At 40.7% G+C, this 72,089-nt stretch overlaps 1 protein-coding gene and 1 non-coding gene across 2 annotated transcripts; one reads left to right on the top strand and one right to left on the bottom strand.

The window, feature by feature from the left end:
• Positions 1-31,307: 31,307 nt before the first annotated feature.
• On the top strand, positions 31,308-32,369 carry LOC135318825 (oocyte-expressed protein homolog). The gene is made up of 3 exons (XM_064477354.1): positions 31,308-31,488; positions 31,683-31,862; positions 32,113-32,369. Exons 1-3 carry the CDS (start codon positions 31,308-31,310, stop codon positions 32,367-32,369), a joined length of 618 nt encoding a protein of 205 aa, XP_064333424.1.
• A 25,926-nt stretch (positions 32,370-58,295) lies between these two features.
• Positions 58,296-58,425, bottom strand: LOC116150671 (small nucleolar RNA SNORA18). Its single transcript, XR_004134399.1, has one exon. It is a non-coding gene; the product is annotated as a small nucleolar RNA SNORA18 (small nucleolar RNA).
• Positions 58,426-72,089: the final 13,664 nt, after the last annotated feature.

The following is a 72,089-nucleotide window of genomic DNA, read 5'->3' as shown; positions in this document are numbered from 1 at the left end:
GGCCTAGCTCACCCACTGTATCTCTGGAACACTGCGTAGGTCTGGGCCTAAACAAAAAAAGATAGACACTGAGCAGTGAGGGTGTAAAAATTAATGGGAAGAAATGAAAAAAAACATTCATTGGGGAGGAAAGGGTTTGGGGTCATATTCCCTGATTTTCATCTGAGCTCCACCTTCCTGAAAGGAAGAGCGATTTTTGTCCTTAGTTAGTCTGGATCAGAAGGTTCATGGCCTCAGTGTATGATGGGTACTTCTAATCGGCAATTCTATTTTTATTGTAATGAGGGCAAAATGTGCAAATGGTTACATTCATACCGTGGAGATTCCTGCTTTCTTTGCCTTCCTCCAGGACAATTTTCACACCAAAATGTGTGATTTCTTAAAAGTCCCGAGGTTCCTGCTTTTCTCTGCCTGTCCCAAGGACCCCTCCTTGTTCACAGGATGTGTGGTTTCCTGCCATTTGGCCCGTGCCCCTCCTTTCAGCCCAGTTTCTGCCATTTGGTCTGTGTCCCCCTTTCTCTGCTCAGATCTAGCCACCTGCCTGCTCTGACAGTAGAGCTTCCTGGATGGGAAGTGGCTGGGTTCCAGAATGAGCCCCTTTAAAAACTGTATCGCCAAGCTGCCCTACAAGGTAGCCATACCAATTTACCTTCCCACTGCATGGCAGAAAGGCTCTTTTTCTCAGACTCACCCAAACTTACTAGTGCCAATTTATTTTATATCTAGATCTGTCATTTTTTCCTATCTAGCCCACATTTAAATATGTAGCTTTATAGAATTAATATCCCAGAGGACTAGCTGCCTCTCACTGTTCATTTGGCAGCCTTGGTCATGCATTTTCCCAATGAAGCAATTTATTCAAATGCAAAACAAACTATTCATGGGAAATATGTATATATTACGGAAATGACAGGCCAGCCAATAAACAAGCACCACTCGGAGGGTTGGAGTACTCAGATATATTATGCCGGCAGGCTCAGAGGGGCTTCTGCTCTGAAGCTCTGAGCACCTCCAAGATGTGCACATGAGGTTTTATAGGGTAAAGTACAAGCTTGGGGTATTCAGCCAATAGGCATCGAACAGTTTTAGCAGCATCATTATCACAAAAGTGGAGGCAGGGAGGCAGCAAACCAACATTCCAAAGCCAAATGTATCTTTGAAAATCCAGCTGGCTAGCAAAAAAAAAACATGAACAAGCAATCAGCAAACTGATACTAATTAACTTAGATTTACAAGTTAGTCCAGCAGAACTCAGATCAGTATTCTGATACTTAGATTTGTGAGTTATCTTGTTAGCCCAGCCCAGCTTTTCTTTCACATGTATACAAATGGCTTCTCAAAATATTGGTTTTATTCTACAAAGGTATGCTCTAGTGCTCATTATATTCTTTAAGCGACTTGTATATTATATATGCACATAAGAGTGCATTATACCTACTAAAGAAGATGAATTAGCTAGAAAGATTGTTTGGAAACCGAGGGCCAAGGCTCTCAATGAAAGTTATTAAGGAACAGAGGCAAAAATGACAAAGTCTCCTAATTCAAAAAGGTTCATGCACCTGAATGCTCAGATCAGCACTATTTACAAAAGCCAAGATATGGAAGCAACCTGAGTGTCCGCTGACAGATAAGTGGATAAAGATACAACATGTATATATAGACACAAGGAATATCACCTGCTTATAAGAAGTTTTGTCATTTGCAAACCATGTGGACAGACCTAGAGAGCATTATGCTAAGTGAAATAAATCAAAGACAAATGCCATTATGAAATATATAGAAGCTAAAAAATAAATGATATATATAACAAAACAGAAACAGACTCACAGACTTAGTGAACTAGTGTTTACCTGTGGGGAGAAGGAAGAGGGTAGGGGAGAGGCGGGGTAGGAGATTAAGAAGAACAAACCATTCTGTATAAAATAAATGAGCAACAAGGGTCTATTGTACAGAACAGGAAAATATAGCCATGAGTTTTAATAACTGTAAATGGAATATAAACTATAAAAATGTTAAATCACTTTGTTATATACCTGAAACTAATATAATATATTAAATGAACTATATTTCATCATTTTAGTATATATTTTACTGAAGTATAGTTAGTTTACAATGTTGTGACAATTTCTGGTGTAGATCACAATGCTTCAGTCTTACAGGAACATATATTTGATTTCATATTCTTTTTCACCATAAGTTATTACAAGATATTTAATGTAGTTCTCTGTGCTGTACAGTATAAACTTGCTTAAATACTTCAATTTTTAAAGGTTTAAAAAAAATCTACACAAATCTGGAAACAGCAACTCCTGTTTGTACACTGTTGCAGGTAAAATGGTTAAGGGCTAGTAACGAGGTCAGGCTAAACAGCTTTTGAATAGGCTGACGGGAGTCATCAAAGACAAAGTTTCATTGCTGCTAGAGTCCATGGAAAACTTTTTAAGTTCGGCTGCGGAGCACACAGGAGAGCCTGTCCGAGGTCTTCCTGCTGCTTCACTTCAGTTAACCCAGTTTGGCAATACTTCCTTCACCAGAATTTCTCAACTCCACACTTTTGATCAAAATAATGCCTTTTACAATGTCACTGAGTGGGACAAAAACAAACCATGTGCCTCCTGATGTGACACACTGAGAAAGACACAATATGATTCATCTAGTATTTTTGTGAAAAATATATAACCTAGATCTGATCATGAGGAATTGTAAGCCTGGGATACAGAAAGCCACAGACAGTGTGAGAAGAGTGACTCCTGTTTGCACATTTTCAGGGCAGGGGAAACTGTTTGGCAGCAAATAATTTAGTGTGGACAGTGTCTTTGAATAAGCTCACTAAAGGTAGCAGAGAATACAATTTCAGAGCTTTATGGATTCTCTGGGAAATCTGAGAATCACAGGGTGGAGCATATGGGATAGGCTGTTGTAATTCAGTTTCATTAATATATATTCACACTGTAAATTTCAGAATGTTTCACTAGAAATATAGGAAAAAACTTATTTACAGCCTTCCTGAGTCCTTCTGAAGCACCAGTGTAATTATACTTTAAGAAGGATTCTCAGCATTCAGTCTCAGCCCCTAAAAAAGCAGTTGTGATCATAACTGGAATTGCATTGAGTTCTGGGAAGAACTGACCACATCTATACAACACTGGACTCTGCTACCCAAGAACCTGGTGTTTCCATTTATTCAGCTGTTTCTCTTTCCTCCTTCCCTCCTTTCCATTAATCAGAAATACCATGTAATGAATTAAGATTTTTATCACCCCTAAGACAACTGTAAGGAAAAACATCCCTTTAGAAATAGAAGTCAAAATGGTATATAAAGATTTATCCAACACAAAATAATGAAGGACATGAAGAAATATGGCATGATTGGGAAGAAAGCAAAATTTCCAACAGAAGTCCAATCATACTGGTAATTACATTAAACTCGAATAAAATAAATATTTTATTTTATTTATTTTATTATTTTATTTATTTATTTTATTTATTTCGAATAAACCCAAATAAAATGCAGAGATATTCCAACTAGATAAAGAAGCCAGATGGAAAAGATGACACTTTATATGATCCCACTCATATTAGATGTTCAGAAAAGACAACTTTGTGGGGACTGCAAGCAGACTGATCACCTGGAGCTGGAGACAGTAGAGATGGCTGATGGCTGACGGGCACAAGGGAACTTAATAAACTGATGGAAATATTCAAAAGTGGGTTTGTGGTGATGGTGGCACGATTTGAAATTTTACTAAAGAAGGAAATGTACACTCTCAATTCTATATTATGTAACCAGTTAAGTGATTGCATTTTTTAAAAAGTGCAGTGCAATAGCACAAATCCCTAAAGCCTCTAAAATAAACATTGAACATTGGCAAAGATGTAGAGCAATTGGAAATCTCATACACTGTGGAAAGGATTGCAAATCGGTTCAATCACCTTGGCAGTGGGATTTTATGCACACCTTCTAACCCAGCAATTCCAGTCTAGATATATACTCAATAGAAATGCATGTACGTAGGCACCAAAGTCATGTAAATTAATTTTCATAGTAGCCCTATTCATTGTAGGTCCAAATGGGAAACAACCTATTCATTGTAGGTCCAAATGGGAAACAACCAAAATGTACATTAACAAAATGGAAAATTCAATTATTGTTTATTCATACAATGGAAATACAACTGCTGACCTCATGGACAAATCTCACAATGATTCTATTTATATTCAAGTCAGAAAGGTAGTTATACTGGGAAGGATGCCAAAGGGGGCTTCTGGAGTGGTGGTCATGGCCGTTCTTCTCTGGGTGCTGCTAAATGGACATGTTCCCTTTGTATGGTTTAAGGAATCTTTTCACATTGTGGATGGGCATCTGTATGAATAGGTTACTGTGTGTGCATCAATACAACATTTAATAAAATTATACAAAATTATTTAGAGTAATGGAAAGCTACTTAAAGAGAACGTGTGGGCAGTTAGAATTTTTGTGTATTTTAATACTTTGTATATTGCCTTACTCTTAAAATATAGGGGATGTGTGTATGTTTGCTGTCAGAAAAACCAACCATAATATTCTTATTTTGAGTGTGATACTAGTAGATGTTTCTATTTCAGCAACTTGTTAGGGAAAACAAATTGTTTTCTCCCTCACAGAATAGCAAATACTGTGCATTCTTCACAAATTAAGAAGTGTATTCTAATTCCTCTTAAAAAAAAACAGTTAAAAGGGGCCTAAATTCTGCTGTGGAGACAAATAAAAGCACGTGGGAAAGTATAGTGTAGAGGTCAGACCCTAGAGTCAATGTTTGGGTTCAAATCTCACCCCATCCCCATGCCCAAGCTCTGTGACTTCAGCAACTTACGCTCCAAGCATCCTATTTAGGCACTTGGCACAGGGCCTGGTATGTGATGCAGTAAATACATAGCTAACATTACCCCAATTTCACAGAGCAACTACCCTTTTTAGATATTAAAATGTTATAAAGCAGCAAAGATAGAGTTTGGGCACACCGATGAAAGGGAACACGGGAAAAAAGCACATTAATTGTTGCATTTGTTTTGCAGGGCTGCTGTAACAAACTCCCAAACTCAGTGTCTTAAACAACACGTATTTATTTTCTGAAAGTTCTGGAGGCTGGAAACCCAAGAGCAAGGTGTCAGCAGGTTGGTCTCTCTCATTGAATTGCAGATGGTGAATTTCTCCCTGTGTCCTCACATAGTCTTCCTTCTGTGCATGCACATCCCTGTGCCCATATTTCCCCTTCTTATAAAAAAAAAAAGAAAAACAGCCATACTGGAGAAGGGCCCACAGACATGACTTCATTTTAACTGAATTACCCCTTTAAAGACACTCTCTCCTAATTCAGTCACCTTCTGAGGTTCTGGGTGTTGGCACTTCCACATGTTAATGGGTTTAAAAGATAGAAAGAGTACAGGATCACTTAGGAACTTAGTTTTGGGTAATTTTTGGAAAATTGGGATAAGTTTTAAGCATAACCCTCTTCCTCCAAGAGTTGAATAGTCCAAAATGCTCAACACTTTTGTAAAAATAAATCCCATCAGGGGAAACCTGTAGATACTTATCAAATTTCCTCACAGAGTGAAAAAGCAAGAGCGACTAAGCTTAAATGAAGAAGGTGGGGATGAGGGAAAAATCACACAGAAACCATCACTGGTTTAACAACAGACGGTAAAAAATTTTCATATGCATAAAATGTAAGAAGGAAAGGAGGGGAAGGTATTGATTATAATGGACCATTATTTCTTACAAAAGCGTATAAAGATAATAAAAATCCTTATCTTCAGAGTTGAAAGAAGTAATGATAGGAATAAATAGAGAAAAAAAGTAACAAAGCATTTTACAAAAATGTAAAGCAAAAGGGAATGACATTCAATATCGCATGTAATCAAAGATTTGTGTACATGTGTGTTTAAAATCCTTACGAATGTCTAGAACCCATTACTGTTAATGGGTCCAAAGCCATGGAGCTCTTGGCAAACTTCCCTCCCAGAATTCTGCTTCCTGAAACTGGAAGCAGCAAGGTGTGGCAGTTGCTTTGTGCAGACTGGTTGCAACATTGTAATGGGTAATGGAAAAGCTAGCTCACCATGCAGGACACCTGTAGGGGGTGGGCTCAGCTTCTGGGCAACAGGATGCCTTCCAGTGCACGGCTGCCCAGGACCCTGGCTCTTTGTGTTGAATCCCAGCACCAAACAGCAGGATGAATGCCCATCGCCTTGGATTACCTGTTGGAACACCCTCCCAAGTGTGTGGTGGGACGCTCCACAACAAGAAGGAAACACAGGCACCCTATTTGCTGCTCAGTGGCCAGAACACAGCTTAAAAGGGAGCGCCTCCGAGCAGAACTATTGGCACCAGCTATGAGCTTATCAGAAACGCTAATTCATGGGCCCGATGTACTGAATCAAAATCAGTGGAGAAGGGGGCCTTACAAACTGTGTTTTAGGAAGTTGTCAAAATGATTCTGACACACTTTAAATTTTGAGACCAAATGATGCAAAACACTACCCAGAGCAGACTGACCCTGCATCACTGCCTTTTGCTTGAGGGCCTGAATGGCCATAGAATCATAAAATGGTTAGTAGTTTCAAAATAATAGAAACCAAGAAGAAAACCAACAATAAACTCACCATCTACCGAGGCTTTTACCCAGCTGGTGCATTGACATATGAATGAACACAATCCATCATTTATAAATCTCTTTCATTTTGAGTGAGCAAAGATCTTTATGCCATTGGACAAAAAGGAAATTCATCGATTTACTAGAATGGCACAATAAATCTTTTTTCATCAAAACAATCAAACCACTACCCATCATGATACAGTAAAAAAAAAAAGAAAAAAGTGGAGACTCGCTCCTCTCGAACTACAGTAGCAGAAGCAGGACTGTTCTCACAAAGCTCCTGACAATCTGATACACATGCCTTCAAGAACACCTCAAGTTGTTCCATCTTCTTAGCTGGATAAGGAAAACCGTTCACTGTTTCCAACTACTCCTTCATGGGGGTTGGGGTTAGGGGTTGCTCTCAACATTATTTCTCAGGGTGGAAGCTTTGAACCTCAGATCTGGAAATAGTTGTGTAACAAGCTGAGGCTGACATGGGCAGTGATGGGCCTGAATGCACTGCATCTCAGCCTACATTCCCAAGATCTTACTTGGCCCCATCTCACAAAAGGATGTTCATGGACAGCAAGCAGCATGGTGAAATTAGGAAGTGGTGAAATATTTTGGGAAGCTGGGAGGCTATAAAGAAGCCAGGTATGAGCACAGGGTTTGCGCATTGCTCCTTCAGCTAGCATAATTTCCAACACCTTCACCTCGAGCACGATGATCCTGGTGCCTTGAGGCCAGGCTCAGGATCACGCTCTTCATGCATTGTTGTACACAGGGCCTTCCAAAAGCACTGATTTTAATGAAGTTCCCAAAATTCACCATGTTCACCAGGAGCAGGGCCTGACTCAAACAAATCTATTTCTGGAACGATGTCTAGGTCTGGGGCAAAACAAGGAAATATAGACCCTGAGTGTTGATATGTTCAAAAGGCAGATGAACTAGCCTGGAAGGGAAGGGCTAGGACCAGGTACCCCTGTGTCAAATGTGGCCCATGAACCTGGGGACCAGAGTTATAGGGTGGCTATGCTGGACTGTCTCAGGCTGGAGGCAGCCAGACCACCTGCACACCAGTCTGCTCATGAGGATCTTGTCAGCCAGCCATGCCTCCATCAGGTTTTTCAGTTCCTTCTCAGGAAACCACCACAGCTGGATGAGAACTCACTGTGACAACTTCAGTAGCCTGTCACCCTGGGCAGGCGGCATCTGTTCTCCACCTCAGTCCACTGAAGCACCTGCATGGTCGCCCATGCTCGGATCAGCGGCAGGTGAGCCAGGTGCAAGCTGGGGTAGCCTGACTCGGGGAGGTGGGAAGCAGGCCCTTCATGGCTTCTGGTGCCCCAACCCTTCTGGTGCTCCTGTGCCTGCTGCCCAGAAAGCCCTTTCCCTTACACTGTGCCAGCTTCCCTGATGATGCAGGGGACTCTGGTTTCCTCTTCCACCTTGAGCTGGCTTTCATCTGAGCCCCAGTGTGTCTCAGAGTTCCTCCATGGTCATCTCCACTGGTCAGGTGACACTTAGTTCCAAAGGCTCCCAACACAGCACATGGCTGATGACCTGTGTAGTTGGAGGGGGACCTGAGTGGGTGGCAGTCATGGTCAGTGCCCAGGTGAAGGTTTCTGCGAGGTCGGCAGGTGGGTCAGGCCGAGGGCAGGCCCGTGGAGTCTACATCTTGTCTCTTCTGCAATCTGTGATCTGTCTTCTGATTCTCTGGTTTGTTACCAATTCACAATCACTCAGACAGGTGTGTCATATTTTCAACTACAGACGTCATAGGTGGTCATTCCAGAAAATGAGCCAGTGCAGACAAATTCCGTTTGTTTCCAACATCCTCAGACAACTAGTGTTCGTGCACACTTCTTCCCAGTGTGCTTAGTTTTAACGTAAGAATTTAAATTATGAAGGGAGAGGATATATATCTCAGTGGCAGAGTGCATGCTATGCATGCACGAGGCCCTGGGTTCAAATCCCCTGGACTTCTGTTAAGTAAATAAATAAACCAACCTAATTACCTCCCCCTGGAACCTCCAACAATTTCAATTATGAAAGATTTCACACATTCAAAAATGTTGTATGACAAAGAATCATGCACCACCACCTTCCCACTTAATAAATGTTAGCATTTTCCCACATTTGCCTCACTTCTCTCTTCTTTAAAATAGTTATCCCTGAAGCATCTTTCCTTTCCCTCCACACAGGGAATCATCGCTCTGAAGTTGGCGGGTATCGCCCATGTATGTTTTTATACCATCTCCAGTGCAGTTCTAGACGTATTATTTGGCAGTTGTTTTAGAATAAATCACATCTTATATGCAAACAATCTTGTTTTTATAATTAGATATGATCTGTTTTTTTTTTAATCTTTTAAATGGAGAGTTTCAGTCATGTACATAAAGGGGACAGTTTCAACCTGCTGAATTCCCTCATTACATTGTCTAGTCTCCAACAACTATCTGAGAGGAGATACTGAATCTAACTTCACTGGATATTTTTATTTCTTCTATTTAATGTTAAAAAGTCAACATAATAATGCATGCTTATTGTGAAAAAAAGTCTTGGAGATATAAAGGAAGTCTCAGTCTCTTACTGATTTTTCTGAATTGTATGTATTGTGAATATCTCCTAATTTAAATTGCTTTTCACCTTCTTTAAGCTGCCTTTTGTGCTTGTGCATTTTGGGGGAGGGAGGTAATTAGGTTAATTTATTTATTTGTCTTTTTTTGATTAAAGACAGATTTGGAGAGATACATACTACATAGAGTGCAGGCTGTTCCAGAAGGTGAGAGAAAGGCCGAGATGTGGGTGTTGGGTTCTCAAGTTGCAGCAACTGTAGATACACTCTCCATAGACAGAGCGTGTGTCGTCTTGGAAGACGAGGGAGCGAGAGAGGCCATAAGGCATGGTGTTGTCAACTTTTATGGGCTCAGAATCTGCACATACCTACAAGTCTGATATTTATTTCTCTTTTAATGGAGGCACTGGAGATTGAACCCAGGACCTTGTGCGTGCTGAGCATGCACTCTACCAGTGAGCTATAAACTCTCCCAAGGTTTCTTTTGAGGTGAAAATTCTTAAATTTAATATAATCAGATTCATCAGTCTTTATGGTAAGTGCATTCCTTGTCCTGCTTAAGAAATCTTCCCTGCACTGAGGTCTAAAGACGTTCACTATCCTTTCCACTAAGAATTCTGGAGGTTCTATCTTAATGCTTAAATCCTTGAATCATCTGAGTTTATTTTATTTTTAACTGGGCATAATGTATGGATATAATTTCATCTTTTTATAAATTGATCATTTTTTTCCTTGAGCCATTCTCTTAAGGATATATCTCCAACATGAGGCCTCTTCACATTCTATCCCTGAAAGTTGTCAGAGTCCTGCATGTAGCAATAGCCACAAGGCGGGCTGGTGGCTGCCCAATCCCACATTCGCAGCACCACTCCCACCAGAGGGTCTGGTCTAAACCATGTGTCCTGCCCTCTGGGAGCCAGCAGCCTGGTTGGGTCTTCAAGGAGTTGCCCCAAACCAAGTGGGTCGGCCCTGAGAGCACATGGCTGCTGGTCACTTCCTGCCGAGGCCAGGCTGGCCCAACCGCCGCCCTCCACCTGGTCTTCCTCTTGTTTCTGTTCTGGCATCCTGCAGTGACCAGCTGCCTCCCAGGGGGGCTTGGCCGGGCTACCCTAGGGCTCTGGGGATGGACTGGGGATGAAAATCTGTATCCAGCTGCACCTTCAACTGAGAGTGCCAGGCTGGTGTGGCCAGCGCCTGTGCCATTTCTGGCGTCAGCCTGCCGGCCCAGGGCATGGGCTTTCCAGCCCTCCCCTTGCAGCATGGGAGCGAGGGGTGCTGCCACCACGGCCACAGCTCTGTGTCTTCCCAGGCTGGGTGGCTGGCCAGGGAAGACGGGGCAGTGGGGGCGCTGCAGGACAGGGTTGTGGCCATGCCTTTCTTTTCTTTTCTGTTTTTGACATGATGCATTGACCCATTTCTTTAAAATATCAGTTTTTAAATTGGCATAGATTTGATGTCCAACATCACATAACATGGTGTACAATAGAGTTATTCACAATAATTAAAAGTGACATTCCATTGATCGTTCTTATCAAATGTGGGCTCCATCCAGCATGGTGTACAATACCTTCTTGTAGCAGATTTTATGCCTGAGAAACCGTACCTATCCACCCTACACTGCCATCTTGCCCCTTCCTCTTCCCTCTCCCCACCGGTAACCACTAGTTTATTCTCTGCATTAGTGTCTTTTTCTTTTCTGTCCTAATCACTAAGTGGATGCCTTTTTTAAAGATTTCATGTGGAATTAATATCTTAGAGGATTGTTCTTTCTCTGTCTGACTTATTTCATGAAGCATAATGACCCCAAGACAATGTGTGCTGCGTACTGGAAACTGATACATTTCTAATCAACTGACCTTCAATTCAAATGCAAACCAACAAACACCCCTTTTAAACTAGGGGCACTCAACAGACCTTTATCCCAAAGAAGAAATGCCGATGGCCCCAAGGAACATGAAAAGTTACTCATCATCATCCATAGCAGGGAAAAAGCAAATCCAAGTCCCCAGGAGATATAATCTCTTCAGCTGTCAGGTGGCCATTCTCCACAAGAACACAGAAACAAATGCTGTCTTGAACAAAGGGAATGCTAGTACACTGTTGGTGGGAAAGCCAATCGGTGAAGTCACTATGCACAAGAATATAAATGTTTCTCCAAAATCTAAATATTGAACAACCCTATGGTGCATTCATTCCACTCCTTGGCATAGACCCAGGAAAAACAAAGAGATCAATTCCAAATGATACATGTATACACCCCACTGTTCCCAGCAGCGTTATTGATCTTTCAATGAAATCTAAGATTTTGAATGTAAGCATTGGTTAAAGGGTAAGACAGACCTGTGGACCACGTGAAAGCCCTAGTTTCTGGCTTGTATTGTTTGTCTTATGAGGGGGAGGTTTTCTCATTGATTTCCTCTTGGAGGAGGTACTGGGGATTGAACCCCTGAACTCATGGGTGCTGAGCATGAGCTCTACCACTTAAGCTACCCCCTTTCCACACCACATGGCTTGCTTTTCAGGTACTTTAAATTGCCCCCTTCAAAGTAGATATGAAAACAAAACAAAACAAAACAACAACAACAAAAATAATAATAAAAGTTTGTCCATGGACCTCAAGGTAGCGTGAGTCAGCAGATGAGCAGAACACAGGTTCCCCCTGGCTTTCTACCATGACAAGCATTTCCTTGGTCACCCTGAGACCAAGACACACAGGAAAGCCATGGTGGCAGAGGCTGCTGAAGCTGCAGCGATGTCTGGGTATCCTCACTCAGCACGCCTGCCGCAGGGTCAGCTCCAGACCAGGTGTTCTGCCCTCCAGAAGCCAGCAGCCCAGGTGAGTCCTCAAGGTGCAACCTGGAGCCCAGCGGGCCAGCCCAGCAGCCTCCACTTTTGCTGGTCACTGACTCCCATGGCCAAGCCAGCCTACATCTGCCCTCTGCACGCTATTCCATCCTGCAGTCAGTAGCTGCCTCCCAGGAGGGCTTGATCTGGCTCTCCTGGAGCTCTGGCCTCTTCAGTGGCTGCAGAGAGGAGCAAGGCCAGCACTGGGGCTCGAAATCTGGATCTAGCTGCACTTGGAACTGACAGTGCTGGGCTGGTGAGGCTGGCGCCTCTGCCATCTTCAGTGCTAGCCTGCTGGCCTGGGGCTCGGGCTCCTGTGCTCTCCCCGTGTGGCACGCTAGGGCTGGGTGCCACCGCCACAGCCAGAGCGCTATGTCTCTTCTGGGCTAGGTGGCTACCCAGGGAAGAAGGGGGTGCATGACGGGGCAGGGATGGGGCCACGACTGTTTTCTTTTCTGGTTTTGACATGATGTATTGACCCATTTCTTTTACAATCTCATACTTTTATACATTGATTACAGTTGATGTACAACATGACATATTATGGTGTACAATAGATCCACAATGTTTAAAGATGACATTCCATTGATTATTCTTATCAAATATTGTCTCCATTCCCCATGGTGTACATTACAGGCTTAAAGCTGGATTTATACCTGAGAAATTACCTCTTCAACCTCCAACTGCATCTAGCCCCTCCCCATTATCTCTCCCCACTGGTAACCACTAGTTCTTTTTCTACATTGGTGTCTGACTCTTGTCTGTCATTGCCACTAAGTGGTTGATATTTTTTAGGATTCCATATGGAAATGACATCTTAGAAGATTGATCCTACACTGTCTGGCTTGTTTCACTGTGCATAATGGCCCCTAGGACCAGGCGTGCTGCCCACCAGAACCTGATACAGCATTTCCAATCAACTGTCCTTCAGTTCAAATGCAAACCAACAAACACCCCATTTAAACAAGGGACAAACAACTCAACAGAACTTTTCCTCAAAGAAGAAGTGCTGATGGCCCCCAGGATCAGGAAACGTTGCTCAACATCGCTCATAGAAGACAAATGAAAACCCAGATCCCCAGGAGATATTACCCCACAGCTGTAAGAATGGCCATTCTCCAGCAGAAAACAAAGAGCAAATGTCAAGGATGCTGAGTAGAGGGAATCTGTCTACACCGTTGTGGAAATGCCAATCATTGCAGGTGCTATGCACAAGAGTATGGAGGTTTCTCCAAAACCTAATCATTGAGCCACCCTTTGGCCCAGGTGTTCCACTCCTCAGCATAGAGACAAGAAAAGCAAAGAGATCAATTCAAAAGGTAGATATAACCCACTGTTCACAGCAGCGTTAATGACATTTCAATGAGATCTAAGATTTTGAATGTAAGCATTGGTTACAGGATGAGAAAGATCTGTGGACCACAAGAAACAACACATTTTTCTTTGTATTGTTTGTTTTATGATGGGGAGGTAATTAGGTTCCTTCACTGAATTCCCCTAGTAGGAGGTACTGGGGATTGAACCACTGACCTCTTGTGTGCTGGGCATGCACCCTACAACTTGAGCTGCACCCTTCCCCCACCATACATCTTCATTTTCAGATATCTAACACAGTCTTCTGCAATAGTAGGCATGCAATCAAAAAATTTAAAAAAAATTTTAAAGTTAAAAAAAAAAACTTTTGTTCGTGAAACTCTATGTGGCATGAGTCAGCAGATGAATACAGTACAGATTCCACCAGGCTTTCAACAGCGACAAGCACTTCCTAGGTCCTGCAGAGACACAGGTGTCTGAGACAGCCGTGGTGGCCGAGGCTGCTGACACTGCAGCGGCATCTGGGTGTCCTTGCTCGGCACGCCTGCCACAGGGACAGGTCTGGACCGGGGGTCCTACCCTCCGGGAGCCAGACGTCCAGCAGAGTCCCCAAGGGGCAACCCAGAGCCCAGCTGGCCGGCCCGCCACTGCCGCCACCCCCAGTCACCTTGTTTTCCTGCTGGGCCTTGTGCAGTAGGCAGCCGCCTCACAGGAGGCCTTGCCCGGGCTCCCCTGTAGCTCTGGCCTCTTCAGGTGCCACAGAAAGGAGTGCGGCTTGCTCTGCGGATTGAACCCTGGATCCAACTCCATTTGCAGCTGAGAGTTCCAGGCCCAGGATGCTGATGCCTTTGGCATTTTCAGCTCAAGAGCGCCCGCCCTGAATTTGGGTCTCCCGCTTCCCTCCTGGGTTGGGCTGGGATGCGTTCCGCCTCTGCAGCCAGAACTCTCTGTCACCCCTGGGCTGGGTGGCTGGCCAGGGAAGAAGCAGTGGGGTGGGGCGTAGCAGGGCAGGGGTGCACCTTTCTTTCCTTTTCAGTGTTTGATGTGATGTATTGAACCATTCCTTTCACAATATCATACTTTTAAAATTGATGTAGTGTTGATGTACACCATGGCATATTACGGTGTACAGAAGGGTGATCCACAATGATTAAATGTGACACTGCATTGATCATTCTCATCAGCTGTTGGCTCCATTCCCCGTGGTGTACTATATAACCTTGGAGCTGATTTTATACCTGAGTTTTTGCCTCTTCCTCCTCTATCTCCATTTTGACCCTCCTGTTCACTCTCCATACTGGTAACCACTACTTTCTTCTCTACATCGTTGTCTGCTTCTTCTCTGTCATAGTCACTATCTGGTTGAATTATTTTTTAAGATTTCACATGGAATTTTTTTGAGGACTGGCCTTTCTCTGACTTGTTTCACTGAGCATGGCCTCGAGGACCATACGTGCTGTCCACCAGCAACCAACACAACATTTCCAATCAACTGTCCTTCAGTTCAAAAGCAAACCAACAAACACCCCATTTAAAAAAGGGACAGAACAAGTCAAGAGGTTTTCTCAAAGAACAAATGTAGACGTGCCCAGGAACTGGGAAAGTTGCCCCACGTGGCTCACAGCAGACAAACGCAAATCCAAGTCCCCAGGAGACACCATCTCACATCCGTCAGCATGGCCATGGCCATGCTCCAAAAGAAAACAAACAGCAAACGCTGGCCAGGATGCTGAACGAAGAGAATGCCACTACACCGTTGGTGCAAAAGCCAATTGCTGCAGGAGCTAAGCGCAAGATCACAGAGGTTTCTCCAAAACTTCATCATTGAACCAGCCTATGGCTCAGGCATTCCACTCCTCGGCAAAGAGCCAAGAGAAGCAGAGATCAATTCCAAAAGATGCATACACCCCAGTCTTCACAGCAGCGTAATTGCTCTTTCAAAGAAATCTATAAATTTGAATGAAAGGTTGAGACAGACTGTGGACCATATGAAAGCACACGTATTTGGCTTGTATTGTTTGTTTCATGAGGGAGACACGATTAGCATTCTTTATTGATTTCCCCTTGGAGGAGGTACTGACGTCTTGGCTGCACGGCCCCACCACTTGAGCTGTACCGTTCCCCTGCCACACGGCTTGCTTTTCCGGTATATAAAGCTGCCCACTCCAGTAGCAGCCATGAAACTAAATAATAATAATAATAATAATAATAATAATAAATTTTAAAAAATTACAAAACATTTGTCTGCAGAACTCTAGGTGGCACGAGTCAGCAGATGAACAGAGCAAAGTTTCCCCCTGGCTTTCCAACACAAGCATTTCCTCAGTCATCCTGAGACCCAGATGCCCAGGACAACGAAAGTGGCAGAGGCTGTTGGAGCTACAGTGGCATCTGGGTATTGCCAACAGCATGCCCACCACAGAGACTGTTCTGGATCGGGGGTCGTGTTCTCAGGGAGCCAGCAGCCCCAGTGAAACCTCCAGGAGCAAAGCTCAGAGCCCATTGGGCAGGCCGCACCTCCGCCACTGGCCCTTGTCGCCGCCTCCCATGGGTGAGCCGACCCCACCTCCTCCCTCCATCTGGTTTTCCCAGTTTCCCTGCTTGGGCCTCGTGCAGTCAGTGGCCGCCTCCCAGGAGTTCTTGCCCAGGCTCCCCTGCAGCGCTGGTCCCTTAAGGGGCCGCGGAGAGGGGTCCAGCCAGCACTGGGTCTCAAACTCTGTATCCATGTTTCTGGACAAGAGGAATTCCAAGTGGACTAGCCAGAGAACCTTCCCCAGAATCTGCCTAGTGATGGGGCTTGCCCCTTAGTGAAGGGACAGTGACACTTCTTTCCTGGTCTCTGAATTAAAATGCAATTTTGTGAGCAGCTTTGCTCTCCCTCCCTCTTTACTAAGGGAGCCACCAAATGAGGGTTTGGAAGGAGCTTGATGAAATGGGTCCAGAACTCTCTCCTCACCCTCCCCTGGGCTGGGGTGCCAGCCTGGGTGACCCGTCTGGGGACACCTTGGCAGGCAGCTGAGCTGAGGTCACAGAGGAACATGGGGAAGAGAAGAGTGGAGCCACACCCGCCCCAACCTGCACACAAACCCTCCGCGCTACAGAGAACCTAGGGACCAGCTTCTCATCTCCTCTCCCAACCGCTACCACTTACTTCCTCGGTGATCTCTGCAGCCTCCCGCTTTCAGTCACATCTCCGCGCTGATGTCCTCAGCCTCCCCTTTCCACACCCACAGGCTTCCCTCTAATTAATCCTCAAAGTGTCCTTACGACCCAGTTCACACGCCTTCTACTTCTGTGGTCTTCTCCACATCACTTCATGGTGACGCCATCCTTCTGGATTTCCAGCCATAAACCTCGGAGTCCTTCCACAATTTTCCCTCTGTCCCTCTCTCTCAACCCACCCTTTCAACAAACCCACTTAGATGGAAATTCACATTCTATTCAAATTCTAGTCTCGTTTTACCAGCTCCCTGCTATCCCCGTGGTCTGGGCCGCCACCTTCCTGTTGGTAACAGCGTAGCAGCCTCTCTCCCCTCACCCCGTTCAGATTCCTCTCCAGCACAAGGGCAGGGGGAATTCCCCTGAAGGGAAGTTAAGCTGTGTCACTTAAAACCCTGCACGGCTTCCTATGTTTCTCTGAGTAAAAGGGGAGATGTTTGTGTGGGCTCCTCCCCATCTTTGAGTTGTCCGCCTTCTCATTCTTGAGTTCTCTCCACTCGGTTCTGGTCCCAGCGCCCTCTGCTGTCCCTCAGTCCACATGCTCTACCTTCAGGGCCTCTGCACTGTTCCCTTTCCCCTCACTAGTTGGTAGCTTGCCCTCCTCCCAGTCCCCACACCACCACTAGCATCATCATGACATGTGAAGACCTTCCTTGGGCTCTGCATTTAAAATCATGACTTCACCCTCCTTCATTGCTTTCATTTTCTCCAAATCACACCTTATTGAACCAACTCAGCTTTTTAAGTCAGTTTTGCTTACTTCTCAGTTTCTCCTAACACAGCTCTATGACCCCAGACTATGAGCAAAGGTTTTTTTTTTTTTTTTAACCTGCTGTGTTCCCTGCACCTGGAACCCTGCTGGACACACAGATGTGCTCCATAAGTATTTGTTGCATGACAGAATGGGCACAGTGCAGGGTGCACTCAATCGATCTGGATACAAGCGCGTCAGTGGGCTGGCCAAATACTGGAAGTGAGAAAGAACAGACTCACCTCTTTGCTTCACAAATATCCCTGAATGTTAAGCCACTGCGGGAATCAGGCTTCTGTGAAATTAAATCCAGTCCAGCCTAATCCCAGACTCCTAGGTTTGCTGTTTCCCTCTGACTTTCCTCACCACCGTCATTCATCTCCAATTGACTCAAACCAAATTCTGAGAAAATATAAACATTTCCCTCAGTTCTTCTTGATCATACTCTACACAGAATAGTGAAGAGGTGTGTTTATTTTAATGGAAGTATAGTTGATTTACAATGTTGTATCAGTGTACAGCATAGAGATTCAGTTATACACACGTATATTCATTTTCATATTACTTTTCATTATGGTTTATTCAAGATATTGAATGTAGTTCCCTGTGCTGTACAGTAGGACCTCGTTGCTTATCTCTTACAGATAATGGTGTGCTTTTGTGAAGAGGGGTTTCTTATTCAACAATATATTCATTGCATTTTTTGTTTTTTAATATACTTAAATCCACCTCATTTTGTTTTTAAGATTGCCTGTCCCTGTATCCATCCAAGAACACTTGCATGTGCTCTAATCTTTCACTATTTTAATGATTCTGAGAACACTCTGGAACACATGTACATGGACCTTTGGCAACAAATCAAAATTCCAAGAGACAGAATTGTGTGGACAGTGGGAATCCATCTTCCTTTCCAATGTGCTTGCCTTTTATTTCTTTCTCTTGTCTAATTGCTCTAGCTCGGACATCCAACTCTGTGTTAAGACTTTTCACTATCCATCTTCCACTACCAAAACAATACAATGGTTTATGGCAGTTAAAGAGAGTTTCTGAGATCAGGACTTAAAATCAGAGTAATTTTGAAATTTTTAAAATTCTGATTTTTAAAAAGTGAACCTTTTTAAGACAATTGTAGGTTCATATGTAGTTGTAAGATATAACACAGAGCTCCCACATGCGCTTATTCAGTTTTCCCCAATGGTAATGTTTTGCAAAACTGTAGTACAGTATCACAATCAGGATGTGGACATCAATACAGTCAAGAAACAGAACATTTTGAACCACGGAGAAGATGGCGGAGTAGAAGGACGCTCGCAGGTCACCCTCTCCCACAAATACACCAAGACCCACATCTACAGACCCACTCAGCCAACCAGAGCACCTGTGGAACTCCGACAGAACATCGCCCTCTTCAAAAGATAAAGACGCAAAACATCTGGTAGGAGAAAAGGAAAAAAGAAAGAACAAAAGTCAAAGCAGTGCGGGACGGGTCCCGCGGGGAGGGAGCGGCAAAGGAGGACTGGCGCTGGCTCGCTGGGTCTCCCCTCTCCAACTGAGAGGCCAGCGGGATGGAGGGGGAGCCTCCGAGGCTCGGATCTGTACAGAGCAGACCTTGACTGACAGAACTAAGTTAAACGGGCACAGAGCATCCCCCCGACACCCAGCCTGAGACATGGGCTGGCAGCGGCGGGCAGGGCCAGGCTGCACAAGCCGGGCGGAGGGTGGGGGTGGCTGCATGGAGGCAGCCCTGGGGCAAAGCAAGGGGCTGCGTTCCATGGCTGTGGGTGCACAGGTCAGAACAAACTGGGCCCTCCATAAAACAGCAAGGTTGATGTGCTCTTGGGGGAAGGGTGCACACCCCCAACTCTGAAAACCCGTGGAAAGTTTTAGGGGGAAGAGAGGCGGGGCTCAGGCACAGCCGCCATATCCTCCAGCGCTTAGCACCCAGGAGGGGGCGGGGGTGAAACCTGCATCCGCACCGAGGGGCTTAGCAGCCTCAAAGGCCAGACTGAGACTGGTCTGCAGCCCGGGGCAGATAGGATCCTTCCATCCTGGTCCCTCAGAGAACTTGCTCCACAAAGACAAACAAGGAGCTGGGTTTTGGCTCAGAGCAGGGACAGGGCTGTCCCTCTGTCTTCCCCGAGACCACCCGCAGAGCGCAGACCAGGGCAGAGCATGCAGCCACACAGAGAGCAGAACTACCGGTGGCACAGGTAGAGGGAGAGCGGCACCCCCACATTTCAGGCAGGAACGCAGCCCCTGACCACAGTGCTGGGAGGGGGCGTGACCCGCCCTCCAACCCGGCCAGTCTGCAACATCTGACCGCGGCATCCGGAGGGGCAGTGACCCACCCGCCCATAGCAGAGGAGAGCTGCACCTGACCCAGTGTTAGGAGGAAGCGCGATCTGATTGCCGACAGGTGCTGGGAGCAGCACAGAAGAGGGCGCCAATGGAGGGCCTCTGAAAACAGCAACCTGAGCTTCCAAAACAGGACGAAGACAGAAAGACTTCACAATAAAAGCACACAGACTCCAGGAGAACACCAAAACCCCCCCTTTTTTTTTTAAATCTGTTTTTACCTGTTCTATTTTCTATTACCCTCTTAATTTTTACTTCTTAATACATTTGAAGAAATCATGACTGAAAACTTCCCAAACTTAAAGAAGGAATTGGATATCCAAGTACAGGAAGCTCAGAGGGTCCCAAACAGGAAGAACCCAAATAGACCCACACCAAGACATATCATAATCAAGATGGCCAGAGTCAAGGATAAAGAAATGATTCTAAAGGCAGCAAGAGAAAAGCAAAGAGTAAGTTACAAGGGAACCCCCATAAGGCGCCCAGCTGATTTCTCTACACAAACACTACAGGCCAGAAGGGAGTGTCAAGATATATTCAAAGCCCTGAACGAAAAAAAGAAGCAGCCTAGGGTACTTTATCCAGAAAGGCTATCCTTTAGTATAGAAGGAGAAATAAAGAGTTTCACAGACAAAAAAAAAAAAAAAAAAAATGCAGGAGTTTAGCAATACTAAACCTATGCTAAAAGAAATATTGAAAGGGCTATTCTAAATAGAAAAGCAGCAGAATGCTACAGAAATGAGAAATTCACAACTGGAAGGTGACAACTCATGAATTACAAATAAAGTAAACATGAAATTGTAAAAGAAGACATACAAATCACTGAGAGTGGGAGAGGGAGGCAGGGAAATATAGAATAGTGTTTTCTTTATTTTTTTTTTAACAGTAGGATGGGTTTGAGATCATGTTACTATCAGTTTAATAAAAACAGTTACAGTAATGGGTTAATAGATTTACAAAAAAAGGGTAACCACAAGCCAAAAATTTACAAGGGAGTCACAAAAAGTAAATAAAATCCATGATAATACAAAGGAAAATTACCAAACCACAAAAGGAAGAAGAAAGGAACAAACAGGATATACCTAGTCAACTGCACAGATAAGTTCAAAATGGCAATAAACACACATCTATCATTAATTATTGTAAATGTTAAAGGACAAAATGCTCCAGTCAAAGACATAGAGAGGCAGACAGGATAATAAAGCAAGAACCTTCAATATGCTGCATACAAGAGACCCACTTTAGGGAGAAGGACACATATAGATTGAGAGTAAAAGGATGGAAAAGGATATTCCATGCAAATGAAAAAGCCAATAAAGCAGGTGTTGCAGTACTGATTTCAGACAAAATAGACTTTAAAACAAAGGCCATAAAGAAAGATAAAGAAGGACATTTTATAATGATTAAAGGAGTGATACAAGATGAGGATATTACACTCGTTAATATATATGCACCCAATATAGAAGCACCTAAGTACATACAAGAATTACTAACAGAGATAAAGGGGGATATCGATGGGAATACAATCATAGTTGGAGATATTAACACTGCATTAACATCACTAGACAGATCTTCCAGACAGAAAATAAACAAGACAACAGAGAAATTAAATACTACAATAGAAAAACTATACTTGGTGGATATTTTCAGAGCATTACACCCCCCAAAAATAGGATATACATTCTTTTCAACTGCACATGGAACATTTTCCAGGATCGATCATGTACTTGGGCACAAAAGAAACCTCAACAATTTTAAGAAGGTAGAAATTATCTCAAGCATCTTTACTGACCACAGTGCCATTAAACTGGAAATGAACAACAGAGAAACAAAGGAGAACAAAAGGAAAGCATGGAGATTAAACAATATGTTATTGAAAAAACAATGGATCAATGAGGAAATCAAAGCTGAAATTAAAAAATACCTTGAGACAAATGACAATGAAAGCACAACCACTCAAAACCTATGGGACACAGCAAAGGCAGTGCTAAGAGGGAAGTTTACAGCGATACAGGCCTTCCTCAAAAAAGAAGAACAATCTCAACTAAACAAGTTAACCCACCACCTGAATGAATTAGAAAAAGAAGAACAAAAAGCCCCAAAAAGCAGCAGAAGGAAGGAAATAATAAAGATCGGAGAGGAATTAAATACAATAGAGATTAACAAGACCATAGAAAAAATCAACCAAATCAAAAGCTGTTTTTTTTTAAAAGTAAATAAAATCGACAAACCTCTGGAAAAACTCACAAAAAAGAAAAAAGAGAGAGCACAAATTAGTAAAATAACAAAGGAAAATGGAGAAGTTACAACAAACAGAATACAAATACAGAATATCATACAAGAATATTATGAAAAACTATATGGAACCAAACTGGAAAACCTAGAGGAGATGGACAAGTTTCTCGAAACTTACTGTCCACCAAAACTGAACCAAGAAGAAACTGAACACTGGAACAATCTGATCACTAGAAAGGAAATAGAAATAGAAATTAAAAACCTCCCAACAAATAAAAGTCCAGGAACGGACGGCTTCACCGGGGAATTCTACCAAACATACAAAGAAGAACTCATACTAGTCCTTCTCAAACTCTTTCAGACAATTGAAAAGGAGGGAATACTCCCAAATTCATTCTATGAAGCCACCATCACCCTGATAAAACCAGGCAAAGACACTACAAAAAAAGAGAATTATTGGCCAATATCAGTGCTGAACATGGACGCCAAAATCCTCAGCAAAATTTTAGCAAATAGAATCCAACAACACATATAAAAGATTATACATCATGACCAAGTGGGGTTCATCCCAGGGACACAAGGCTGGTTCAACATACGCAAATCAATCAGTGTAATACATCACATCAACAAGAGAAAGGACAAAAACCACATGATCATCTCAATTGATGCCGAAAAAGCATTTGATACAATTCAACACCCATTTATGATAAAAACTCTCGCCAAAGTGGATATAGAGGGAACAAATGTCAACATAATAAAAGCTGTATATGACAAACCTACAGCCAGCATAGCACTCAATGGTGAAAAACTCAAAAGCTTCCCACTAAAATCTGGGACAAGACAAGGATGCCCACTATCACCACTCCTATTCAACATATTCCTGGATGTCCTAGCCACAGCAGTCAGGCAAGACAAAAAAATAAAAGGGATCCAAATTGGAAAAGAAGAGGTAAAATTGTCATTATATGCTGATGACATGTTACTATATATAGAAAACCCTAAAAGGTCCACACAAAAGCTACTAGGGCTGATTGAATAATTCAGCAAGGTAGCAGGTTACAAAATTAACGTTCAAAAATCAGTTGCATTTCTTAACACTAACGATAAATCAACAGAAAAAGAAAGTAAAGAAACAATCCCCTTTAAAATATCACCCAAAGTAATAAAATATCTGGGAATAAATCTAACCAAAGAGGTGAAAGAATTATACACAGAAAACTATAAACCACTAATGAAGGAAATTAAAGAAGACTTTAAAAAATGGAAAGATATTCCATGCTCTTGGATTGGAAGAATCAATATTGTTAAAATGGTCACACTGCCCAAGGCAATCTACAGATTTAATGCAATCCCTATCAAATTACCCAGGACATATTTCACAGAACTAGGAAAAATCATAATAAAATTTATATGGAACCATCAAAGACCTAGAATTGCCAAAGCATTACTGAAGAGAAAGAAAGAGGCTGGAGGAATAACTCTCCCAGACTTCAGACAATACTATAGAGCTACAGTCATCAAGACAGCATGGTATGGGTACCAAAACAGACATATGGACCAATGGAAAAGAATAGAGAGCCCAGAAATGAACCCATAAACTTTTGGTCAACTCATCTTTGACAAAGGAGGCAAGAATATACAATGGAATAATGACAGTCTCTTCAGCAAATGATGTTGGGAAAACTGGACAGCAGCATGGAAAACAATAAAGCTAGAATACTCCCTTACACCATATACAAAAATCAACTCAAAATGGATTAAAGACTTAAACATAAGACAAGATACAATAAACCTCCTAGAGGAAAACATAGGCAAAACATTATCTGACATACATTTCAAAAATTTTCTCCTAGAAGAAATAAAACAAGAATAAACAAATGGGACCTAATGAAACTTACAAGCTTCTGCACAGCAAAGGAAACCAGAAATAAAACAAGAAGAAAACCTATGGAATGGGAGAAAATTTTTGCAAGTGAAACCGACAAAGGCTTGAGCTCCAGAATATATAAGCAGCTCATACGACTCAATAAGAAAAAACTAAACAACCCAATCCAAAAATGGGCAGAAGACCTAAACAAGCAATTCTCCAAGGAAGACATACAAATGATCAAAAAGCACATGAAAAAATGCTCAATATCACTAATTATCAGAGAAATGCAAATCAAGACTACAATGAGGTATCACCTCACACCAGTCAGAATGGCCGTCATTCAAAAATCAACAAATGACAAATGCTGGAGAGGCTGTGGAGAAAAGGGAACCCTCCTACACTGCTGGTGGGAATGCAGTTTGGTGCAGCCACTATGGAAAACAGTGTGGAGATTCCTCAAAAAACTAGGAATAGACTTACCATATGACCCAGGAATCCCACTCCTGGGCTTGTATCCAGAAGGAAATCTACTTCAGGATGACACCTGCACCCCAATTTTCATAGCAGCACTATTTACAATAGCCAAAACATGGAAACAGCCTAAATGTCCATCAACAGGTGACTGGATAAAGAAGAGGTTGTATATTTATACATTGGAATACTACTCAGCCATAAAAACCGACAACATAATGCCATTTGCAGCAACATGGATGCTCCTGGAGAATGTCATTCTAAGTGAAGTAAGCCAGAAAGAGAAAGAAAAATACCATATGAGATCACTTATATGTGGAATCTAAAAAACAAAAACAAACAAACAAAAACAAAGTGTATATGCAGGACAGAAATAAACTCAGAGACAGAGAATACAGACTTGTGGTTACCAGGGGCATGGAGGGTGGGAAGGGATAGACTGGGATTTCAAAATTGTAGAATAGACTACACTGTATAGCACAGAGAAATATATACAAAATGTTATGATAACTCACAGAGAAAAAAATGTGCCAATGAGTGTGTATATGTCCATGAATGACTGAAAAATTTTGCTGAACACTGGAATTTGGCACATTGTAAAATGATTATAAATCAATAAAAATGTTTAAAAAAAAGATAGAGAACATTTCTATCACCACGTGTCCTTTATTTGACCTTTTATAGCCACACCCACTTCCTTCAGGTCCCTACCTGCTCTTTAATTTCTGGCAACCAGTAGTTTGTTTTCCACCTCCATAAATTTGTCATTTCAAGAATGTTATACACATGGAATTATACAGCATGTAAACTTCGACGATTGGCCTTTTTTTCACTCAGCATGATTCTCTGGAGATTCATTTAGGTAGTTGCTTCTATCAATAGTTTATTTTTACTGACAAGTAATCTATGGTTAAATGTATCACCGTTTAGTTATCCATTCACCTGTTAAAACAAATTGTTGTTTCCAGCTTGTGGCTATTACGTGCAAATCTGCTATAAATATTCATGTGCAAGTTTTTGTGTGGACATATATTTCATTCCTCTTGGGTGCGTCCTTAGAAGAGTAATTGCTGGGTCATATGGTAACTATATATTTAATCAGCTGAGGAACTCTCAGATTGTCTCCAAAGCTGTTGTACCATTTTACCTTCCACCAGCAATGCATGCGTGATCTACTTGTTCTGAATCCTCCCCGACTTTGGCATTGTCCCTGTTTTTTTTATTTTATTCATTCTGATAGTTGTACACTGATATCTCAGTGTGGCTTTAATCTGCATTTCCCTGATAGAATGTGATGAGGAACAGCTCAACATGTGTTTATTAGCCATCTTCACAGCCTCTTCACTGAAGCAGTTTTTGCTTACTTTCTAAATGTGTTGGTTTTTTTTTTTTTTTACTCTTGAGTTTTGAGAGTTCTTTGTGCGTTATCGATATTAGACTTTTGTTGGGTATGGGATTCATAAAAATTCTCTCCTACCTTTAGTTTGCCTGTTCATCTGATTAACAGGGCTTTTCCTGAAACAAAAGATTTTACTTTAAGGGGATGGTATAGCTCAAGGGAAGAGTGTAATATTAGTATGCACGAGACTCTGAGTTCAACCCCAAGGTCCTCCATTAAAAATAAATATATTAAGAAATAAAGTTATGTACCACTCTCGTCAAAAAATTCTTTTTAAAGTTTTTACTTTAGATGAGGTCCAATTTTTCTTGTATATATCAACCATTTGATACATCTCAGGATGTATCAGCCTGTGTTCCCAAAGATATCATCCTATGTTTTTTTCCTAAAGGTTTTATACCTCTACATTTTACATTCAATTTACCAATACTGCATTGTCTTGATTACTATAGCTGTATAATAATAATTAAATTTAGGCAGGCAGATCATTTTTTTTCAAAAGTGTTTTCACTATTTTAGTTCCTTTGTTTTTATAAATGTAAATTATAACCGTCTTGATATCTACAAGGAAATCTTGACAGCACTTTGATAGGAATCACATTGATTAATAAGGCTGTATATCAATTTAGAGAGACTTGATAGAGCATGCGATGGAACCAGAAGAGGTTATGCACCTCTGAAGGGCAGGAAGCAGCTGAGATGGAGAGCAAGCAGGGCAGGATCAGACCTGAGGCATCACACACCTTTGGAAGCACGCTGTTTCCCAGAGGCTGAGGATACAGGTGTGCCTGGCAGGTGAACTCCCTGTAGATTGGTTTCCCCAGGCCTAGTGATTCTTCCAGGTGTGTTTTGTTTAACCCATACCATTTTTTTCTTCTACCTTTTAAAAATTTTATATATTTTTGAAGTATAGTGACTTACAATGTTTCAGATGTACAACAAAGTGATTCAGTTATATGTTACATATATTCTTTTTCAGACTCTTTTCTGTAATAAGTTGTTACAAGATATTGAATATAGTTCCCTGTGTTATACAGTGGGTCCTTATTGTTTCTCCATTTTATACATAGTGGTGTGCATCTATTAATCCCAAATTCTTAATTTATCAACCCAAATTTCCCTTTTGGTAACCATAGTTGGTTTTCTATGTCTGTGAGTCTATTTCTGTTTTGTAAATAAGGTCATTTGTATCATTTTTTTTAGATTCCATGTGTAAGTGATGTCATATGATATTTGCTTTGTCTGACTTAATATGAAAATCACTAGGTCCATCTACATTGCTGCAAATGGCATTATTTCAATCTTTTTAATGGCTGAGTAGTATTCCATTGTATAAATACTACAACTTCTTTATCCAGTCATCTGTCAGTGGACAGTTAAGTTGCTTTCATGTCTTGGCTATGGTAAATACTGCTGCTATGAACACTGGGTGCATGTATCTTTTCAAGTCAAAGTTTTTTGATGGTTATAATTTTTGAACCCCAAGTTCAAATCCTGGTTGTTCATCCTATAAGTTTATAGAGTTTTATGAATTTGAAATAAGTTTGTATAGTTAGGCAGGCTTCTAAGACTCTTAAATTGGACGCAAATTCCTTTGCCCCTCTATCTAATTCTTTAAATACAATATTGAACTTCCAGTCAAAGAAAGGATATGACTCTCTATTGGGGGGGGGGTGTGATGGATTAGAAGGCATAATAAGGGAAATCCTCACTAGGGGTAAGTTACATTTTTTTTTTCCTTCAGAAAATGTCCTTTTTTACCAGCTACCTGATCCACTGGTACTTCATCTCCTTTTCATTAACGTTCAGAACTACAGAAAATTAAAAAGAATTCTGGATGTCCTTTACTGAGAACCAACTGTAAATGTTTGTAACATTGGCACTATATATAGAGAGAGAAAATAAAATTTCCTTTGGGGGAGTTTTGAAGTAGTTGTAAGTAAATTATAGATATCAACACTGCATAGATATTGTCAAAACAAGGACATTTTCTTATATAAAAAAGCACATTATAGAAGTTATATATGATAAAACATATAATCAAATACTACCTTATCATATAGCCAATGTTAAAAATTTCCCTACTCTCTTGAAATATTCTTTCTTTTTTTATTTTTAATTTTTTAAATTAAGATAAATTTTTAAATTTTCTTTTCTGTGGGGTGGTAGTTAGATTTGTTTATTTATTTAAATGGAAGTACTGAGGATTGAGCCTAAGTCCACATCCATGCTAAGCATGCACTCTACCACTGAGCTATACCCTCCCCAACCCCTCAAAATGTTCTTTCTCTGTCTTTGATCTAGAGTTTGAAATATGAATAACTTTGACTAATAAGATAGTCTCTTTATAAAATAGTCTGATCTGTTGTTTTCATGGAATTGACAAACCAGTAGTCAATTTGCCCCATTATTAGTGATGCTAATTTTAGTCTTTGGTTAACGTGGCCTCTGTCCTTTAAGTCTCTATTATAAAGGAACATTTTCTTCTTTGTAATTCATACCTATGGGCTATAACTTCCAGACCACTTGAATATCCAGTTAATAATCTTTCATTTGCAAGTTTTAGTCATTGCCCTTTACCTCAATTGATTACAGTGTTGGTTGCAAAAGAACAGTGCACAGGTCTGCACTAAGAAGTGGCCATAAAAGCCAGCTGAGGGGTATTAGATGTCACCAAGCCAGCTGCATCTCCATCAGTGAAGCCGTATATCATTGAAATCATGCCTTCATTGGGTGGATCTTGCACATTACTTAGAGCAATGTGATTTTGCTTGGTTTTGTTTCTTAACAGAACTACTGGGGATTGAACCCAGGACCTTGCACATGCTGAGCACACTCTCTACCACTGAGCTATACCCGCCCCTCCTCCCGTATTTTTAAATGAATGAAACAAGTTTCTTTAGAGCTGGAAGCTGGGGTCACACAGTTTGTTACAGAGCGGCCAGGAAGTGCATGCGATGTGAAGTTTGAAATTGGGGTAGATTCAAAAGTTCAGATTTAGGGCCTTCAAGGACTTTGAACCATGGGGCCACTTTAGAGCCCCCATCATGACCCTTGAAGATAATGAATTTCTGAATCTCATTTTCCTCTTTGTTAAATGGCAGGAATTACTCCTGAGTCCCTGGGAGTTGCAGGGGTCGCCTGTGCAGTGAAGTCCCGGGGTCCTGCCCCAGTGTGCTGAGGGCAAACAAACCTCACTTTAGACTCAGTTTTATTAGGTGTGTGGTCTTCACACTCCAAAACGTGGCCTCCTGCCTTTCGTGGAGCAAGCTCAAACACTTGTTTCTAGGGGAAGAGTCAACAGCTTCCTCTCCCCATGCATTCCCAAGACCAAGGGGTTCTGGTGCAAGAAGAAATGCGTCAAAGCATTGGAAACCCTTGCAAACTCAGAGCTGGCTGGGCCCACCAGTGCTTGGAATGAAGGGAGGGCTCGGGAAGGTGGGAGGTGGTCCTCCTGGGAATGGGGTGTTGTGGGCCGGGCACTGTGTTTGTGGAACTGGGTAGCCATAAACCAGCCTTGTGGATACCTCATGCTACATAAAGGAGTCTGAAAATTTCCAGGTATATAATTTGATGGGGACTCAGTTTAGAGACATACGCTTAAAAGAGTGGTTCAAACAAAAAAAAAATCAATTTATAAAAAGTTGAAGTTATATACCTCCATTATGCTCAATGAAAAAATAAATTAACCACAGATGATTCAAGGATTTAAAAGTCGAGATGGAAACTCCAGCATTCTTAATGGAAAGGATAGTGAATGTCTTTAAACCTCGGGGCAGGGAAGATTTCTTAAGCAGTGCAAGGAATGCACTTACCATAAACACCTATGTAGCTGACTATATTACAATTAAGAATTTTATTTCTCAAAAGACACCTTAGGGGAGGCTATAGCTCAGTGGGAGAGTGCATGCTCAGCATGTACAATGTTCAGGGTTCAGTCTCCAGTACCTCCATCAAAAGATAAATAAATATCCCAGTTGTTGGCACGTGAAGCTCCCCAGCCCATAAAAGCAGGCAGCACCATGCCTGGTGGCCCCACTCAATCCCTCATATACCGAGATGGTAGGAACTCTGTCTATGGAGTGTGTATCTACGTTTACTTTAACCTGAGCACCCAAACCCCACATCTCATGGCCTTTCTCTCATTCTGAAACAGCCTGCATGATCTGTAGTGTGTATCACTCTAAATCTATCTTTAATCAAAAAAGATAAGTAAATATACCTAATTACCTCCCCTCTCCAAAACACACAAGCACAAAAGATAACTTAATGAAGGTGAAACTCAATTTAAACGAGATATTCAAAATACATACAATTGAAAAAAAAAATTAAGAGACCGAGTCATACTTTATAGCCCCAAGATTTTGTTTTAAAATATGTATGTATTATTATGTTGATTTTTAGCATTATATTGAGGAAATAAAAATATCCGGTAAAGTTAGATTCATTATCTCCTCTCAGATAATCGTTGGAGCCTAGACGGTGTAATGAGGAAATGAAGCCCATTAAAAACGCCCCCTTTACGTAAATGACTGAAACTCTCTAAAGGATTAAAAAAAAAAACCCACAACATAACTAATTGAAAGAACAAAACTGTTTGCCCATCAGATGCCATTTATTCTAAAACAACTGCCAAATATTTCTAGAACTGCACTGGATAAATTATAAGAACATACATGGGTGATACACACCAACTTCAGTACAATTTCCTGTGGGGAGGGAAAGGAAAGATGCTTTAGTGACATTTATTTTAAAGAAGAGAGAAGCAAGGCAAATATGGCAAAATGATAACATTTTAAGTGGGAGGGTGTTGGTGCATGAGTCTCCGTTGTACAACTTTTATGAAGGTGTGAAATATTTCATGATTTAAACTGGGGGGAGGGTCTTGGGGGAGGTAATTAGGTGGGTTATTTATTTATTTCACATAAGTTCTGGGGATTTGAACCCAGGGCCTCATGCATGCTTAGCATGCACTGTACCACTGAGCTATACCCTCCCCTGTTATAATTTAAATTCTTACCTTATAATTAAGCACACTGGGAAGAAGTGTGCATCAATAATAGTTGTCTGAGGATTATTGGAAACAAACAGGAATTGTCTACACTGGCTCTTTTTCTAGAATGACCAACTATGACGTTTTTATTTGAAGTCATGACACACGTGTTTGAATGCTTCTGAATTGCTAACAAACCAGAGAATCAGAGGACAGATCACAGATTGCAGAAGAGCCAAAATGTAGACTCCACGGGCCTGCCCTCGGCCTGACCCACCTGCCGGCCTCGCAGAAACCGTCACCCGGGCACTGACAGTTATGGCCGCACACTCAAGTCCCCAGTTCCAACTAAGCAGGTCATCAGCCATGTGCTGTGTTGGGAGCCTTTGTGACTTAGTGTCACCTGACCAGTGGGGACGACCACAGAGAGCCTCTGATAGTCACCGGGGCTCAGATAAATGCCAGCTCACGGTGGAAGAGGAAACCCACGTGCCCCACGTCAGCCGGGAAGCTGGTATCCCGGAAGGGGCGGGGCGTTTCCCAGCAACAGGGCTCGGGCGCACCGGAAGGGGCGGGGCCCCAGGAGCATAAAGGCCGGCTCGCCCCTCCCCAAGTCCCACGAAAGTGGCTCACACCAGGCTCACCCAGCGCTGACCCGAGCATGGGCGACCCCGGAGAGGCTGCGCAGGCCCAGGAGGGAGAACGGACGGCGCCCGCCCAGGGCGACGGGCTGTTGATGTTGCCGCCACGGGTTCTCGTCCGACCGTGGTGGTTCCCCGCGGAGGACCTGGAAAACCCGTTGGTGTTTTACTTGGAGGCATGGCTGGCCGATCAGGTCTTCGGTGAGCAGACTGGGTGTGCAGGAGTTCTGGCCACCTCCAGCCCGAGGGAGGCCGGCGGAGCAACCTTCTGACTCTGGTGCCCACGTTCATGGGCCACGTTTGCCCCATGGTGCCCGCTCCCAGCCCTCCCCTTCCCTGCTAGCTCCTCCTCCCTTCGACCATGCCACAGCCAAGGGTGTCTATTTCCTCGTTAGGCCCAGAGCTAGAAATCCTTCCAGAGATACAGTGGATGAGCCAGGCCCTGCTTTCAGTGAACACAGTGAAATCCAGGACCTTCGTTGAAATCAGAGTCTTCGGAAGGCCCCGTGTACAACTTCACGTGAAGAGCGTGATCCTGAGCCTGGCGTTGAGGCACAAGGAACATCGTGCTGCAGGTGAGGGTCTCAAAGTGTGCGTGTGGAGGGAGCCCCTGGGGGAATCCCCTGCACTTACCTGCCTGCCGTCTAGCCTCTCATCTTCCTAAACATTTTGCCATTTCCTAACTCCAGTATGCTGCATGCAGTCCCTGGACATCCCTTTGTGAGAGGGGCCAAGTAAGATCTTGGGAAAGTAGGCTGAGATGCGATGCATTCAGGCCCATCACCTCCCACACCAGCCTCAGCTTGGTTACGCCACTATTTCCAGGTCTGAGGTTCAAAGCTTCCACCCTGAGAAATGATGTTGACAGCACCCCCTGTCCCCCAACCCCCGTGAAGGAGTATTTTGAAACAGCTAGCGTTTTTCCTTACACACCTGAGAAGATGGAACATTTTAAGAAGTTCTTGAAGGCACGTGCAGCAGATCCCCAGCCCTCTTGGTGCCCTGCTGCAGAAGTATTGTCAGGAGCTTATGAGAACAGCCCTGCTTCTACCACTGTAGTTGAAAAGGGCAAGTCTCCTTAATTGTCTGATTTTTCTTTCCTGTATTTTAATGAAGAGTTGTTTGATTATTTTGATGCAAACATGAGTTTGTTGTGCGATTCTAACAAATCAGTAAATTTCCTTTTTGTCCAATGGCATAAAGATCTTGGCTCACTCAAAATGAAACACATTTTTCAAAAATTGCTTCTGTTCATTCATATCTCGATGTGACAGGTGTGTAAAAGACGGGATAGTGGTGGGTTTATTCTTGGTTTCTTCCTTAGTTTCCACCATTTTGAAACTACTAAGCTTTTTATGATTGTATGGTCATTGAGGCCCTCAAGCAAAGAGCGGGAATGCAGGATCAGTCTTTTATTTTATTTTTTTTCCTTGCATCATTTGTTCTCAAACTTTAAAGTGTGTCAGAATCACCTTGAGAATTTGCTTAAACACAATATCCAAATCCCCTTCTCCACTGATTCTCATTCAGTGTGTTGGGCCCATGAATTAGCTTTTCCCACAAACTCACAGGTAATGCCAGCACTTCTGGCCAGAGGCGCTCCCTATTAAGCTGGTGGTCCGGCCTCTGAGTAGCAACAGGTGTGCCTGTCTTTCCTTCTTGCGGAGCCTCCCGCACACACGTGGGAGGGCATTCCATCAGGCTAGCCAAGGCTGTGGGCATTCATCTTCCTGGCTGGTGTTGAGATTTACTAGAAAGAGCCAGGTTCCTGGGCAGCCTGTTCATTGGAATGTGTCCTGATGCCCAGCAGGCTGTTCCCCTGCCCCTTTGAGGTGTCCTACATGGGCCAGATGGGTTTTTTTCCCGCATTACTTATTACAGTGTTGCAACCAGTGTGTGCAAAACAGCCCCCACACCTTGCTGGCCACTTTCAGGAAGCAGAATTGTGGGAGGGAAGTTTGCAAGACTCCTGTGGCTTTAGATACACAGTTGGTGATTTAAATCATGCAGGGTGTTCACCTCTTAGTGGTAATGGCTTCTAGGCAATTATAATTATTTTAAACACACACACATACAACTCTTTGATTTCAAAGGATATTGATTGTTTTTCCCCTTCACATTTTTGTAAAACGCTTTGTTATATTTTTATTCGTTCCTATCATTCCTTCTTTCAACTCTGAAGATAAGGAGTTCTTTATCTACATAAACTCTTGTAACAATGGTCCATTGTAATGAAGTTTCCCCTCCTTGGCTTCTTACATGGTTCTCATATGAAAAGTTTTTACTGTATGTAGTTAAACCAATGATGGTTTCCGTGTGATTTTTCCTTCATCCCCACCATCTTTATTTAAGCTTAGGAACTCTTTCTTTTTCTCCCTGTGAAAAAATTTGATAACCATTTGCAGCTTTTATTTGTGTTTGTTTTTTTTTTTCTGGCAATATTATTGTACATTTTTGACTGTTCAACAATTTGGGGAAAAGGGTTATGCTTAAAACTTATTCCAATTTTCAAAAGTTACCCAAAACCAAGTTATTAAATTTCTTTTTTTTTTTTTTACTCTTTCTGTCTTTAAACACAATAACATGGTGAAGTCCTAAATCCCAGAACCTCAGAATGTGACTGTATCAGGAGAGGGTCTTTAAAGAAGTAATTAAGATAAAATGAAGTCATGTGGATGGGCCCTTATCCAGTATGGCTTTTTTTTTTTTTTAATAAAAGGAAATATGGACACAGGGAGAAGGTGGCCATCTGTAAAGCATGGAGAGGGGCCTCGAACAAACTGAACCTGCTGACATCTTGATCTTGGGCCTCTAGTCTCTAGAACTTTCAGAAAATAAATGTGTTGTTTAAGCCACTCAGTTTGGAGCTTTGTCACAGCAGCCCTGGAAAGCTAATACAATATTTAATTTTTGTTTTGTTTTTCTGTGTTCGCGTTCATCAGTGTGCCAAAACTCTATCTTTATGGACTTTTCAGCCTTTTAATGTCTGAACAGGGTAGTGATTGTGTCATCCTAACTTTCAGAATTTGGGGGAACACTAGCTATGGATTTACTGCATCACACACCAGGCCCTGTGCCAAGCACCTAAAGAGGATGCACGGAGCGTAAGCAACTTGCTGAAGCCACAGAGCCAGGACATGGGGATGTAGTGAGTGTTGAATCAAAACGTTGCCCCCAAGATCTGACCTCTACACTGTACTTTCCAACGGGCTTTGATTTTTCTCCACAGCTGCATTCATGCTCCTTTTCATTGTGCTTTATTTTTTAAGAGGAATTAGAATACACTTCTTAATCTGTGAATTATCTATAGTATTTGCTATTCTGTGAGGGGCAAGACAATTTGTTTTCCCTAATAAGTTGCCAAAATAGAAATATCTACTAGTACCACACTCAAAATAAGAATACCATTCTTGATTTTTCTGACAATAAACATACTTACATTCTCTATTTTTGAAGGGTAAGTGCATATACAGTATATTAAATTACTCAAAAAATCTCACTACCCACACGTTCTCTTTACATAGCTTTCTGCTACTCTAAATACTGTTGTATAACTGTAGTAAATATTTTACTGATGCATACATAGTATTCTATTCCTACAGAAGGCATGCACATTCAAAGTGTAAAAAGTTATCTTAAACCATACAAAGGGAACACATCCATTTAGCAGCACCCAGAGAAGAACGTCCATGACCAGCAATCCAAAAGCCCCCTTTAGCATCCTCCCCAGAGTAACTACGTTTCTGACTTAAATATAAAGAGAATCATTGTCAGATTTATCCAGGTTGCAAGCAATTCTAGTTCCATTGTATGAATAAACCATTATTTAGTTTTCAATTTTGCTAATGTACATTTTGGTGGTTTGCCATTTGGACCTACAATGAATGGGGCTACAGTGAACATTTTTGCACATGACTTTGGTGCATACATACATGCATTTCTATTGAGTATATATCTAGACTGGAATTGCTGGGTTAGAGGGTGTACATAAAATCACATTGCCAATGTGACTGAACCGATTTGCAATCTTTTCCGCAGTGTATGAGACTTCCAATGGCTGTCCATCTTTGTCAATTGTCAATTTTTATTTTACAGACTCTAAGGATTAGTGCTATTGCACTGCAGTTTTTGAAACATGCAGTCACTTAACTGGTTACATAATACAGAATTCTGAGTGTACATTTCCTTCTTTAGTAAATTGGCAAGTTGTGCCACCATCACCACAAATCAATTTTTGAATATTTCCATCACTCCAGTAAGTTCCCTTGTGCCCATTAGCTGTCAGCCATCTCTACTGTCTCCAGCTCCTGGCAATCAGCCTGCTTTCAGTCCCCACAAAGTTGTCTTTTCTGAACATCTAATATGAGTAGGATCATATACAGTGTCATCTTTTGCATCTGGCTTCTTTATCTAGTTGGAATACCTCTGCTGTTTGATTGGAGGATTTGGCCCTTTCTAGTTTAATGTAATTATCAGTATGATTGGATTTCTGTCTGCAATTTTGGTTTCATTCCTATCAGGTCTTTTTTCTTTTCCTTCTTCATTTTTTGTGTTGGATAAATCTTTATATATCATTTTGATTACTTATTTAAAAGTTTTTTTTTCCTTAGGGTTGCCTTAGTGATGGTAAAAATCTGAACTCATTACATGCTATTTCTGATTAATGGAAAGGAGGGAAGGAGGAAAGAGAAGCATTTGAATAAATGGAAACACTAGGTTTTTGGATAGCAGAGTCCAGTGTTGAATAGATGTGGTCAGTTCTTCCCAGAACTCAATGTAATTCCAGTTATTTCACAACCACTTTTATAGGCTGAGAATGTTTCTTAAAGTCTAATTACACAGGTGCTCCAGAAGGACTCAAGAAGGCTGTAAATAAGATTTTTCCAAGGTTTCTAGTGAAGAATTGTAAGATCAATAGTGCAAATATTTACTAACTTGGCTGAAATACAACAGCCTGTCATATATGCTCCACAGTGGGACTCTCAAGATTTCCCAGAGAATCCATAAACCACTGAAATTGTATCCTGTGATATCTTTATGTGCCTATTCAAAGACACAGTCCACACTAAATTTTTTGCTGCTAAACTGTTTCCCCTGCCCCTAAAGTGTTCAAGCAAGAGTCCCTGTTCTCACCCTGTCTGTGGTTTTCTGTCTCCCGTCCTTACAATTCCTCATGGTTAGATCTGTGTAATATATTTTTGGCAAAAATACTAGATGAATCATATTGTGTGTTTCTCAGTGCATTGTAGGCACATGGTTGGAGGCACATGGTTGGCTTTTCTACCACTCAGTGATATTATAAAAGGTCCTGTTTTGATTGAAAGGGTGAAGTTGAGAAATTTTGATGATGGAAGTAGTGCTAACATGGCTTAATTAAAATGGAGCAGCAGGAAGACCTTGGACAGGTCATCATGTGTGCTCTGTAGCTGAACTTAAAAAGTTTTCCATGGATTCTAGCAGCAATGAAACTTTGTCTTTGATGACTCTAGTCAGTCAATTCCAAAGCTGTTTATCCTGACCTTGTTACTAGCCGTAATCATTTTACCTGCAAAAATGTACAAACAAGAGTTGCTGTGTCTAGACTTGTGTAGTTTTTTTTTTTAACTTAAAATAATTGAAGTATATAAGCAAGTTTATACGGTACAGCACAGGGCACAATATTCAATATCTTGTAGTAACATGATGAAAAAGAATATGAAAATGAATATATGTTCCTGTATGATTATAGCATTGTGATCTACACCAGAAATGGACACATTGTCAACTAACTGTACTTCCATAAAAATATATATAAAAATTTGAAGTGTAGTAGATTTACAGTCTTCTATTAGTTTCAGGTGTATAACATAGTGATTTAATATTTTTAAAGATTAGACCCCATTTACAGTTATTAAAACAATGGCTATATCTTCCTGTGCTGTGTAATAGAGTCTTGTTTCTTGTCTATTTTATACATAGTGGTTCATACCTGTTAGTCTCCTGCCCTACCTGGCCTTTTCCCCATTCCTTCTCCCAATGGTGAACACCAGTTTGCTATGTCTGTTGGTCTGTTTCTGTTTTGCTAGATATATTCATTTATTTTTTAGACTCTATATATGTTGCAACAGTATTTGACTTTGACTTATTTCACTTAGCATAATAGGTCCATCCACGTTGTTGCAAATGGCACAATTTCTTATAAGCAGGTGATAGTCCTTGTGTGTATATATCCATGCTGTACCTTTACCATTAATCTGTCAGTGGACACTCAGGTTGCTTCCATATCTTCACTATTGTAAATAGTGCGGCTCTGAGCATTCAGGTGCATGAACCTTTTTGAATTAGGAGAATTTGTCATTTTTGCCTCTGTTCCTTAATAACATCCTTTAATGGCCTTTGGCCACAGTTTCCAAATAAAGTCTTCCTATCTAATTTATCTTCTTTTAATAGGTAAAATACACTCCTTTATGTATACATAATATAAACATAATTTAAAGAGTATAATGAGCACTAGAGCATGCATTTGTAGAATAAAACCAATATTTTGAGAAGCCATGGGTACACACATTTTCCTTCAATTGGTGTCTTATGCATTTTAATAAATTGCTTCATTGGGAAATCACATGACCAAGACTGTCAACTGCCCAGTGAGAGCAGGCCAGTCCTCTAAGATATTAAAATATTCTCTAAATCTACATAGTGGGCTAGACAGGAAAAAATGACCCACATGGAGATGATATAGATTGGTACTACCAAGTTTGGGTGAGTCTAGCAAAAAGAGCTTTCCGACCCTGCAGTGGAAAAATAAATTGGTATGGTATCTTGCAGGGCAGTTTGGCAATACAACTTTTAACGGGGCTCATTCTGTAAAACCCAGCAGTTCCACATCTAGGAAGCTCTCCTAGGGAAATATTCCAACATTGACACAATGATGCCAGTAGCATTTCAGGGCAACTGTGCGTAATCGAGTAATTTTGGAAACAAGCCAAGCAAGCAATAGTGAAGGAAGGGGCTAAATCAATCTGTCCCCATCCTGAGGAATATCAAGCTGCTGGAAGGAAAAACAAAGCCTATACAAAAATTCAAACTACATGTGAACCTGTTTATGGTGAATTTCTGTAAGACAGGTTGTTTGAGAGGGCAGGTTAAGGAGGCCTGGGGACTTACATCTGGGTGAACATTCAGCATTAGTTTGGCACTGTTTTATGCCCTCCTTGGTGAGGAAATTAAGTTTTTAAAAAATCAATAATTTCTAGGCATAGGGAAATTTATACAGCAGTTTAGAACACCAAAATCCTTGTATTTAAAGTTCAACCTCCCTTCTTTTCTTGAGTCCCTCCAACCAAGGATGTGTACTTTTTCCTATCATTTTCTTTCATAAACTGGTTTCAGACATGTCCCTGTGGGTGTATGTACATGATAATTTTGTCCAAGTTTCAGAATATTCAGAGACTCTTAAATGTTCCATTGGCTCTCTACATACTACACAGTAAATTTTCTTATAAAGGCGAGAATAGGACATTCTGGTCAAATGGGTACTATTTAGATGGGGTAAAACAAAACAAAACAAAACAGAAAAACAATGCTGAGTCTTAACTCGACTCTGCTGCAGCCTCAGTTGAAACGTTGGGTCTGCAATGATTTTGAGTCTTAAGCGTCTAAGTTTCACTCGCCTTAGGTTTTCCTTGCCTCTTCTAAAAATAAGCTAATAACTACTGTTAAATTCAGCTCTGCAGCTTTGTTTCCCTTATTATATACAAAAAGCTCTTTTAAATTTGGAGGGATCATTAGGGGACACACCATTCCCTGTTCTTTATACTTAAGTTTTGGTGAATTTTTAAAATGAAAGATTTCTTAACACAGTTAATTTTTCCTTTTTTTTTTTTTTAATCCTAGCACCCAGCTGTTCACAATTCACTTCCCTCTTCTAGCGAGGGTGCCAGGACAGGGAGTCAAACTGACAGAGGTGCTAATTATCTCTACAACGGCAACCATCATACAACATGCGAGTGTACAACTTACATTCACACAATGTTAATTTTCAAATACATTTCAAATTTTAAGAAGTGACAAGGTGGGTTCCCCAAATGCTGCTGTTACTAAGGCAGTGTCACCAGCACTGCTTTGGTCTCACTCCCTTCAAATCTCACTGAGGGTCGAGAGACCCTAAGACTGTTGGAAGATGACAGCAGGGCTGCCCTGGCCTTTTTGGTTTCCACTCTCCCCACCCCACCATCAGTTGCCTGAGCTGGGAAGTGTGGGGTTTGCAGCTTCAAGAAATGCCCAAACTTGAGGCCTGGTTTGAAAGCAAGTTTTCACTTCCCCGGTCACCCTGAGTGGCAACATGACAGGCTTGGAAAGGTTTCCTGGAGAAGACAGGGCCAAGAGACCTTTGACCTTCCAAAGCCAGGTGCTTGCCCTTAAATAGCACAAGGGGAGCATCTGCCAGAGGCCAGAAATCTGCAAGCTCTCAGCCGCCTCTGGGTGCAAATCAGCCTTGAGCAGAGTGCCTCTCCCTCCTCCTCTCCCTGCCGATTAAAAGCCCTTAGGGAAATTGTACACTTTAATATAATTCTCTGGATTCATGTCTGCAAACATTTTAACAGTGAGTGGTGGGGAGAGGGGACCAACAACATCCCGCACCATTTTTTCTTCTTCTTAGCTTTTGTGGCAGAAGCAGGACCTTGGAGAATAGGGGTCCAGGCAGAATCTTCAGCTTTGACCTTGCCTGGCCCTCTTGTTTCTGGGCACGAGGTGCCTTCGAAACCTGCTAACCGGGCCCTGGTGGGAAGCATTGGGGAGGCTCTGTGTAGCTGCTTCCTGGGCTGCTCCAGGGGACCTGTGTGTCTCCGCTTCACAGGCTGCTCCGTTGGGCCGCCATTTCAAGGGCTTCCTGGTACAACAGTTGCTCAAACCTTGGCTCCACAGAGGAGCAACAGTCACCACGGTGGTCTACTCTGATTTGAGACAAAAGCAAAACAAAATGAACATCAACTACTAACAAAAAAATACACCCCAATCTCTCTGGCAATTTCATCATCCTGGGCAACTGTATTCTCTGCAAATGTCCCTGGTTTTTGGACTTTTTATTGGACTTTTTCATTTATTAAAATATCTCCCCAGTGGGGAGAGGGCACAGCTCTTTGGTAGAGCATGCACTTAGCATGCACCAGTTTTGGGGTTCAATCCCAAATACCTCTGATAATTTTGTTTTTAATTAAAATTTTTTTTTAAATTTGATTATGTCTATATAGAAGGGAATCTGTACAGTTCCAAAATTAGATGGCAAAAAAATCCTTAGAAATATAGCAATCAACATTACTTTGGAATAATGCCATCTGAGGCTATAACCTGGTGAGACAGCTTCCTCCCCAAGTTTTGCCTTGAGTCGCCAGTTCTGCTGAACTGTGTGGCTAGATAAATTACGAATTTTCCCCTTTGCCCAGCCCATTTCTAAATACTTTTCTTTACAGGACATTAAAAAATTTTTTGGAGTGCTTCTGGAAACAGTCTTAAAACTGAGCATACTTCATTTTATCTGTAAAGAACAAGCCAGATGTGAGATTAAGAGATCGTGCACCATCTGGTGGCTAACTTTGGGATTAGCTCTCAGAGTTAGAAATTGATCAAATTTGGAAATGTGATTCTCTTAAAAATAAGAGGGAGAAAAGTCATAATCATACAAAAGGGCATGGGGTCAAACCATCATAGTTAAAGTCTCTGTCAGGGATCTTGAGATTCTTGTCTTCAAAAAGATTGATAAAAAGTAACTAGTTGTCTTTCTATGGCAAAACAAGACCCATTGAAATTTAAAGAATGGGACGTTTATGATGGTAAGTGATGTGAGCAATCCTGCACAGGTGTCCTTGAGAAGAGGCCGGTCAGGGGTGGTAGAGGGACCTGCCAACTCCAGAGAGGGCAGCTGTGAGTATGTGACCATGGATCTGGAGTGTGACATGCAAGCCTGGGGTCCTTCCAGAGCCCAGCAGGATGCCATGGTGGGCAGGTGGAGGGTAGAGGAAGGTGCTGATCCCTCCCCAGTTATCAGAAAGGACAAAAGAGAATATGGCCACATCCCTGAGCTGAGAGCAGTATATACAGGTCTGTATCAGGATACGTCTACACCCCTAACTTCAGACGCCAGTGCACAGGGCTGTCACAGGTCAGGCCTGAATCCCTGACCTCTGGAACTTTTGCATAGGATTTTACCAGGATAGAGTTGCATCAATGATCTCAGATCCCTGTGCACATTACTGTCCCAGGATAGGGCTGCATTCTTGACCTTTGCTCTGTGCAAAAAACTGTCCCCAAATAGCAATGCATCCCTGATCTCCTCGCCCCTTGCACAGGCTGTCCCAGGACAGGGCAGCACAACTGACCTCGGAGGTCCATGCACAAGACTCTCTGAGAACAGCTGAATCCCTGACTTGGGAGCCCCGTGGACAGGACTGCACCTGGGTAGGTCTGCACCCCTGACTTCAGAGCCTTGCATAGAGGACTTTAGCATGACAGGTTTGCCCCCCTGAATGCAGGGTGCTGTGCATAGAGGTGTTCAAGGACAGGGCTCCATCAGTGACCTCAGAGCCCTGTGTACAGGACTGGTGCAAAACAGGGCTGCATCCCTAATTTGGGGGCTGTATGCACAGCATTGTCCCAGGATAAGGTTGCAAAGCTGACCATGGGGTCCTGTTCACAGTCCTGTACCAGAAAAGGGCTGCACCCCTGACCTCAAAATGCTGTGCACAGGCCTGTTTCAGTGTACACCTCCATCCCTGACCTCGGAGCCCTGTGCACTGTACGGCCCCAGGAGAGTGCTGCATCCCCGACTTCTCAGTGCTGGGACTCAGGCAGGCATCAATGGGAGACTGCTCTGCATCTCTTTTTTCCTATTTCACAGAGCCCAGACTCCTGCCTCTGCTGGAACATCTTTTCCAGGGACCTCCCCACTTCCACCACCACCCTTCAAAAAAAGCCCCAAACTCTGGCTTACTCGCTCAGGATTCTGCCCCAGCCTAGGGCTCCTTGTCTCTGGGAGAACTGGTTCCACTTTGCACGTCAGGTCTTGGCTCTCAGCCCAGAAGCACAAGTGACCCCCATCTTGATGGCCCTCTCTAGAGACTCCCAGAATTCATAAAGAAAAAAGAACTTTATTTTAAAAAAAGAGATGAAGAAATTTTTGACCAAGTGGCCAATATTGTGATCGAGCAGCTGAGGATTTTGGGGACGAAGTAGCGGTTCTTTAGCCCTTTCCTTTTCAGTAAGCAAATCAGAGGAGTCTTCTTCCTAGCCCCCGTTTACCCTTCCCCCTGCCCCACCTCCGGCAAATGCCTACGATTAACTTAAAACAGACTTGATCTGTGAGCCTGTGTGTAGACAGAAATTGTTCCAGGGGCAAGAGGTACTCGACTGCGCCCCAGAGTTTCCCGGAAGCTGTGGAGCAGGTTTGTTGGGGCCGAAACCAGGCTGCAGGGACCTGTGCTCGCCCTGTCCCCACCGCATGGGCTCTGAGCCTTGACCTGCGTGGACCGAGTCTCTTAGTTGGACCAGATGAGGTATGATCCGAGGTCTCCAGGCCAAGGCCTCTCCAGCTTTTCCACAGTTGGCACAGTTTTTCCAGCTTTGAGCTGAAGATGCCTTCTCGGGGCTGCATCCAGAGGAAGTAGGTTACCAGATCCCTGCATGGAGATGCTCGAGTAACCATGGCCTGATTTCTGCTTTTTATTATTATTATTGAGTTATAATCAGTATACGAGGTTGCATCAATTTCTGGTGCACAGCACAATTTTGCAGTCATACATGAATACACATATATTTGTTTTCATATTTTTTTTAGCATGAGCTACTTACAAGATCTTGAATATATTTCCCTGTGCTCTACAGCCTAAACTTGTTTGTCTATTATATGTTTGCCTGTCAGTACCTACCAATCTTGAATCCCCAGTCTGTCCCTTCCCACCCCCTTCCCCCTGGCAACCACAGGTTTGTATTCTATGTCTATGAGTCTGTTTCTGTTTTGTATTTATGTTTTGTTTTGTTTTGTCTTTGTTAGATTCCGCATATGAGCGATCTCATATGGTATTTTTCTTTCTCTTTCTGGCTTACTTCACTTAGAATGACATTCTCCAGGAGCATCCATGTTGCTGCAAATGGCATTATGATCTCTGTTTAGCAGCGCCAATTCTAAGTGTTTATATTTTGCAATCATGATCATGTGACATGTGACATTTATGAAGGGACTTCAATACTTTGTGATGGAACTAAGCCCTTATTGTATCTTTCTGTTTGTTTTTCTTCTCTTCTTCTTCTTTTTTTTTTTTTTTTTGTTTGTTTGCTTTTTTCCCCACTAGGCATCTTTCATTTTTCCTTTTTATTTTCACAACTTTTTAAAATGTGGGGATGAGATGAAAGTACCCAGGAAACTTATCAATATGGGACTGAATGTTTCAATTAATCTATCCGATCTGAACACTGGGAACTGTAGCCTGGGGTGAAAGGGGGTTGTTGAGAAGCAGGTTTTGGTGCTTCTGTTACTTGGTCAAGTGTTTGCAAATTAGTGTTGCTATCCCCAGGCAATCTTACAGCTGAGTATACTTGGCGCCAACTCATTTCAAACGTGGGAGGATAACACATGTGCCCCTTTCTCTCCCATAGGCAAAGGTTACATTTTAGAACTTCAGCATGGAGAAGGTTTAAAAGAAATTCTAAGTCATTATTATATGCAATTTCTGTTTCTGTTACTGAGTTCTGCTTGCTGAATGACAGGCCAATAAATTGGGAAATAAGGTGTTGGAGCAAGGAATAGCAACTTTATTTGAAAAGCCAGCCCTACTAAGATAAAAGCAGACTAATGTCCTGAAGAATCATCTTTCCCAAGTCAGAATTCAGGCTCCTTTCTACTAAAAAGGGGTGGGAGTGTGTTTGGTTGTTACAAATTTCTTGGTGTCAGATTTCTTTGTTCTTGGATTTTTTTTTTTCTTGCAGCTGTCCACCTGGGTCAGGTAGGTCATGGTGCCCCTGTAAACCTTCCACAAAACAAAGGTTATTTCCTATTCTGCAAATTGTTATCTTTATAGGAATGCAAAAGTGTTAATATCCTTAAAGGTCAGAGCCTTGAGAACAGGCTCTCCTGTGTATTTCAGGCTAAAGGCAACATTGTTTTACAAAAGATGCAAAGCTGGCAAGTCTGAGCCTAGAAAACAGGGCACAGGGTTAAAGGAAAAGGAAAAGATCTAATATGGAGTCAGGCTTGTTCTTTTATATTCCAGTGCCTTTTGGTGAGAGGTAAGAGGATGTTTCTCCTCCGCCCCAGGCTGGAGTTTGGCAGGAGCCCTGCCAGGTTCACCGTGACTGTGGACCTGATCTCCTGCAGAGAAAGTAACAATTATTGGTGTTTAAAATTACCTGTCAAACTCCCTTCAATTGTCCGTAAACTACAGCACAGGTGGGGGAGGAGGGGGACGTCTGACTTGCCCATTAATTGTCAGTCTCCCCAGATGCAAGGGCCAGTGGTGTGGCAGGGTCCAAGGTGGCCTGGCCAGCTCATGCCAGCTATGTTCTCTTGGGCTCCTCACTTAGACACTTTCAAAGTTCCCATCCATCTTCTCTCTGCCCTGTCACAAAAAGACATGGTCCCTTCACCCAACTTGGTGGAGCCCAGGACAGGCACACAACCCACCACCTGCTTTCCATCACCGGGCTTGGCTCTGCCCACCCATCCCACAGGTCCACCTGCCCAGTTTCTCTGCCCTCGGGGTGCAGATCACCATCTGCAACGTCACCCATCAAATGCCCATGGGCCATCGGTGTGCAGACCTGAACAACCCTGGCCCGCTGGCTCAGATGTGGCCCAGGCGCTGGGGTAGGTCTCCCTGATGGGAACTGGAACTGCCCCAGCCTGTTGGAAGTGCCCAGAAGCCTTGGACAGACACACCAGGCCAGATCAGCTTCTGGTGTTTGTCGCCATGGTGACCAGAGCCAGGTCTGCCCTGCCCCCAGCGGGGTAAGCAGTGAGGGGTAAGGGAGTCAGCTTGGGACAGGGGTGCACTCAGAGTGAGGTGTGATCCCACAGTGTGAGGGGACAAGCTGGGGGGTGAGGGCTGCTTGGAGTGGAAGTGACCCAAATGGGGAGTCAGGGCTGGCCATGGTGAGAGGCTCTGGGAATAGGGGGAAGCCAGCTGAGGGGTTGGGGTTAATCCTGGGGTGAGGGATGAAGAGTCAGTTTGGGCTGTGGGAGTCATAGTTAGGACCTAGTGGGGCGGAGTGTGGGGGCTTGAACCTCAGTGTGAGGATGAGCTCTGTCTTGGGGGTCTGTTTGGGACAGTGCCTGGACAGAGATGGGGGGCCAGTGGTTGGGTGGGGGCGGTGAGCAGGGGGAGTGGGGCTTGGGGGCGTGGCCTGGCCCAGGGCCAGTGGTGGTTCTTGTTGGGTGCCGGGACCTGGTCCTATGTGGTGTGGGATGGTGACCCGGCCGGGCCAGGCAGAGGGATGGACCCCCAGCCCCACCGCCTCACCTCCCGGTACACCGCCCGGGACACCTGGAGCCCACGCAGAGCGTGTGGAACCTGGGCTAGAGCAAGGGGCTCCTGGACCAGCTCCCAGAGGAAGAACACAGCCTGGGGTCAGGGCCGCCGCTTGCTGTCGCCTCCACTGCTGCTGCCCGGCAGATAAGGGGGCGCTGGTGGGGGCGTGCATGTCAAGGAGCTGGTGGGTGAGGCCCGGGCAGCTCAGGTGGGAGGGCACTGGGAAGGCCCTGGACCACCTCGGACTGGCCCTCCCGCCAAGGCCTTCCTGTGTAGGTGGAGCTGCCCAGCAAGTGGAGGCGGCCCTGGAACCTCCGGGGCACAGGCGACCTGGGGCACAATAACGGGTGAGGCCCGGAACTTCAGGAGCTTGTTGGCCTGCCTGTGAGATCAAAAGCTTTTGGCAGAACAGCTGGATTTGCTCCCATCTCCCTCTGTGGCCTGTCCTGCGGGTGGACCCTGCTGCCCCATGATCACGGGACTCACCTCTCTCATTCAACCTGCTCCAGGGAGGCAGGTGCAGTGTGGTCAGCGGTTGGGGGTGGGGACAGTGGCAGGGGTAGGGGGCTGCCTCAGGCTCTCTGGTGGTCTTGCTCCTATCTCCCCCATGACCTGGCCCGAGGTGGCATCTGCTGCCCCAGGTTCAAGGGATACAAGTCTTCATGTGAGCCTGCTCCTGGGAGGAGGATGCAGTGCAGCCAGGGGGCAGTGTAGGCAGCAGGCAAGGTCTTGTGTAGGACCGGGCTGTAGCCCAGGATGACTAAATCCTTCTTCTCTTGCTTCCCCAGGTAGTGGCTCTAGTGGCTTTTCCAGTATAGGTTATTACCAGATATTGTACGTAGGTCTCTGTGCTATACAGAAGAAACTGTTTTTAAAATATAATTTTATATGTAGTGCCTAACATTTGTAAATATCAAACTCCCAAATTTATCCCTTCCCACCCCATTTCCCTGGTAGCCATAAGATTGTTTACTAAGTCTGTTAGTCTATTTCTGTTTTGTAGATGAATTCATAGTCTCTCTCTCTCACTCTTTTTTTCTTTGATTCCACATATGAGTGATATCATATGGTATTTTTATTTTTCTGGCTCATGTCACTTAGAATGACGATTTCTAGGTCCATCCATGTTGCTACAAATGACATTTTCAATCCTTTTTATGGCAGAGTAGTATTCCATTGCATGAATACACCACTATTTCTTTATCCAATCATACGTTGCTTCATTTAGGTTGCTTCCATGTCTTGGCTGTTGTATAAACTGCTGCTATGAACATTGGGGTGCGGGTTATCTTTCCGCATTGGAGCTCCCTCCTGATGTGCACCCAAAAGTGGGATTGCTGGATCATAGGGTAAGTCTATTTTCAGTCTTTTAAGGAATCTCCCTACTGTTTTCAATAGTGGCTGCCCCAAACTACATTCCCACCAACAGTGTTGGAATGTTCCCTTTTCTCCACAGTCTCTGCAGCATTTACTGTTTCTGGACATTTAAATCATGGCCATTCTGACTGGTGTGAGGTGATAACTCATTGCAGTTTTGATTTGCATTTCTCTTATAATTAGCAATATTGAGCACTTTTTTCATGTGCCTATTGGCCATTTGTATGTCTTCACTGGAGAAATGCTTGTTCAGGTCTTCTGCCCATTTTTGGATTGGGTTGTTTGTTTTTTATTTTAAGTTGTATGAGCTGTTTATGTTTTCTGGAAATGAAGCCTTTGTCAGTCAAATCATTTGCAAATATATTCTCCCATTCCGTAGGTTGTCATTTTGTTTTGCTTATGGTTTCCTTTGCTGTGCAAAAGCTTATAAGTTCAGTTAGGTCCCAATGGTTTGTTTATTTTTGCTATTATTTCTATTGTTCAGGTAGACTGCCCTAGGAGAACATTGCTGAGATGTATGTCAGATAATGTTTTGCTTATGTTTTCTTTCTAAGAGGTTTATAGTGTCTTGTCTTGTGTTTAAGTTTTTAAGCCATTATAAATTATTTTTGTGTATAGTGTGAGGGAGAATTCTAACTTCATTGATTTACATGCTGCTGTCCATTTTTCCCTACACCATTTGCTAAATAGACTGTCTTTACTCCACTGTATGTTCTTGCCTCCTTTGTCAAAGATTAATTGACCAAAAGTTTGTGGGTTCATTTCTGGACTCTCTATTCTGTTCCATTGATCCATATGTCTGTTTTTGTACCAATACTATACTGTTTTGATTGTAGCTCTGTAGTATTGTCTGAAGTCTGGGAGGGTTAGTCCTCCAGCTCTGTTCTTTTTCTTCAGTAATGCTCTGGCAATTCTGGGTCTTTCATGATTCCATATAAATTTTAGGATGATTTATTCTAGTTCTGTGAAAAACGTCTTGGGCAATTTGATAGGTATCACATTAAATCTGTAGATCACTTTGGGCAGTATGGCCATTTTAACAAGATTAATTCTTCCAATGGAAGAAAATGGGATATCTTTCCATTTCTTTAAGTCCTCTTTAAATTCCTTAGTCAGTGTTTTGTTGGTCTCCACATTTAAGTCTTTCCCTTCTTGGGTCATATTTATTCCTAAGTATTTGTTTTTTTGGATGCAATTTTAAAAGGGATTGTTTCTTTACTTTCTTGTCTGGTTGATTCATTATTAGTGTAAAGAAATGCAACTGATTTTTAAATGTTAATCTTGTATCTTGCTACCTTGCCAAATTCTTTTGCTAGCTCTCGTGGTTTTTTTCTGTGGAATATTTGGGTTTCCTATATATAGTATCATGTCATCCACATATAATGACAAATTTACCTCTTCTTTTCCAATTTGGATCTCTTTTATTTCTTCTTCTTGCCTGATTGCTGTGGCTAGGACTTCCAAGACTGTGTTGAATAGGAGTGGTGATAGTGGGCATCCTTGTCTTGTTCCAGATTTTAGTGGGAAGGTTTTCAGTTGCTGGCTGTAAATTTGTCATAAATAGCTTTTATTATGTTGAGATATGTTCCCTCTATACCCAATTTTGTAAGAGTTTTTATCATAAATGGGTGAATTTTATCAAATACTTTTTCCAAATCTATTGAGATTATCATGCAGTGTTTGGCCTTTCTTCTGTGGATGTGGTGTATCACATTGATTGATTTGTGTATGTTGAACCATCCTTGTGTTCCTGGGATGAACCCAACTTGATCATGATGTATGATCTTCATTTTGTGTTGTTGGATTCTGTTGGCTAATGTTTTGTTGAGGAATTTTACATCTATTTTCATAGTGATATTGGCCTGTTATTTTCTTTCTTGATAGTGTCTTTGGTTTTGGTGTCAGGGTGATGGGGGCTTCATAGAATGAGTTTGATGGTACTCTGTCCTTTTCAACCTTTTGAAGAGTTTGAGAAGGACTAGTATGTGTTCTTTATTGTATGTTTGGTAGGAGTCCCTAGGGAAGCCATCTAGTCCTGGATTTTTGTTTTCAGGGAGGTTTTTGTTTGTTTGTTTTTGTTTTTGTTTTATTGCTAATTCTGTTTCATTTCTAGTGACTGGTCTGTGATTCAGTCTTGGTGGACTACACATTTCCAGAAAATTGTCCGTTACTTCTAGGTTGTCCAGTATGTTTCCATGTAGTTCTTTATAGTATTCCCGTGATATTTTGAATTTCTGTGGTATTGGTTGTAGGAGTCTAATTCTTAAATGTTTTCAAGATTGCCCTAGTGTATTTCACGCTCAGTAAAGCAATGGTTTATAACTAGTAAACTGAGTAGATTATTTCTAAGCCTTACTATTTTTAGCCTTTGCCCCAAAATGAATTGTGAATCATCACATCCATTTAAAAAAGCTTTGTTTCATTGAGGGCTTAGAGGCAAAACAGGGCCCTGGGGTTGTACCTAGGAAAAACTAACGGGTGGCAATGGACATGTTCATTGGGAGTGGTGTCCGCCATCCATTCATCTAGAACCGCTAGTATGTTACTATATCCATTGAGCTATTGTTACCTCTTAGTATACCTCTGGCTTTTTTTATTCTATTATATTGAAGTACATACCTTTTCTTATACCAGTACCATGCTATCTTTATTACATTAGCTTTATATTAAGTCTTGAAATCAAATAGTGTAAGTCTTCCAACTTAGTTTTTTTTGAAAATTGTTTGCACTGTTCTAGGTCCAGTGTTCTTTAATTTCGTCCAGCAATGTTTTCTATGGTTCAGAGTAGAGATCTTGCACACATTTTGTGGAACTTATTCCTAGGTATTTAATATTCTGAATTCATTTTAAATGATATTTACAGAATTACAGCTTCCAACTGTTCATTTCTGGGATATAGAAGTATAGTGGATTTTTATATGTTGACCTTCTCTCTTGCAGCTTTGCTAAACTGACATATTAGTTCTAATACAATGTTTTGTGGATTTCTTAGAATTTCCTGGTTTGATCATATCTGTGAATAAAGTTTTAACACCTTTCTTTTATTCATATGTATGAATATGTGTGTGTATATATAATATATATAAAATTTCTTTTTCTTGATTTATCTCACTGGCTAGGATCTCCAGTACATTTTGAATGGAAGTGACATATCATTTAAATGTTCTAAATCTTAAGGGCAAACATTCACTCTTTCACTTTGCAGTGTGATGTTAATTTTTCATGTGTGCCTTCTACCAGGTTGAGGATATTCCTCTTAATCCTAGTTCATTAAATTACATTTCTTTTTTAAAATCATGATTACATATTGAATTTTATCTGATGCTTTTTCTATGTTTATTTATAGGACCATATATAATATATGAAATGAAATGCATTGATTGATTTTCAGTGTTAAACCAACCTTGCATTCTTAAATTCTTTGCCTGGTTTTGGCATTTAGGGTAGTGGTAGTCTCATGATGCTTTCTAGTAGAATTTGTATTACCTCTTTCTCAAAGGCTTGGTAAAATTCAACAGTGACTCCTTCAGAGCCTGGAGTTTTCTTTGTGAAGATTTTAACTACTAATTTAATTTATTTAATAGACAAGGTGCTGTTTTTGGCTTTTCTATTTTTTCTTGAGTTAGTTTTGATATTTTGGGTATTTTCAGAAACTTGTTCATTTCACCCAAGTTGTCAAGATTATGAGCATAAAGATGTTTTATTATTCCCTTAGTAACTTTTTAATATGTGTATGGTCTGTAGTGTTTTTGTTTTTATTCCTAATGTTGGTAATTTGTCTTATTTCTTTTGTTTTTCTTTAGTAGACTGGCTAGAGCCATATGATGTTATTGATTTCTCAAAAATTAATGTTTAGCATCACTGATTTTTCTCTACTTTTATGTTTTTAGTTACATAATTTCTGCTCTTTATTATTTCTTTCTTTCTGATTATTATGGGTTTAATTTGCTCTTTTTCTTATAGCTTAAGATGGAAGCTTAGATCTTTTCTTTGAGACTTTTCCTCTTTCCTAGTATAAACGTTAAAAGAAGAATACATTTCCTGGAGACAACTCTTTTAGCTACATCCAAACGTGTTTGTTTGTTTGTTTGTTTTATATTCTGTTCAAAATACTTTTTATTTTACCTTATGATTTCTTCTTTGACCTGCATAGTTTATTTAGAAGCAAATTATTTAATTTCCAAGTATTCGGAAGATTTTCTAGTTATTGTTCTATTATTGTTTTAACTTAACCCTTTTATGGTCAGAGAACCTACTTGGTATGATTTCAGTCCTTTTGAAATTTACTGAGAGTTGTTTTATGGCCTAGAATATGATCTGTCTTGGTGAATGTTTTAAGTGTACTGGAAAAGCATGTTTATATGCTGTTTCGGGTAGTGTGTTCTGTAAATGCCTGTTAGATCAAGGTGGTCATCTTCATTTTGTGACCTCTTGTTCTGTCAATTATTGTGAAACAAATGTTGAGCTATCCAAGTGTAATTGTGAACTTGTCTCTTCAGTTCTGTTTTTGCTTTCTGTATTTTGAAATTCACTAGTGACAAACATTTAAGGTTGTTCTGTCCTCTTGGTCTATTGACTCCTTTGTTACCATGGAATGTCTCTCTCCATCCTCAGTGCTTTTTGAGCTGATATTGAGGTAGTTATCTCAGCTTTCTCCTGATTACTGTTTCTGTGGGTTGTCTTTTTGCCTTCCTTGTACTTTTAGCCTATATCTGTCTTTATATTTAATCTATATGGCTGTCTGTGTGTAGACAGCATGGAGTTGGGTCTTGTTTTTGTTGTATTTGTTGCTGTTTTATCCATTCTTCCCATCTCTGCCTCTTATTTGGAAATTTTTTTAGAAGACCATTGTATATAATGTAATTATGATCTGTTTGGGTTCCAAGCTACCCTTAGTGTTACTAGTTTCCTATTTGTCCTGTTTTCTTTGTGTCCTTTCCTTCTTGCCTGCCTTCTTTTAAGTTACATTGTTACTGTTGTTTAAATGAATCCCTATTTTCTTCACTCCTGGCTTACTAGCTCTGCCTCTGTTAGTTTATGTTGGTTGCTTTAGACTAGGCACATCGTTTACTGATTATAGTCAATCTTCAAATAATATACTAGTTTACGTAGAGTGTACAATTCTTGAAAAAATAACCTGCAATTTCTCCCTTCCTATTTAATCCTCCTTTACTTCTTCATACATTATATTCCCCCATGATACATTATGGTTAGTGTGCATTAAACCATCATTATCTTTTAAAAATACTAAAAGTGAGATAAAAGCTTTATATTTACCCAAGTATTGATACTTGCTGGCTTGTCATTCCTATGTTTAAATTCAAAAGTCCATCTAGATGGTATCCTTTTCTTTTTGCTTGATGAATTTTCTATTAATATTTCTTACAGTGCAGCTCTGCTGGCAGTGAATCCTATAAGTTTTTGTTTGTCTATTACTATGTTATCTTTCTTTTTACTTGGTGTAGAGTTCAATGATAACGTTCCCCTCCCTTGTTAAGGATGTTCCTCCATTGTCTCCTGTTGGACAGTTTCTCAAAAGCAGTTTGCTCTCATTCTGTCTTTATTGTTTTTAGTGTCTTTTTTTCTCTGACTTTTAAATTCATTTTTTAACATTTTTTATTGATTTATAATCATTTTACAATGTTGTGTAAAATTCCAGTGTAGAGCACAATTTTTCAGTTATACATGAACATATATATTCATTGTCACATTTTTTTCCTCTGTGAGCTACCATAAGATCTTGTATATATTTCCCTGTGCTACACAGGATAATCTTGTTTATCTATTCTATAATTTTGAAATCCCAGTCTATCTCTTCCAACCCCCCACCTGCTTGGCAACCACAAGTTTGTATTCTATGTCTTTGAGTCTATTTCTGTTTTGTATCTATGCTTTTTTTTTTTTTTTTTAGATTCCACATATGAGTGACCTCATATGGTATTTTTCTTTCTCTTTCTGGCTTACTTCACTTAGAATGATGATGTGGTATATTTATACAATGGAATACTACTCAGCCATGAAAACTGACAACATAATGCCATTTGCAGCAACGAGGATGCTCCTGGAGAAAGTCATTCTATGTAAATTCACTTTTTATCACTAATTTTGATGTGATTCATCTTCGTGTGGTTTTCTTTGTATTTATTCTATTTAAGGTTTGTCAAGGTTTCTTGGATCTGTGGGAGTATGGTTTTTATCAACCTTTAAAAAAATTAGCCATTAATTAAAAAGTATTTTTCCTGTCCTCTCCCTCTTTCCTGATTTTGACCCCAATGACATACGTGTTCTAAAACTGAGTGTTTTCTGACCAGTCACTCATACTTTGTTAATTTGTGTTTCAGTTTTTCTTGGTCTCTCTCTGCTTCAGTTTGGATTGTTTCTATTGTTGATTCTTAGTTTCCTGATCTTCTGCAATGTCTAATTTGCTATAATCCCAGCAGTGTGTTATTTTTTTTTCCAATCTTATATTTTACTTCCCTGGAAGTGCCTTTGTTTTTCTTTATTTTGAATCTACTGTTTCTCTGCTTCTTTTTGCTCTACCTTTCTACTACATGGAGTATATTTATAATAGCTTCTTAATAGCTTTGTTGAACAGATGTATCATTTACCCACTTCGAGTGCATAAACCAATGTCTTTTAGTATAGTAATAGAGTTGGGTACCCATACACACAATAAACTTTATTTGCATCATCTTTCAGAGAAACTCTGTACCCATTAGCAGTCGCTCCCCGTTCTTTCTTCATCCTCTCCAGCCCAGGCAACCACTAGTCTATTTTCTGTCTCTATAGATTTGATTATTCTGGAAACCTCATATAAATAGAAGCAGATGTGTTCTTTTGTGACTGCTTTTTTCCCCCACTTAACATAATGGTTCCCAGTTTCATCCATGTTGTAACATGTTCAGTACTTCATTCTTTTTTTTAATGAATAATATTCCTCTGTATGAATATGTTACATTTTAGTCATTTGTCAGTTGATGGACCCTTGTATTGTTTCTCCTTTTTGGCTGTTATGAAAAATGCTGCTGTGAACACTTGTGTAAAGTTTATTGTGTGGACATACACTTTCATTTCTCTTGGGTGTGTACCTAGGAGTGGAATTCCTGGCTCATATGATAACCCTATGTTTAACCTTTTAAGGAAATACCAGGCTTTTCCCCAAGAGGCTGCACCAGTGTAACCTTGTTTAATGCTCTTGGCTGCTAATTCCATTACATTTTGCCATTTCTGAGTCTGTTTCTGTTGATTGTTTCTTCTGCTGGTTCTGTGTCATCATTTCTTCTTCCTTTGCCTGCCTGGTGATTTTTGCTTGGATTCCAGACATACAGTGTTGGGTGCTAGATTTTGTTGTACCCCTTAAAATAGTGCTGCACGCTGTTCTTGCATGCAGTTAAGCTACTGGGACTTAGCTGTATCATTTTGAAGCTAGTTACTAAGTTTTATTAGGGTGTGTCCAGAGCAGCTGTTAGTTTAGGGATGATTTAGCCCCAGTACTTAGGTGGTGCTCTCCTGAGGATTTTATCTGATGCCATGTGTTTTGGGAATTATTTCCACTCTTGCTGGTGGAGCCATGAACCTCTCCTAGTTCTGTATGAGCTCTGGGCTTCTTTGTCCAACTGTTTTCTGTTTTATTTTTTTAAACATATTTTTACTGAAGTATAGTCAGTGTACAGAGTTGTGTCAATGTCTGGTGTACAACACAGTGCTTCAGTCATATAGGAACACACATACATTCATTTTCATATTCTTTTTCAACATAAGTTGCTACAAGGAAGTGAATATCGCTCCCTGTGCTTTACAGTATAAACATGTTTCCCCCAAATTTAGATAGTGTCCTCTTAATATAGATGAGAATTCAACCTAACTCTAGGGGGCCTCTGTGCTGCCCACTCCTCCAAGGGAGGCTGTCCTGCCAAATCCAGCCATTTTGGCCTCCCTGAGTATTGATCTCTACCCCTCAACTCAGTGTGACTGTCATCCTCTTGAGTTTCCCGTTCTCTGTGCTGCGGCTTGGAAACTGCCTCCTGGCACTAAGCTCAGGCAGTCATCGGGCGTGCCTCCCTGCTTTCACTCTTCTCAGGAATAAAGTTCTATGCTCAGTGGTAGAGCACGTGCTTATCAGCATGCATGTAGTCCTGGGTTCAACCCCATTACCGCCATTAAAGTAAATAAATTGACAACCTTAATTACTTCCCCCAAAACATACAAACAAACAACCAAATAAAAAGATCATTATTCAGTTTTATTAGGTAGAATTATGACAATTTGCACATATGGAATATATTTCATGTATATACATATATACAGTATTCTGCACATATTTATAGTTTACATATATGTACTGAACATTGTTTTTAAGTACAGATTAGAGCTTTAGCTTTCTAAACCTACATATTTAAGAAGTGAATAAAGCCAACCACAAAATAAGAATCAAAAGAATGCAGTAACTTGATCATAAAGGACAGTGAAATATTCTTACACATATTCAAGGAATCAATCATCAAGTTATAAATAATAAGTAGTTCACTTTTATCCTTTTTTTAAAGACTTCACATTTAAATGATACCATACAGTATTTTTCTTTCTTTTTTGTGCCTACTTCACTTAGAATGATGATCTCCAGGTCTACCCATGTTTTTGCAAATGGCAATATTTTATTCTTTTTTATAGCTGAGTAGTACTCCATTTTATGTATATGTGAATGTATATGTATATGCCATATCTTCTTTATCCAGTCTTCTGTTGATGGACATTTGTGTTGTTTCCATGTCTTGGCTATTGCAAATAATGCTGCTATAAACATTGGGGTGTATGTGTCTTTTTGAATTTTATTTTACTCCTGGTATATGCCCAGCAGTGAGATTGCTGGATCACATGTTAAGTCTATTTTTAGCTTTTTAAGGAACTTCCATACTGTCCTCCATAGTGACTGCACAATCCACACTCCCACCAACAGTGTAGGAGGGTTCCCTTATCTCCACACCCTCTCCAGCATCTATTGTTTGTAGACATTTTAATGATGGCTATTCTAACTGATATGAAGTGATATCTCATTGTAGTTTTGTTCTGCATTTTTCTGCCAATTAGCAATGCTGAGCAATTTCTCGTGTGTCTATTGGCCATTTGTATGTCTTCATTGGTGAATTGCTTGTTTTGGTCTTGTGCCCATTTTTAGATTAGGATACTTGTTATTTTGATATTAAGTTGTATGTGCTGTTTGTGTATTTTTTAAATTAGTTCCTTGTCGGTCTCACCATTTGCAAACATTTTCTCCAGTTCTGTATGTTAACTTTTTGGTTTTTTGATGGTATCATTAGATCTGCAAAAACATTTAAGTTTACTTAGATCGCATTTGTTTATTTTTGCTTTTACTTCCATTACCACAGGGGCTGGTTCAAAAAATATACTGCTGTGATTTATGTGTGAGAAGTGTTCTGCCTGTGTTTTGCTCTAGGACTTTTATAGTATCAGGTCTTATGTTAAGTCTTGAATCCATTTTGAGTTTATTTTTGTATATATGATGTTAGACAATGTTCTAACCTCTGTCTTTTACAGGTAGCTGTCCAGTTTCCCCATCACCACATACTGAAGAGACTGTCTTTTCTCCCTTGTATATCCTTGCCTCCTTTGTCATAGATGAATTGACCATAATCGTATGGGTTTACTTCTGGACTATCAATCCTGTTCCATTGACCTATGTGTCTGTTTTTATTTCAGGACCATATTGTTTTGATTACTGTAGCTTTGTAGTATAGTCTGAAGTCAGAGAGCATGGTTCCCCCATCTCCATTCTTCTTCAAGATTGTTTTGGCTCTTTGGGTTTTGTTTTTGTGTTTCCATACATATTTTAACATTTTTTTTTTGTTTGCAACTCTTGTGAATAATGTCATTGGTAATTTGATAGGAAGTGTATTGAGTCTGTATATTGCCTTGGGCATTATGGTGTTCAGGTCTTTATTCTTCAAATATTTTATTTATTCCCCACTACTTTGTCCAGGCACCCCAGTTCTCCATGCATTAGTCTGCTGGAAGTTCTCACACAGCTCACTGTTATGCTGTTCAGTTATTCAGTCTACTTTTCTTGTGTTTCCTTTTGCCTGTCTTTTGTTATCATGTCAACAAGTTGATTAATATTTTTTCTGTAGTTTCTAATTTGCTGTTAATACATTCCTGTGCATTTTTCTTCTTAGAAATTGTATTTTTTACCACTAGAGGTTTGGCCTGAACCTTTCTTATGTGTTCTATGTGTTTACTTAGCATGCTTAATATTTTTTCTACCATCTTTAACATATGGAGTATGGTTATGTTAGCTGTCTAGGATCCCTTTTTAATAATTCTGTCATAAATGTTATCTCTAGTTCTGTTTCATTTTTTTAAATGTAAAATGTTTTTTTCTTTTATATTGTGCAATAGGCAAAATTATGTAAGTCAATAAACTTTTTAAGAAATTCACATGTTGTAATTCCTTCCAGTGCCCATCCCCTTACTTCCTCCTATGTTTCTGTCATAATCTTCAGGATAGCCCTTTCAAAAAGAATTTTTGCTCAAGCTTGAAATTTGTATACTGACAGGCATATGTAGAATAGTTAAACAAGATTACACTGTACAGCACAGGGAAATAGATACAAGATCTTGTGGTAGCTCATGTTGAAAAAGAATGTGACAATGAATATATGCATGGTCATGTATAACTGAAAAATTGTGCTCTACACTGGAAATTGACACAACCTTGTAAACTGACTATAACTCAATAAAAAAAAAGACAAAGCAGAAATAAACATAAATATATAATTAAAACAAGAATATTTGCTCAATCAACTGTTTTCCTGTCATTCAGTCCATAATTCTTTTAGTTGAGCTTCTTTGACCTCTAGTAGAACACGGACACACTTCTAAATCTCCTCACTTGTAACCTTTGGGATCCAGTTTCCTCAAGCAGGTTACTTTAGGATTATTACATATTTGGGGTCAGGGAAGATGGATCTTCCTGGTTCTGAGTTTTCAACACTTTCTAATCATGAATTAAGTTCAAATCACACAGATCACAGTCTGGAACAGCACTGATTGTTGAGATATGATAATACCTAAGATACAAAAGGGTTTTTTAAGGTATTTTCATAGTTTATTTAGCAGCTCTGTCTTGTAGCTCTTTCCCACAGATCTAACACGCAGTTCTCTGAGGAAAGAAAACCACATAGTTACTCTGTGAGGCATTTCCAATGATGTAGGTCTACAGAAAAGGCCCCATCAGGTGATTCTCTTTTTTTAATTGAAATATATTCATTTTACAATGTTGCATTAATGTCTGCTGTACAGCATAATATGCCAGCCATCCATATACACACATATATTCATTTTCATATTTTCTACCATCATAGGCCCTTGCAAGACATTGAATATAGTTCCCTCTGCTATACAGTAAACACTTGTTGTTTACTTTATATAGAGTAGTTAGTATCTGCAAATCTTGAACTCCCAATTTATCCCTCCTCACCCCCTTCCTCCCAAACAACCATAAGTTTGTTTTTCATTCTGTTTCTAATGATTGATCTTTCTTCTTCTTATGGGTATCTTAGTTAGCCATAACAACCCTAATAAAATAATGCTGACTGGGTGGCTTAAAAGAAATAATTTTATTTTTTCAGTTTTGGATGCTTTAAGTCCAGGTTAAAGCTCTGGTAGAATTTTGTTTCACATATCCTTTCCACAGTCTGTGCATCTGGGGCAAGACAGAGAGGGGAGATGGGGAGAGAGAGACAGAGAGTGAGCGAGCACACTAGTCCTTTGACAAAGATTCCAGGTGCATCAGATTAGGGCCTTACCTTTAGACCTCTTTTAATACTAAATACCTCCCCAAAGGACCAAATACTATCACAGTGGAAGTTAAGACATTAACATATGAATTTTGGGGAGACACAATTTTTCAGTCCACATTATGCATGCTATTTTTTTTCTTTCTTTGCATTCTTGGTAATTTTTATTAGATGTCAAAAAATATGAATTTTACTTTATTGGGTGCCAGCTATTTTTATGTTCTTCTCAATATCCCTAAGCTTTGTTCTGGGATGCAGTTAACTCATTTGGAGACAGTTTGATATTTTTGAAGCTTTCTTTTAAGCTCTGTTAGCACTAGACCAGAGAGACCTTCACTTTAGGGCTCATTTTGCTCCCCTCCTGAGGCAATAACCTCCTTAGTGCTTTATATAGTGTGCTGGGGATTGAGGTTTGTACTGTGGTGAGGGGGAGCATTTCTGGCTCTGCATGAGCTCCAGAAATTGTTCCCTTTGCTCCTTTTGGTGGTTCTTTCTTTATTTTTCAGTAATTTCTTCATTCATATGCAGTGATTAGAACTGTGTTGAAGACTCAAGGAGGAACTTTTGCAGAGTTTTGGAACATTTTCTCTGTAACACCATCTTCTCTGCAGGACTTTGCTCTGTGAGTTCTAGGTGCCTTGGACTCCACAGACTCACAAAGCCCCCTCCTCAATTAAGGGAGACCACCAGGCTCCCTCTGGGTTCTCCCTTCCTGTGCAGGGGCTGGGAATGCCCTCCAAGCAGTGAGTCAGGGCAGTGGTCAAGCTCATTCTCATTTGTTTCTCATCACTCAAGGGTCACATTCCAGTGCTTCCTGATGTCAACTGTCTGAAAACTTTTCATATGTATTTATGTATGTTTATGTGTCTCTGTGTGTGTGTATAAATTTTTTCAGGATTATTTTTAGTTGTTCCAAGTGGTCCTTGCTGGTTTGAGCATGAAATTTTCTTTTAGAATGAAGAAAAGTTCTTCCCAGTGTTTCCTTCAGCTTAGTCTCTCCATATAGAAGATATTTATGACCTTTGAATGATGAGATGACTGACCTGAATGAAATGATCCCACTTATAAGCTCTAAATATTTATGAATAAGGGGTGTATTGACTCTTTGTGGATTTGGTGACCTGTTTCTGATAGTTATTAAAAGGTAATTTAAAAAAAGAAAAGAAGACTAATGAACTTAAATACAAAACAGAAATAGGCTCACAGACATAGAATGCAAACTTGTGGCTGCCAGGGGGAGTGGGAGATGGAAAGGGACAGATGGGGAGTTTGAGATTTGTAGATACTGATGGTGTATATAGAAGAGATAACCAAGGTTATACTGTAGAGCACAGGGAAATATATTCAAGATCTTGTAGTAACTCAGAGTGAAATTGAATATGAAAATAAATGAATATATGTATATATATACTCATATAGGACTGAAAAATTGAGCTGTATGCCAGAAATTGGCACACCATTGTAAACTGACTATAACTCAATAAAAAAAAAAGGTAATTTAATAAATAATATGTTTGTATATTAATGAAACATGTTTTACATCTAGTACTTCCTAAAGCCACTTGGTATATTGCAGTTTATCTCCAGAGAACCTTGAGATATTTTTCTGTGTCAGAGTTTCCTGTTCCTCTGTGTTGATAGCCTTACATGTTCATGGTAGTCACAAAAGACAGTGTTAACTTTAGACACTCTGACTAATCATTCATGCATTGTATCTTTTTCTGAAAAGACTCAACTAATATTTCTGACCCTGTATTCATAACTTTTGGTATTCCCCACAGCGTGATTGCTATGGGAATGAATTCTTTACAGATGGAAATATTATAAAAGTTCTATACACCAATCTCCAGAAATGGAGCTTTTCTTTACTAAAACCTATGAAATACAAAAAGGAATTCCTTGCAATGTGAACTTCTATTTTTTAGTTATTAGCCATGTAAATGAAAACATCTTACTATGATCTCATTGAGATTAGGTTTTTTTGTTTTTCCATCAGAATGGACAAATTTTGCCTTTGCTCTGTGATTTTGGGGCTAGATGGTGTTGAAATGTGCTTGAAGTGCAAGCAGTGGGACCCTGTCACTGTCCTCCCACAGCTCAGTGCTCACTAATGGTCACCAAGATGTTTGCTGAGGAGTTCAGTTCATTAAGGGATTTGTATTTTCATAAGGGATCTGACATTTAAAGCCACTTAAAATCTAGGGGAATGAGTGCTCACTGATTCATTCCACATTTTTGAAGTATCTCTGAGGCCCAGGGTCAGTTCCAGTGCTCAGGAGGTGAAGGAAGTCAAACCTTTCCTCACAAGGAAGTCTCTGTACAGTGGAGAAAGTCTTCACATAAACACACATGGTGCATTTCACATGTCAAGAAGATGGGGCTTAGGAGAACCAAGTTTATGGGGAAGTCCTGCTGGCCTCTTAGAAATGCCACACTGGTGACCCCTCTGCCCTGCCTTCTGAAGAGTCTGGTGCTGTTTGCCGATGACAGATGCTCTGTGTCTACAATGTGCTAATAACAACAGTTAACATCACTTGAGTGCTTACTATGTGGCAGGTTGTGTCCTAAGCATCTTACATAAAATATCTCATTTCCTGGTCACAGTCAGAGTTACTGTCCTCCTGTTGTTACAGATGAGACATAGAGAAGTTAACTAACTTGCTAGGGTCACACAGCCAGTGGTGACGGGGCTGGGATTTGAACTCACTCTCTGGACCCAGTGTCCATGTTCTAGGTATGAGGCTAATAATAATAATAATGTTGTTGTTGTTGTTGTTGTTATTATTGTTATTATTATTGTTAACTTGATTTCCTCAAATATCCCCAAATCCAGCCACCTAAATTCCCATCTCTGTTTTGCACTTCCATGAGGTGACCTCCAGCAAGATCTCTGTGTGACCGAAATGATCAGTTTGCAAAGTCTGGGATACTTGCTGTCTGTCAAACTCATGAGGCTCAGAACGGTTCATGCAAAATGATAGGATAATGCTTGTTCAGTAAAATCTATAAATCAAATCAACACTTTCTAAACATCTAAGCTTTTTGACTTTTCTTTTTTCAGTGAATGAGTTAGTCACTAGAGGCAAGCTGTTAGTGGTATTGCTAACTTTTCCATAGTTAAGAAGTAGAAAGCTTAGTAAAGACAGTATTTTAATGTGAGCTTTTCTCCCAGTTCCCCTCATTATGTAGAGACTTATTTGTTCTCAATTAAATTCTACGTAATAATGATAATAACTAACACCACTTAAATGTTTTACAAATTTTGCATTTGATTCTCACAAAACACTTGGAGGTAGGTGTACTGTTACTATTTCCACTTTACAGATCAGTAAACTGAGGCACCAGAAGATTAAATAACTTCCCTATGGCCCCCCCATATGGTGTGGCTCTGGGGTCCATGATCAGAACATGATGGGTTAGCATTTCTTGGAAACACTCTTAGGTTTTTGGAAGCAATAGGACACAATGGAGGAGGACCAGGATTTGGGCCAAGATGCTTCAGTAGACCAGCCTGCAAGAGGTGTCATTGGTGTTCTGAGAAAATAGGGAGGACCATGTGGTCTTTTAGGTAAGGAGACACCAGAGGTTGGAATCTGGGGAGTCAGGTTGGACAAGAGACAGATGTAAGATGTTGGAGCCGAGGGGATGTGCAGCAGTCAGCTCTCCCTGGGAGGCTGGCACAGACAACGGCTCAATGTGACTAAGGGGGCTGCAAATGTGGAGCCACCAGCTGCCTGGGAGGACACACTTGGGGAGGCCAGAGACTGGAATCAGGGCTGAGTGTGACCTGAGTTCTGCTGTGGAGGAGATGATGGTGTAGTCTCCCTCAGATCAGAGCCAGGCCCTGCAGGCATTTATGACACCTCAGGCCAGGTCATTGCATTATCAAGGGTCCCTCCCATAGGCCTACCCTACTGACAGCGATCTAGACTCTGCTGAGTAACCCTCCATGGTTTGCCAGAATTTTCTGAGCAATTCTCCTATATTTTGCTCCCAACATGGTTCCAAACACCACATTTTTTTTCCACCCTTTTAGTCTGTACCAGCCCCCACTCCATGTTGAACAGGACCGATCAAATGTGAACATTAGTATCCCCAGCCTGAGTCAGACATGAGCACATTCCATATAAAAGCTTTTTCATCTTGGTGCTTTGATTCTCCAGTTGGTGAGAGTTTTGCTTACACTTGGTAGCAATAGATTTATATCAAGGGATCAGATGTTGTGTCAAAAATAGTTTATACGTCAGTCTCCAAACTCCTTACCTACATAACTGAGTAGCTCTGTGGTCACATAATGAAGCTGTTAGAATTTCCTGGGAATTAGATTTTCCATCATTAGAAGAAAACAGAATAGGGCCATGGATAATTATTTCAGTGCAAAGGCTGTCCTATTTCTGGTAGTCAGATGTTGATCTTGGGGAGAATTCCTTTTCCCTTTCATCACCCAGGTCTCTTAGGTGACAGAGGGTGGGTGTGCTGCATTGCTGTAAGAGCTCTGCAGGAAGAAAATGAATTTTCCCGGATGGTTGAGTGGCTGTGGAGCCAAATATAGGTGTTGGAGCTGATGTACCCTGTACATTTTGACACCCTTGCTCCTTCCATCTTTATCTCCTGCCCACTTGGGAGGGCGCCACATCAGAGCCAAGTAAAGTTTGCTACTTTGAGAATTTAGGGTGAGAATAAAACTAGGTTGGCTTTCTGGTAAATTTTAGCTTTTACATTTTGTGATACTTTTGGAGACATTGTTACAACCTCTGGAGTAGTGAAAGTAGTTGTGATATTAAGCTTTCAGTGTTGGATGAAGGTTTATGGACAATTACGTATTCATGTCTTCAAGAAAAAAAGAGCCAAGAATTCTCAGCCTTTCCTGTGTCAAGTTTGAGCGGCCAATTTCCTCTCCTGCTTGGGATAAATATGTCATGTTGCATCAGAAACAGTCATGCTCTTCCTGTGGTAATGGGTCCTCAGTCAGGAGGGACCAGAGGAGTTTTCCAAGTCCCCCTCTTACTTGGCCAAGGGTAGAGGTAGATTTCTGGTAATCAGAACACATGTTTGAGACAATTATGAATGGCCTTGGATGTTGCAAGTTACACAGCTTTCTTGTATTACATACCATATTGAGATGATGAGAAATCCTGAAAGATCATTTACAAGATGCCCTTTCCACTGTTTCTGCTCCTGTTCTAAGCCCCCAGTCAGCTTCCACTGGGGCTTCAGGCAGTAGTTTTGAAGGGTGCATTTCATTCTTTTTATTGGTAGCATCACATGAATCTGGGACAATAGAGTCGATCCAGAGGGTAAGATATGGAATCAGAGGAAAACCTTCTACATGGAAAATTTTTGTGATGCACACTCAAGGTGATTTGCAACTCTGTCCTCAGGAGACAAACCCTCCCATTCTCCAGTTTCATCCTCAAATGTCCCAGCCACACCTCAGTCAGTAGAAACAATTTTGCTTTCAAAAGTTGACAAGAAGTCAGCAGCATCACCTAGTGTTCAGCATGTCTCTGGTTCAGCATCCTGGTATTAGTGGGACCTCAGGGATGTCTTTGGCACATTAAAGAATCCATTCCATTCCTGGCAAGATCTTTTCACACCAGCCAGGAAAAATTTCCTTTCTCTTTCCTTCCCTGCTGAGTGAGTGCAACAGTCAAAATAGAAGTTGGTTATTTCCCTCCCTCTGCCAAGGTTTTCCCCCATGACCAAAACTCAGACTGACCCACACTTACATCAATCTGTCCTGGAATGTCAGAGGATGGAAATAAAATCTGTGAAAGTCCTGTTGCCTTCTTTTTTTTCTCTTTAGATTGGCCCTGTCATTTCCAGAGGAGTGATTGTGGGCAAGGCCTTTAACTGCTTTCAACTTAATTTTTCTCTAAACTAGGGCTAAAAACATAAACTGTCACAGGTTCTTGTAAGGATCTAATTGGAGCTGATGTCTGAAAGCACTTTGCATTTATAAACGTTTATGATTGTATATTGATAATCAGAAAGTTTGCTTTGAAACATAAAAAATATGTCACTTTTAAAAAGCACCCTACCTCTTCCCAGAGTAATGGCAGATTGGGGGCAGCAGTGGTGACACGATATGTGTTGGAGGTGGGAAAAGATGATGGAGAATCTATCATGATGTTGTAATTCATTCAACAGAATTGATTGGGATCCTGCAAAGGAGCATTTCTTTAAATATTCATTTACCTAATTATAAACAGATAACACATCCACAAGGGTTCCCAAATCTACAAGTATAAAATGATAGCAGAGTTTTCTCTTCCACCGCTAACACCCATCCACCCAACTACTCTACAAACAACCAAACAAATAACCATCGTTAAGTCTCTTGTAAACATGCAATAAGTATTTTCATTCAACTTGTAATTCAAACATGATTACTGTCAATTACTGTCATTTTTGAAGAGTGGCACTTCATGACGCACACTTTACTCTGCCCAGCCTGCCTTATTCCCAAGTGAATCTTGAAATTCTTTCCGTATCAATGTATATAAGTTGCTTTAAATGATTGCATAGTATTCTATTGGATGGACATCTCATAATATATTTAATCAAGTCTTCTGCTGATAGGCAGTTAGGTTGTGTCCAGTCCATTGCTGTTACAAAGTGTACAGATATGCATAACATTATACTACAATCTGTGGGCTTGTTGAGTCCAGTCATTAGCAGATATTTATTGAGCACCTACTGTGAAGTAGCTAGTGTGTTAGATACTAGAGTTTCAGTATTGAGTAAAATATAGAGTCCCTAATTTCAAAAATTTTACAGTCCTTGTGTTGGTGGTTGACATAATCCAAAGACCACGTGAATGACTTGATAATTTTTAATAGAAATAAATTATCTGAGGAAAATAAAGGAACTAACCAGGCAGTCTGACCCAGACTTAGGGGTCAAGAAAGCCTTTTCTCTTGAATTGATACTGGAGGTGAAATCTGATGGATGGGGATGTACCCTAGTTAGTGTTGGGGTAACAGGGAAATGACAGCAATCCATAGAAGAAGAATCTATGCAGAGGCCCTGTGGTAGCAGGGTACATGATTCCTTTGAGCAAATTTTAAAAAATCCCTGTGGCTGGAGGAAAGGGAGTCAGTGAGAAGAATGAGTCAAGAACACCAGAATGAGTCAACAGCCAGGCCACGCAGGGATGGATAGATCCCGGTGAGTACAGAACTTTGTTCTAGCAGTAATGGGAAACCTCTGATGTTTTGAAAGCAAGGGGTGATGGGGTCAAATTCACATTTTGAAAAAAAAAAACAAAACCCTGATGAATAGGAAATTGTATTGGAGGAGATCTAGGTGATATGGTGGTAACAGGTAGAGTTTTTAGAAAGCCCCAGGTAGATGTTGGATTAGGGTGTAGGCTGTGGGGATGGAGTGATATAGGCAAACTTGAAAGATATTTAGGAAATAACATTAATAGACATTAATGATGATTTGGATTTGGGTGGCAAAGGAGATAAGAGGGTCAAAGATAATGCCTGTATTCCTGGCTGCCTATGATCCAGGACCAAACTGATAAATGGGAATAGGACATATTTGGTAGGGAAATACGTGGGTCTAGTGGTGGAAATACTGAGCTGAGGTGTCTTTGAGCCATCCATGTGAGATCTGGAATAGGTGGTTAGAAATTATAACTTTGGAGCTTTGAGAAGTGCTCTGAGCAGAAGATACATCTTGGGAACTGACCGATTACTAGTTGTCAGTTGAAACTGGATATGGGGAGCTTTCCAAGGGAGATGGAACAGAGTAAGAGCAGAAGCACTAGGGTAGGACAAAGTCTTCCAGAGCGCTAACACTGGTGGAGAAGGAGCCTTCAGAGGGAGACTAGGAAAGCGGGAGAGTCATGGGCACAGAGTGTCTCCAGAAGGATGGGTCATCTACAGAACCAGAAGCTGCTGGAAGTCAAGTAAGATGGGGACTAACAAGTAAGCAGTCAACTTTGTGGCACAGATGAGGACCGTTCCATCGAGTGAGGGAGTAGCATCTGGGTTGGGGCATTGTGAGGAGAGAGTGGAACATGAGGGGCTGGAGATAGCGGGGGTGGGCCACTCTATTAGGACGTTTGGTTGGGGAGGGCTGAATACAGAATGCAAGTCAAGGGGGCAGAATGGTTGACAGAGTTTCTCATTTTATTTGAAGATGGCAGGCATCCTGTTCAAACCATCTTGGTCGCTGTCTTCCCAAGTGGACTAAACTGCTTGAGGGCAGGACTGTGCATTTTATTCACTGTTGTGCACTTGGTGTGTATTTATGGTGTCTTACGCCTTTGTTAAATGAATTCCCTCTCATCCAGAGAGCTCTGAGCTCTTACTAAGCTAAGGCCTCCTCTCTCCCTCTCTATTTCTATTTTCTAAGTTAGTATTTAAAATGCCCGCACAGTAAGCTTCATTCTTTTTCATGTACAGTTATAAGTTTTGACAAATGTACATGGTTGTGTAACCACAACTACATCCACAACATAGAAAATTTCCATAATCTCCCAAACCTTCTCCTCTGCTGCCCTTTATAGTCAGACATTTCCCCAGCGTCAACCTCTGGGAACCGCAGATTTGTTCTCCAGCTAGTCTTGTGTTTTCCAGAATGTTGTAAGTGTAGAATCGCACACTGTGCAGCATTTTTTTTTTAGTTTTGCTTCCTTTACGTAGCAGTATGCACTGGAGGTTTGTCTGTGTTGTGTGTATCAATGGCTCACTTTTTTTTTTTTTAATTGCTTAGAATTATTCCACCAGGGGGAGACACCACAGTTTTATTTATCCACTCAGCAGTTGAAGATACTTAGTTTGTTTCCAGTTTGTTTCCAATTTGTTTCCAGGCTACTGGAGCTGCCCTAAATAGAGATACACAAGTTTTTGTGTGGACATAAAATTTTATTTCTCTTGGGTAACTACCTCAAATGGTTTGCCAGATTGTAAGTTAAGTGCAATATGTAACTTTATAAGAGAATGCAAAACTGTTTTCCAGGGTAGCTGTATCCCTTTGCATTCACGTTAGCACTGATGAGATTTCCAGTTGTTTGCACTCTCATCAGTGCTTGGAATTGTCAGCTGAATTGTGGACATTCTAATAGATGTGTGGTGCTATCTCATTGTGCATTTTTCTTCCCACTTTTTTCTTTATCCATTCATTTGCTGATGGACACTTAGGTTGTTTCCATGTCTTGGCTAATGTAAATAATTATGCAGTGAACATGGAAGCACATACATGTCTTCAAGCTACTGATTTTGGTTCCTTTGTGTATATACTCAGAGGAGAGTTTTCTGGATATTATGGTAGTTTTATTTTTAATTTTTTGAAGAGCCTCATGTGGACTGTTGTCCATAATGCCTGTACCAATTTACATTCCCACCAACAGTGTACAAAGGTTCCCTTTTCTCCATATCTATGCTAGCACTTTTTATCTTTCATTTTTTAGGGAATGGCCACCCTAACAGGCATGAGGTGCTATCCCATTGTGGTTTTGGCTTGCATTTCCCTGATGATTAGTTGGCCATCTATATGTCTTCTTTGGAGAAATGTCTATTCAGGTTCTTTGCACAATTTCAAATAAATTTGTTTGTTGTTTTGTTAATTACTTGTATGGGTTCCTTATATATTTTGAACCAAATAGATGATTAGGGGAAAATTCAAACGTTGCCTTTCAATTTATTGTTTCCTTTGCTCACAGGAATCTCATGTATGCAATCTCATGTATCAATTTTTGCTTTCATTGCCTGTGCTTTTGGGTTCATATTTAGAAAATTGTTGCCCACACCAGTGTCAAGAAGCTTTTCCCCTTTCTTTTTGTTTTCTAGTAGTTTTATAGTTTCAGGTCTTACATTTAAGTCTGTTTTGAGTTAATTTTTGTATATGGTGTGAGGTAAGCATCCAATTTCATTTGTTTGCATGTGAATCCAGTTTTCCCAATACAGTTTATTAAAGGAACTGTTATTGAGTGTTCTCGGCATCTTTACTGAAGATCAGTTGACTGTAAATTTGTAGTTTATTTCTGGGCTTTTTAAAAAACACTTTTATTATGGTATGATTCCTATACAGTAAAGTACACATCTTTCATATATACAGTTTGATGAATTTTGATAGATGAAACCACCACCACATGGCAGTTAACATTTCCATCACTCCCCAAGAGGTGCAAATTTGAATTCCCAATTGATCCCTACCTGCCCTCTTTACCCCCTGGTAGCCATGTTTGTTCTCTGTATCTGCGAGTCTGTTTTGTAGGTAAGTGCATTTGTGTCCTTTTTTAAGATTCCACATATAAGTGATATTATAGGCATTTTTCTTTCTGTTTCTGACTTCCTTCACTTAGAACAACAATCCCCTGGTCCATCCATGTTGCCGCAAATGGTATTATTATAGTCTTTTTTTATGGCTGTGTAGTATTTAATTGTGTGTGTGTGTGTATGTGTGTATAAATATATATCACATTTTCTTTAACCAGTCATTAGTTGATGGGTACTTGGGGATTTTTTTTCCCATTTCTTGGCTATTGTTAATAGTGCTGCTCTGATCATTGGTGTACACGTGTCTTTTCAAATTATATTTCCCTCCAGATATGTGCTGGGCTCTCAGTTCTATTCCATTGTTCTATTTTTTTCCTGGCTGTACCATACTGTTTTAATTACTATAGCTTTGTAACATAACTAGAAACCAGGACGTATGATGCCACAGCTATGTTCTTTTTTCAGGATTGCTTTGGCTATTCAGGAATTTTTGTAGTTCCACACAAATTTTAGAAATGGTTTTCCACTTCTGTGAAAAGTTTGATAGTGATTGCTTTAAATCTCTAGATGGTTTTGGGAGTATGGAAATTTTAACAATATTAATTCTCCCAATCCATGAACATTGGATATCTCTCTGCTTATTTTTGTCTTTCTCTCATTGATGTTTTAAAGTATTCCATGCATAGATCTCTCACCTCCATGGTTTAATTTATTCCTAGGCATTTTGTTCTTTTTGGTGCCATTATAGATGGTAATGTTCTCTTTATTTTTTTTCAGAGAGTTTGTTATTGGTGTTTAAAAAATACAATTGATTATTTTTGGTATGCTGACTTTTTCTATCCTACAACATTATTGGATTTATGTATTCTACATTTTTGGTGTGGAGTCTTTAGGGCTTTCTATATACAGAATCATGACGTCTGCAAATAGATAATTTTACTTCCTTTGTTTCAGTTTAGATGCCTTTTATATATTTTTCTTGTTGGTACTTTCAGTATTATATTTACTAGAATTGGCAAGAGTGGGAAAATCTTTCAGTTTTTCCCATTGATTATGATTTTAGACATGAGCTTTTCATAAATGGCCTTTATTGTGTTAAGGAAACTTTTTTAGTATCTATTTTGTTCAGTTCTCATTATGAATGAATATTAAACTTTGTCAAGTGATTTTTCTGTAAATTGAGATGATTATGTGGTTAAAATCTTTCATTTTGTTAATGTCCTGTATCACATTGATTTGTGTATGTTAAAATAATCTTCCCCTAGGGATAAATACCATTGAGTCATGTTATATAATCTTTTAAATATGTTGTTGAGTTCAGTGTGCTAGTATTTTTTTGAGTATTTTTGCATCTGTGTTCACTAGAGATACTGGCCTATAGTTTTATAGTCTTGCAGTGTCTTTGTCTAATTTTGATATCAGAGAGACTATTGTCATATGTTGATTGTAAAAGTATTACCACTACTTCTATTTTTTGGTTAAGAGTATAAGAAAAATTGGTATTTTTTTTCAAATTTTTAAAATTTTATATATATATATATATATATATACATACATATATATTTCTTGAAGTATAGTCAGTTTACAATGTTGTGTCAGTTTCTGGTGTACAGCATAGTGCTTCAGTCATAAGTGAACATGCATAAATTGGTTCTCATAGAATATTTTACCATAAATTACTACTAGATATTTAATATAGTTCCCTGTGCTATACAGTATGAACTTGTTTATCAATTTTGTATATATTAATATCTGTAAACCTCAAACTCCCAGTTTATCCTTTCCTACCCTCTTACCCCTCTGGTAACCTTAAGTTTGTTTTTCATATCTATGAGTCTGTTTCTGCTTTGCAAATAAGTTCATTTGTCTGGTTTTTTTTTTTTAGATTACATATATAAGTGATGTCATTGATAGTCTTCTTTGAATGTTGGTAGAATTCAGCTTCGAGTGCATTTAGTCCTAGTCTTTGTGCCTTTGGAAGTTTTTTGATTACTATTTGAATCTCCTTATTGTTATCGATGTGTTGACTTTTTTCTGTTTCTTCTTTATTCAATCTTGACAGTTTGTATGTTCCTCAGAATTTCTCTATTTCTTCTAGGTTATCCAATTTGTTCACACAATTGTTTACAACTATTTTCTTATGGTCCTTTTTACTTCTGAGGTGTCTATTGTAATGTATCTTTCATATCTGTATTTATTTAAGCCTTCTCTCTTTTCTTCTTCATTTAGGTGTTAAGTTTGATTGTTCCCCATAGATCTCTTAAGGTATCTTCACTTTTATTCATCTTTTTTTCTTTTTTTGTCCCTTCTGATTAGATGATTTCCACTGATCTGTCTTCAAGTTTGTTGATACTTTATTTTTTAGGTGATTATTTTTGTTGTTGTTGACAATCCCTTCTTCCATTTGATCTGGGAAGCTGTTGAACTGTTCTATTGAATGTTTCAGTTCAGTTACTGTATTTTTCAGCTGTATGACCCCAGTTTGGTACTCTTTTTATATTTACATTTTCAGCTTACAGATACTGCACACATTTTGTTAGAATTCTACTTCATTATTTCATTTTTGGGTTGCAATAATCAGCGGTAATATTTTTTAATTCTTTTATTCTAATTATTGATTGCTTGGCTATGGAAATACATTTGTTTTTTTTTTTTCATATTCACCTTGTAACCCACAATCTTGCCAAACTCATGGCATTTTTTTTTAATGTAAAATGTTACGTTCTTAATGAAGAGGGAGAGTTTTATTTCTCCCTTTCATATCTATATGTCTTTTTTCTTATTGCATTGGCCAGGACTTCCTGTCTGAGTTCTCATGGAGGAGTGATGAGAGTGGACAGCCCATTTTAAAAATGTTATTTTTGGTTTTTGTGTTCATGCCT

The sequence above is a fragment of the Camelus dromedarius genome, chromosome 22 (assembly GCF_036321535.1).
Source record: "Camelus dromedarius isolate mCamDro1 chromosome 22, mCamDro1.pat, whole genome shotgun sequence".
Classification (NCBI taxonomy): domain Eukaryota; kingdom Metazoa; phylum Chordata; class Mammalia; order Artiodactyla; family Camelidae; genus Camelus; species Camelus dromedarius.
The sequence above is the reverse complement of the archived record's forward strand: the minus strand, read 5'-3'. Positions and strand labels throughout refer to the sequence as shown.

What these genes read in the sequence shown, in the direction of transcription:
- LOC135318825 (XM_064477354.1), top strand. Translation starts at nt 31,308, where the DNA reads ATGGGCGACCCCGGAGAGGCTGCGCAGGCCCAGGAGGGAGAACGGACG. An exon ending in GCTGGCCGATCAGGTCTTCG is followed by an intron (nt 31,489 to 31,682) that starts GTGAGCAGACTG and finishes TTTCCTCGTTAG; the next exon opens with GCCCAGAGCTAGAAATCCTT. An exon ending in CAAGGAACATCGTGCTGCAG is followed by an intron (nt 31,863 to 32,112) that starts GTGAGGGTCTCA and finishes CACTATTTCCAG; the next exon opens with GTCTGAGGTTCAAAGCTTCC.